Source organism: Vigna angularis, chromosome 3, assembly GCF_016808095.1.
Source record: "Vigna angularis cultivar LongXiaoDou No.4 chromosome 3, ASM1680809v1, whole genome shotgun sequence".
NCBI classification, from domain to species: Eukaryota; Viridiplantae; Streptophyta; class Magnoliopsida; order Fabales; family Fabaceae; genus Vigna; species Vigna angularis.
The window spans coordinates 24,012,961-24,085,049 of NC_068972.1; the positions used below are offsets into that span (position 1 = coordinate 24,012,961).

The 72,089-nt window shown below is 33.7% G+C and overlaps 3 protein-coding genes and 1 long non-coding RNA gene across 9 annotated transcripts; 2 read left to right on the forward strand and 2 right to left on the reverse strand.

Moving 5' to 3' along the window:
• Nucleotides 1-21,282: 21,282 nt before the first annotated feature.
• Nucleotides 21,283-23,020, reverse strand: LOC108325483 (mitochondrial zinc maintenance protein 1, mitochondrial). Of its 3 annotated transcripts, XM_017558563.2 has the most exons (3): nucleotides 22,681-23,008; nucleotides 21,547-21,643; nucleotides 21,283-21,381 (listed from the first exon to the last, which is right to left on the reverse strand). In XM_017558563.2, exons 1-2 carry the CDS (start codon nucleotides 22,922-22,924, stop codon nucleotides 21,567-21,569), a joined length of 321 nt encoding a protein of 106 aa, XP_017414052.1. In that variant the 5' UTR covers nucleotides 22,925-23,008; the 3' UTR covers nucleotides 21,283-21,381; nucleotides 21,547-21,566. The 3 variants fall into 3 exon arrangements, with proteins under 3 accessions (XP_017414052.1, XP_052731512.1, XP_017414051.1); XM_052875552.1 differs by having other exon boundaries at nucleotides 21,283-21,643; nucleotides 22,584-23,020; XM_017558562.2 differs by having other exon boundaries at nucleotides 21,283-21,643; nucleotides 22,681-23,007.
• A 1,268-nt stretch (nucleotides 23,021-24,288) lies between these two features.
• Nucleotides 24,289-28,339, reverse strand: LOC108324081 (uncharacterized). 3 transcript variants are annotated; one of them, XM_017556891.2, is made up of 2 exons: nucleotides 27,408-28,339; nucleotides 24,289-24,851 (listed from the first exon to the last, which is right to left on the reverse strand). In XM_017556891.2, the coding sequence occupies exons 1-2, from the start codon at nucleotides 28,075-28,077 to the stop codon at nucleotides 24,745-24,747; spliced, it is 777 nt and encodes a 258-aa protein (XP_017412380.1). In that variant the 5' UTR covers nucleotides 28,078-28,339; the 3' UTR covers nucleotides 24,289-24,744. The 3 variants fall into 3 exon arrangements, with proteins under 3 accessions (XP_017412380.1, XP_052730257.1, XP_052730258.1); XM_052874297.1 differs by having other exon boundaries at nucleotides 24,289-24,884; nucleotides 27,408-28,315; XM_052874298.1 differs by having other exon boundaries at nucleotides 27,343-28,314.
• A 28,143-nt stretch (nucleotides 28,340-56,482) lies between these two features.
• On the forward strand, nucleotides 56,483-59,778 carry LOC128195931 (uncharacterized). 2 transcript variants are annotated; one of them, XR_008247859.1, is made up of 5 exons: nucleotides 56,483-56,769; nucleotides 57,628-57,829; nucleotides 58,000-58,144; nucleotides 58,279-58,383; nucleotides 59,338-59,778. It is a non-coding gene; the product is annotated as an uncharacterized LOC128195931 (long non-coding RNA). The 2 variants fall into 2 exon arrangements; XR_008247860.1 differs by having other exon boundaries at nucleotides 58,005-58,144.
• Nucleotides 59,779-64,084: 4,306 nt separating this feature from the next.
• On the forward strand, nucleotides 64,085-64,905 carry LOC108325406 (phytochrome A-associated F-box protein). The gene has a single exon (XM_017558475.2). The coding sequence runs from the start codon at nucleotides 64,135-64,137 to the stop codon at nucleotides 64,819-64,821; it is 687 nt and encodes a 228-aa protein (XP_017413964.1). The 5' UTR covers nucleotides 64,085-64,134; the 3' UTR covers nucleotides 64,822-64,905.
• The last annotated feature ends 7,184 nt before the right edge of the window (nucleotides 64,906-72,089 follow it).

The window sequence follows — 72,089 nt, forward strand, 5'->3', positions numbered from 1 at the left end:
ATAGGTTATCCTAATAAGATCAAAATTGGGATTCTTATGACGTAAAACTCCAAAAGACTACCACAAGGAGAAAAGTCAACTTTCTATCAAAATTCATATATCTCATTGTATTACAAAGTGCATCCTTTTATAGGATCAATTTTTCAAGACTCTTTTGAATTTGAAATTAATTTTCAATAGTGAGTAAAGAAGGTTAGTCAAATGATTTGTTCAGACGCTAGTTTTTATAAGAAAACTTTTAGGAAAATGTTTAGTAATATAAAGTAATGGACAAAGGATTTATTTATTTATATTGGTTCAATCACCCTAACCTACATTCAGTTCTTCCTCAAGAACTTTTAAGAGGTTCCACTAATCTTATCGAAGATTACACAAGTATTATCATCACTCCTTGTTACAACAAGTATTAGCACTACTCCTAGTTACAATGAGTATTAGCACCATAATTAATTTAACATATACTCTTCATTAAAATTTGATGTTAAGAATGACCAGAAGATCGGAAACTATTCCTAGCATCGTTACCTTTGGTTGCTTTTCTTACGTTTATGTTCCAAAAATACTTCCCAGTACAAAAGAACGTTTAAATCAACTATACTTTCGTATAATTGTAAGCAAGTCAAGAAAAGCACATGAACATAGACATATATTGCACAGGAAAGTTACAATAATGAAGATTCATTACAACCAATTCCAATGAACAATAAAATTACCCATCCTAGTCAACTAGAACATACTCTTTACAGCAATTCATTGTAGAAAGTGAAGTCTTGAAGCCTTGGAGTCGTCTTCTAAGGTTTCTCTACTATTTCTCGTGTTATGTTATGTCATAAGATGCCTTCTTTCTTTTTGTCTCGACTTTTAAAACTAATTTCATTTAATTAATTTGCTCAGTGCACAGTTAAGCATGCACTGAGCAAAAATCTTGATTGCACACCTCCAACTGCCTCAATTCACTTAGTGCATAGTTCTGGTGCGTTGTGCGAGAAGTCTTCTTTTGGCTGAGCGACTGATGGTGTGCATTTTGCGAAACAGTGCTGTCAACACTCCAATTAATGTAGAATTTCCTATACAATTATTTACAAAACTTTCTACTTCCTATTACAACTTTTCAATGAGGAAACACATGAATAAGTGCAACTTTGAGCTCATTTATAAGTATGAAAACAAGTATTTTTTATACTTATCAACTCCCCCAAACTTGAACTATTTCATGTCCTCATGAAATCACAAAATAAAAAACAAACTAGACATTTGGAATTTTGATGAAATGAATGTGCACATAAGAAAAAGTTATATGAATTCCTAAAGATTTAAAACAAGCATGACATTGTGTATTCATGAACCAAAAGTTCACTTATGCATAGAGTATGGACCAGACCAAAGATTAACATCTCTCAACTTCAGTGTTTGACCTCACATTTGTATCAACAAATTTGTTAAAGAACTTCATCAACTATTGCACATCATCTAATTCATACATTTCACACACCATTGGTTAAGTCAAAAGGTCTTTTGAGGGTTAAAGCTTGGTTTGGCTAGAAGAATCATGGTTTTTCTTGGATTCAAATGCATCTAAGAAGAGAACATAAGTATATGCTTCAATTCTCAATTGTCATCAAATCCCAATATATATCAACCAATTCATATCCCATTCTTTCTCAATTCAATCTTCTTTTCCAATTCATGCACCCTTTTCTTTTCTCATTATTATTACTATTTTTTTTATTGATCACCTTTTCTTCCCCCAAACATAAACTCATCCACACCTTCAATCAAAACATAATACATGTTCTCTTTTAAGGTGTAAGGTAAGATAACATCTAAAAGGCTCAAGGTGAAGAAAAATTATCAAAGCTCAAAAGGGTTCACAAATGTATCATGATCCATCAAGGTTGGCTATTTGGCCAAGTAGTTGTACAATCAATAAGAACAATGCCTTTCTCATCCTTAACAAAAAAAGTGTGTATGTATAATCACAATCATGCAAAAATCAATTCCATGTTCATAACAAATTCATCATCTCATCTGTGTCAATCTCATCCATGCCCTCAAACACTCCACAATATCTGGTCATAGTTCAACTCATGCATAAGATCACATATTAAGCACATTGCAACCACAAGGTACTTATCTTGCAAAATCATATCACTTCATTCAGAAATCACATAACCATTAAATCAACACATCAAATTGTCATAACACAAAATTACCTACTCCAAATAAAAACATAGTTCCAAACATTATAACACCAAAAGATAAAATAAAACAAATAAACACATAAATGTCTCCATCTGCATGCATCATCAATCACCAAGACCCATCTGGTCTATATCTCCACTGGCTCTGTTATTGCTGACTCGATTAAGTCCATCTGCGATCTGGTTCCTCCTCTTCTTCATCACCATCTCCTGCCCTCAAATCATCATCCTGCTCTGGATAAGTAAAGGTGAAGCAAGTGTCCTACACTACTAAAGCTGCAAATAGTCCATTTTGATTGGTTCTTAAGTTTTAATTTCTAGTTTTAATTGCTTTCAGTTTTTATGTTTTGGATTTATTTTTTACTTGCCTAGTGGATAGTTCTTCTGCAATTGGTCTGGTGATTTGAGTGAATCATATTTTGTGCTTGAATTGAATAAAAAATAGTGTTTGCTCTTTATCCATGAGAATTGTTTTGAAAATCTGATTGAGATTTTGTAGTTGAGCTTGTTGAACAAAGATTGTGGTTGCTTGTATCTGTGTAGATAAATGCTTGGTTTTAATTGTGATCAATATTCTTGGCATGATGTTTATCAAATTTTGGAACCTAAGTAAACCCGTGCAACGTTGTGCCTCAGAGTTTATTGTTGAATGCTATTAGTTTGGCATCATAATTGATTTTGCTACTAAAATGATGCTTAGATAATGGTAAGAATTAGCATTATCAAACTCCCCCAAACTTACAGCTTTACTTGTCCTCAAGCAAAAGTACTTCACCTAGCAAACAATTCAATCACAATGGTCTAGCAACTCAAGCACAGTTTCAATCAAATAAACAAAATCAATCATGCTTGCTCAACTTGGAAACTACATTCAGGAGATAATATGGTTTTAGCATGCTAAACCTCAACCATGGTGCTTATAAGCGTGGCAAGTTGTTTTCATTGAGTGCATGTAAGCAATCCTCACCAAGGAAAGTGTTTCACTCAAGCACACTGGTGTATATGGAAGTGTGCTTACTCTCTAGTATCACAGTGTTACACAAATCAACTTTGCCTTTCATTTCAACAATATCAAAGAAATTCACAAGCAAGTTAGCATCACAAAGACCTTTTTAGGCTTGTATTGTGGCTGAGCTAAGAAGAAAAATTGGTTTTTCTGGACAACAAAGCACCTTGAGCTAAGAGAGAAAACATTTTACTTCATGATATAACATTAGTCTCCCTTTTCGCTTCACAATTTGATAAACCACTTCTCAACTTATTTCCCAACTCTTGTTCATTGAATGCATTTTTATTTCTCTTCTTCTTTCTTCTTTTTCTTTCTTTTTAACTCAACTTGTTATTTTCTCAATGCTCCCTTATTTCATAAATTCCTCCAAACTTAAACCATTCTCCTCATCCTAACTATATGTTCATCTCAACTCAAGGTAAGGAGGTTAAGGATTTCAATAAGATTAAGTTTTCAGGAATGAGAAAGTTTTCTTTAAGGTTCAAAGGTTTTATATTGGCTTTTGAGTTCAAAAATGTAGAATAGGTTGAAGAATAAGATGACCTTGATCATTAAGCAAGCAAATAGTTCAAATAGAGAAATTCAGGCAAAATCAACTATGATTCTAAAGTAATGGCATTCAACAATAAACTCTGACGCACAACATCTCACGGGTTTACTTAGGTTCCAAAATTTGATAAACATCATGCCAAGAATATTGATCACAATTAAAAACAACATATAGCTACACAGATATAAGCAACCACAATCTCTGTTCAACAAGCTCAACCACAAAATCTCAAATAGATTTTCAAAAACATTCTCATGGATAAAGAGCAAACACAAAAGATTTGTATTCAATTCAAGCACAAAAATATGATTCACTCAAATCACCAGACCAATTGCAGAAGAATTATCCACTAGGAAAGTCAAAAATAAATCCAAAACATAAAAACTGAAAGCAATTAAAACTGGAAATTAAAATTGAAAAACCAATCAAAATGGATTCTTTGCAGCTCCAGGAGTGTAGGACACTAGCTTCACTTTTCATCTGCAACATTTTCCTCTTTCCAATAGCTTATACTCCACAACTGCTCCACCTCCCCCATCAATAGGGGCCTGGCCCCAAGGCCATGCTACACGAGCAGCAAAATCTTCAAGAGTAGGTTGCTCAGCTCACACATGCCTCAAAGGTTGACCAATGATGATTTTCAACTTGTTAAGTCCTTAGGAAGATCTTATACTAAACAAAATAGCTCAAAGTAAAATTAGTATCTCATAGTCAGCAACTATAGAGAAATGTCCAAAAGCACACTAAAAGAAATGTGCAAAAGAAAGCAAAACAAAAACGAAAAAAATGGTGCTTAAACCAGAATCTGGCGCTTGGGCGCCCTTGTGGCATGGGAGCTTGAGCATCACTCAGTCATAAGTGAGAAAAAGTTGGCCTGACCCACGGGCACTTGGGCGCCCCTCCGAAAAGGGCGCTCGAGCCTAATTCTGTAGCATTCTGCAACACAAAATTAGGCCTTTCATAATAGGTTTTTGGTATCTAACCATCATTTACAAATAAATCAATCCAGAATGTCATGTTTTCATTATAGAAACTTGTCTAAACCATAACGAATGAAATTAAATGAATGAATTGTCAATTGAATGCACATTACCAAAGCTTTTTAGTCTAAAACTCAAAACTGCACTTATGCATTCAAATCATATTTAAGCATTTAAGATCACACCAAAACATCTTAAAACACACCATAACATGTCAAAACATATTTAAGCACTTGAAAACACACTAAAGTATACTTACTCACACCAAAGCACACTAAGCTAATAAAAAAACACATCAAAATACACCAATCACTCTAACAAGCAACTACACACATATAAACATATATAAAACAGACTTAAACACTCTAAGATGATAAAATTGAAACACACATCACAAAAACACATTCAATCACAAAAGTCCATAAACATAGAAGGAAGGTTTATAATTAAGCCTCCCAAAGGTACAACAACACAAAAAGGTTTAAAAAAACATTAAAAGAAGTGTGTGAAATAGTGCAAAGCAAGGGAAAGCTCAGAATAAAAAAACAAAAATTAGGTGCATAACCAGTTTTTTGGGCTTGGGCGCCCCTGTGCCATGGGCGCTTGAGTGCCACTCGACAACTTTGATGCAGGATGGCCAATGTGCAGGTCGCGCTTGGGTGCCCCTTAGTAGAGGGCGCTTGAGCGCCACATTCGGTTTCTGTATAATGCAGATTTTTGCGAAATTGGCTACTCACTTTGCGATTTTTGGTTCCAGACCTTCATTCATTGCACTCACACACCAAAAAAGATAAAACTAACCTAATACACTTATACAAACCAAAAAAGCTACATTACAACTCAAAAATCACAAAAATGCAACAAAACTCAAGCATGCAAAAACATAAGTCAATAATGCAAATGACACAAATAAAAAGGGTAAGAAAATTGGGTTGCCTCCAAAAAGTGTTTGTTTAACGTCGTTAGCTTGACAAAGTACTCAATGAAGTGCGGATTTTGTTGTTGTTAAAAAAGAATGGCTCAATTTCTTACACCAAGAGGGGGGGTGAATTGGTGAAACTTAAAAACAAAGTCTTTTAAAATCTTTTTCGCAAAAGGTGATGCCTTTAAAGCTTTCTTGAAACGCAAGGTAAAAGACTTTCTAATGCAGCAGCAACTTAATCGAATAAGTATATAGTAAAGTCGATTAAAGGTAGAAGAGTAAGGATCAGAAAATTCAAACACTGCTTTTTACACTGGTTCGGCCAACCTGCCTACATCCAGTGTCCTTCCTACCATGGAAAGCAAATGCACTATAATGATCAAGGTTTCTACAACAAGGATTTTATAGAGACCTCACGTCAAAAATATAAAACACCTCTCTAACCGTCTAATCAAATATAGGCAGTACAACAACTAGACCAGCAGCAAGAATCCCCTCTCCTACTGTCTAAACCCTTTGAGACACCTCTCAAAGTCAAGAACGCCACATGCTCTTCTTCCTGTAGTCACAACAAGGAACCTCAATCCAATCTTCACAAGATTGTAGACTCTGATCTCACAGTTACACCCAATTGTGGAGAATTGATCAGTCCTTTGAATACGCAACAAACTTGCTCTTCAAGAAATCACAAGGAGATGATCACAACGGTCACTTCTTGATTCTTAGAGCTTTTTTTCTCTTTCTACAAGATAGCACTTTCTGAAAAATATCACACAAACTGTTAGATTCATAAAAGTTCCCACAAAAATCAAAGCAGTCGAATTCATAAAAGTTCATACATAAACTGCGTCAATTTATAGTATAACACATCTCTGACGCATTTTAATCAACTAAGCTACTAATGCAGTCGAATATAACAATTCTGTTATAGAAGTTAGCAGCAGCCAAAGAAATTAATTGAATTCGCAATTAATGCAGTCGAATGACATTTAATGTTTGGTCAACATATTTAAAAATATGACCGTTAGGCATTTATATCAAGCATTAACAGAATTTCAAAACAGTAACAAACTTAATCGAATGCAACACGGATATAATCGACTATGTAACAGTGTAAATCAAAGTTTTGAAAAACTTTCTCTTTGAAAAATCTTACAGCACACTTTGTAAAAGGTTTGTCCAAAGACACAAGTTTTAATCGACTCACCCCATAATGAAATCGACTTAAAACTGTTGTTTTGCCACACAATTAAAACTCAACAATAATGTTTGTGGTTTTTCTCATCCAGAAACATGTGTCATGCATTCATATATAAAATCACATATATAAGTGAAATGTAGTGAACAACACATCAACAACACAATCATGTTCTCATATACGCATATAACATGTAAGCATAGAACATGTAACACATAGTACACATATGTTATTAATTATGCGTTGTCATCATCAAAAACTCATATATTACTGAGATTGTGGGTTCAGCTAAACCAATGCTCCCCTATCAACAATCTCAACAGTTATTGGTGTTCTCCTTTCACTAACTGCTCTTGAATCACTTTCTAGCCACCAAATCAACTCCCACAGCTTAAAATTCTTCATCTTAGCACTTCCACTACCTTGACATCTTTAAATACTCAATCCTCTTTATCAACTTTGGCTTGCAAGGCTTGAGTTCTTTATCTCCCATCAAAGAGTGGTGGTCACTAGGTTTTCTCTTTTGTTTCTCCCTTTCTTCTTCTTTCACATAACACTTGAAGCATCTTCAAGGAAGGGAGAATTTGGGGCAACTTGTGGTGCTCAAGTTAGTTGTCTCCTTGTGTTCTAAAATTCCTTCAATCTTAGGGTCTACACGATGCTTTTGAGGCTGCAGTCCTCCTTGTATGAATATCCCCCTGCATACACTTAGACACAACTAGGCTAAAGCCACAAATTAGCCCAAGTAAAAGTGAAAATATATTTACAACAAAAGAGTTAGTTTTATATACAAAATCAAGTCTACACAAGTTAGAAATTGCACAAAAGTCTAGTATTGACACGAGCCCCCGGCAACGACACCAAAAACTTGTTGGCTCATTGGCAAGTGTACCAAATCGTTAAAGTAATATAAAATGGTAATACCAAGTATCGTTTCCCAACATAATCGTGTAATACTAGTTAATTGCACGATTAGTAACTTATATAGACTCAAGAACAACTCATCATTTACGAATATGTTCAAAAAGATAAATTCACAAATAATTACAATGTTGGACTTTGCTATTGAAGGCACTTAGAAATGGACTAGAATAGAAATGGTATGAAATAACATTGCTCAGGTTAGTTTGCACCTATTTTACTCTTGTGCTTACCTAATTTCATCTCCTTTCCATCAATTTACTAAAGTCAATCCACAAAAACACTCTAGCCCTAATCCCTTAGGTGAAAGAGCCTAGGTTTTCCCTATTAAACTCCAATCTCTTAAAAAATCTAATAAGCAAACCCACATTAATGAGCTAGGATCTTAATACAACATGTGAATCATCTTCCATCCTTAGAATCAATGACCACAAGGACTCTTGCTTTCGTTCTAGGTTCCATCTTACGTCCCCATAATCCATGAAACCCCAAATTCAAGTCATGAACATTCCTATTACATGCAAGTTTTAAGATTGGAAACAAGAATATTAGTAATTGATAGAAAAGGCATATATAAATATGAATCAATCATCCATTACACAAGAATTCATAGGCTACAATAATCCCTAACAAGATGAATTTGGTTCTCCACTTCCATGGAAAACCCCTAAAGATTACAAACATGGTGGGTGGAAGAAGAAGGAGACCCAGAGGAAGAGGAGGAGATGTTCCCACAAGCTCCTTGGGTCTTCCATGAGGTCCAACAGTAGAGTAACACCTCCAAGGAACCAAAGACCTAAAGCTCTTCGCGTTTCTGAGTTAAATAGAGCAAATCTGTCATGTTAGCAAATCATCCAATAGTAGAGTAACGCCTCCAAGGAACCAAAGACCTAAAGCTCTTCGCGTTTCTGAGTTAAATAGAGCAAATTTGTCATATTAGCAAAAATGGCGCTCAAGCGCCCCTAAAGAGTGGGCGCCCGGGCATGCGTCAGTCGTGGTGCACTTGCGCTCAAGCGCCCATGGGAAAAGGGGGCCCGTGCGCGAATTTGCTGCACTGTTTCTTTTTCTCATTTTTGTGCAAATCTGCTTGCTTTTGTGGCTGATTCAATTCTTTACATTTGTCGGAACAATCGGTACCGTTATAGAGTCGCGCAGCGGAATAAAATAAGCGGAAAGCGTGTAGCAGTCAATAAACAAGATAAAATAGTCCGTTTAAAAATCTTGATTTTCTTAGAGAACTTTTATCAAACAATTGATGTGCTAAGAGTTTAAAGAATGTAGAGTTCAAGAAAATCAACACAGAAATTTTATCCTGGTTCGAATCAAAAGATTCTACGTCCAGTCGTTAATCACTATGAATAGTGATTAACTTTTTTCACTAAAATAATGTTTGTATAGATTACAAGATATGAAGTAAAGATTAAGAAACGAGAACACATTTCGTTCCACAAACGAACGGAAGAACCTTCCTTCGACAAACGAACCGGAAGAACCTGCTCAACCAACTTGAAGAGAACCGCTCCGACCTTAGACACACTAAGCACGAGCTTCTCCTATTCACAAGACTTGACTTAAGCAACTCTATCACTTGAGAACTTCCTCAGACAAACTGTATTCTCAAATGGCATAGATCTCTTTTCACTCTCAGAGAGCTTCCCTTAGGCACAAAGCTCTAATACTCTCAAAATAAAAAGTTCAGTTCTAAGAGTTGTGGAAAAATCTATTTATAAGCCCAAGGTCAGAAACTGAAAAGACATCTCCCAACTGCCACAAATAATCTATTATCGTAAGTGATAATCGATTATTTGTGTCCATTATGGGGTTTTCAAAATGTGATAATCGATTATCCAGAGGCATAATCGATTATTTCAGAGACTTGGACAATATTAAATGAAACAATGATAATCGATTATTCTGTGTAATAATCGATTACTTGCGCGAGCAACTCTTTTCTAAACTGGCTCGTGATAATCGATTATCACTCTTGATAATCGATTATTTGCGCAATAACTCACTAAATACGAAAACTTCTAAGAGTTTTTATATCTTTACAATTTATCCTATACATTTGTTTCTACAAAATGCATTTAACAAAGATGCACTTAGAGTCTTACATTCTTTAGCTTTTATCATCATCAAAAATTCATAGTAGCTTCAAGCTACCAATGCTCCTCATTGGTAACAACATTGTTGGAGATTATTCCAAGCACATTATTAGCTACAAAATAAAGGGATTATAGATTAAATTACATGAAAGTAGCCCAAAACACAATTATTCACAAAACTAAGATAAAAGAGAGGATTAAGTAAGTTACAAGCTAGAAAAGAGTTTATTTTGCTACTAACATGCTTAGATAATGGTAAGAATTAACATTATCATATCACTCCTAATTACAACAAGTATTAGCACCACTCATGGTTACAACAAGTTTTAGCACCACTCCTAGTTCACAACGAGTATTTGTATTACTCATGGCTCCCTAGTCAAGCTGACTAAACCAAGTTTAATCACTCTAGTTTACAAGTATTCTAACCACTTCTAGTCCCGAGTACTATCATCACTTCTGGTCTTAACCTTATACAATTGTCTAGCAAGTGTTTTGATTCTCTTCAGAATTTACAGCAAATCCAAAGCGGGATTTACAACAAGGTACAAATGATTAACTCTCTGCGAGAGGACATGTTTTAATACAATACAATTTGTGACACTTGAATGTGTTTCTCTCTTTCAATAAAATGCTTCAGACGTTATACAAATATAAGCACAAAGATTAGACCAAGAAATCTTTAATTGTATTCAATTTGTTATTCTTTTTGTCTTCTCTTCTTACGTCCATGTATTTATAGCTTTCTTGAAATATGCCCGTTAGACTAAGATGGTTGACTTCTTGTAGAGTATGTAGCCTTTAGTAGGTGGAAGTCAGACTCAAGTCTTTTCTTGCAGAGGTACAATGCTTTATCGGAATTTACGTTGTAGAAAAACTTGTACGACTTGTCAAAGCAAAAGTCTTCAAGAGAAACATTCCCATAATTTTCTTCACTTCTCTCAACGTCTTTATCCAACGTGTGCAGTTGTTATGTTCAATCTTTTATGTATTCTTGACATGCACATATAATAAAGACAAAGCATACAAGTAAAATAACACTTTGTAGTACATGTATTAAACGACATGTTTTGAATGTTTATTGACGTTAAGTTGTATTTCTGGTTCAAAACATTTTTTCACACATCTTGTAAGTTATTAATGCATCATTCAAGCATAACGTTCAAATATTGTTAGACCATGTAAAAGCAAATTGACAATAGACGTTATAAAGTGTTAGACATTTATGAATGAAAAGTTTGTGGAGATATTATATTTGACGCGCTTTTCATTACACAATATTCTTCTTCATGAAACACTTTAATTTATAATACTGATTGAATGTAACACTTTAAGCTTTAGTATTATATCTTTTCTTAAGAATATATGTTTTTATTAAAGAGCTTGAGAACATATCTTATTGTTCTACACATATCCCTTAGAAGGTACCTTTGTAAAATGCTTTTCTTTTCAACACTTCATGAGTAGGTATTTAAGCATAGTGTTACAACAAGTTCATGTAGGCTTTTCCTTTGATATCAGACGCTTCCTGTAAACATCATGTTAGACGATATAGAATTCAGGGAAAAAGTTGTTCTATAAATACTTTCTTGTAAAGACTTTTTCATTCCATCATTGCTTAGATGATTTACGTTGTTTCAAAGCATAAGTCTTTTATCTTTCATTTGATTGAACAAACGCTAAGACGCTTCAACTCAAATAGAATTTTTTCTTCTTAAAACAACATTTCATTTAATATTGTTTGCTAAACTTCAAAATTAGAGTTGCTAGACAGTCTAATCTCTTTAGATGATCTTGTATAAACAAATATTACATTTAATCCCTATTATATGATCATTATTTCCTATATTTAATTAGAAGATAAATTTTACACAGAAAACTTAAAAGATCCCTCAGTATCATATCAATAGTGACATCTAACTTAACTAGTGTTGAGTGAAAATTTTGTACCACTAAACACCACAAAGTCAGTGAACTCATTGACTTGTGAATGACTTTGTGACGTTGGGCACCATTCAAGGGTTGTTGGGTGCAACCTTTTATTTTAAAGTCCTAAGAGCTCTAGGGGTGCTCTCGTTTGATGCCCTCCTAAGCTCGTTGGCACTAATGGGTAGCATTAGGTTCCATGTAGCTAGCGCTAGCCTCGATTAATCCCGAGACACTCCTGTTTGAGTATTGCAGAGTGGAGGTTTAGGGTGCTATGTAGAAGGTATCTTCAATGGATTGTTTAAACTTGAATAAGTTAATGTTGTGTGTGTGTGTGTGTGTGTGTGTGTGTGTGTGTGTGTGTGTGTGTGTTTGTCCATCCGTCCATGCGTGCGTGCGTGTGTGAATGAAAGGGATGTTAATTGTTGAATGTGATGATGTGTAATTACAATAAGTTGAAGGTGAATTGGCTTCTAAAGGAGAAAACAATATACTCTTGTGTTAGGTGTATTTGAGTATGAATCAAAAGAAGATTATTCAAATTCTATTAGGTATCCCAACTCACATAGAGTACGATATTTAGTTATGAGTTGAAGATTCCTATGACGTGAAATGGTAGGAAATTGACCCTTTCTGGCTGACATAGCCAAACTAACCCTATCATTCAGAAGGTTGATAGAGTCATAGCTTGATAATCCAAAATACTATTATTACTTTAATGATAAGGCAGAATCTCTAAGTTCGACTATATGTACAAAAACTGGAGGCAGTTTTTGGATTTAGTTATATGATGTGTTTAATTGAATGAATTATTCTGATATGACCCATCTTTATAAAAAAAATCTTGAATTTTATTACACTTCTTTCCTTTTAAATACACCAGTTTACTCTTCTATGTAATTGTACTTTTTTTGCTATGATCAAGTGTGTGTATACATGAGTAAGGAATATTGTAGATGAGAAACCGAATACTGATGCTGCTTTGGAGTATAGTTATATGGACATCTACCTGTGTAAAGTTTTTTGTACTACTCATGTTTTCTCTTTTCTTTCTGACTAAACTTTATGTTTTGAAAAAACATTGGATGTTATATTTATATATACTCATAAGGAACATTGTAATACAAATAGTCTTTATTTGCATTGCTTTATGTTTAATCAAATTATGAAACGTCTAAAAGTAATAGATAATCTCACTTAATTTAGGATGTTACATCTTGATTTATTTTATTCTTAATAATCATTTTTGTGCTCTAAAATATTTTTTTCTCTTTCAACTGTTCAATTCAATTTTACATAAATAATTTTTTCTTTTAACACAATTTTTGCTATACTTTTTTTTATTTGTAAGATTTTATTCAAATAATGTATTACATATTAAAATTTGTAAACTTCAATTCAAACTTTATGTTATTTATTTTCTAACGGATTGTAATAGTCAATTTCAAGTGTTTAAGCCTTAGTTCCTTAATTTAATTGGTAATACGTGAGATGCATTTTCTATCTTTCTTGTTAATTTGGTTTAATTTAAAGAACATTTTCTTAGTTACACAATCTTTTGTTATTTTTCTCAACAATTCGATTTGTTCAATATCACCAAATTCACTTAGATCTCCGATGTATCTTTTCTCTCAACATTTGCAAAAATGACTAATGTTGTAAATGTTATGAAATTCAATTACACGTGATTATTTATTTTCTTTTAGTATAATTTGACATATTATATGAACTTAATATTTTGAGTTGAGAGGAAAGAAAAAAAGGTGTGCTGTAGAAAAGTAATGTGTGGCGTGTAGTGAGATGTGAGAGTGCGAGACAAAAAGAATGAGAACAAAAGAAAAAAAGATTCCGTGAGAGAAATTATCATTATCATCATTTTACTTTTATTTTATCAATTGGTTTTAAAATTGAGAATTTTTTTTAATTTAGATATATTAGAAGACAAACAAAATACATTTTGTTTCAGACTTTAAGCATCATTTTTATTTTTATTTTACTTTTTCTCTTACATTTGTTTTTTAAAAGAAACTAAAATAATATATATTTTGGTTTTAAATATTTGACAAATAAGAGATTACTCTCTTTTTTTGTTAACTTTCAATGTTTTCTCATTTTCTCTTATATTCTTTTCAAATAAATTCTACTAAATTTTAATTAACATTTCCTGAATACCCGATGAAAAGGGATATTAACACGTATTTCTAGATACTCATTTCTCTCTACGTATTTCTTTTCATCCCATCAAACACTAAAAGTTTATTTAGTTTTCTTGTTTTTTGCATTCGTCCTTGCAAATGGCACATTGGGCTTGAAGTCTGAAATGTTATTTTATTCGAAACATTGGTGTGCAAGAAATGTTATTGTAGTGTGAATAATGTTAAGTTTCAGATCTAAAATGTTATTTTATTAGGAAAATGGGTATGCAATAGTGTGAATAATGGTTTCAGGTCTGAAATTTTATATAGATTATCTGACCATACCAGCTATAATACGATGTTCAAAATAAAAAGAAAAGAAACATAAAATTGCAAAGAAAGACACCCAAAGCCTTTACAAGGTTACACAACATCTTCCAAGCTAAAAGTGTTATATATGATTGAATGCTGAAAAAGCTACATATTAGGAATGTAAGGTGAGTCAGATTAAAATAAATAAAAATATCCATAAACTTTGATGTCCTAGTCTTTTATATAAATTATTCATTGTCTTTCTTCGAAAACCTAACATTATATTCCTACACAACATTGTGCGAAGTTATTCCAAGTTCTTTGAAGACTTCTTCCTGCACTTTCAAACTTTCTCATAATATCTAAACTATCCTTCTAACATTTGACAAGGATAGATTTTTGTTTTCTCTTCTATAATTACCCCACCCACACACCATTCACTTTTATTTTCACTTTTTCTTAACCTAAACCTACCGCTGCACTTTTCTTCCTTATTTCCTTTGTATTTGTTCATCTCCATCACAACACCGGATTTTGTCGTTTGCTTTCTCTCTTCTTGAACGTTTAACCTTAATCATCCAAAGTATGTTTTAGGGTTTAGGGTTTAGGGTTTAGTTTCGTTTACATTTGTTTGGTTATATTTATTTATAAATTTTCAGTATAGTGTAGATGAATGTGAAAATGGTTGATCAGGGATGGATTTGAGAAAAGAAGGTTCACCAGATTTTAAAATTCAATTATGAATTTCACCGTAAATCAAATTTCGATTAAAGTATTATGAGATTTGGGTTGTTAACTGAATTTCAAAATTCAATGAAACCTTTAACTAAATTTCAAAATTCGTTAAAAACCTTAACTAGATTTCAAAATTCGTTAAAAACCTTAACTAGATTTCAAAATATGGTCAAGGATTTATCATATTTCAAAATTTGGTTAAAGGTTCATCGAATTTCGAAATCTGATTAAGGGTTTCATCGAATTTAGAAATTCAGTTAAGGACTTCATTGAATTTCGAAATTTAGTGAATCCTTAACTAGATTTTGAAGTAAGATTAAGGTCTTCAGTGAATTTTAAAATTAAGTAAAACCTTTAACCAGATTTTGAAATTCGATATATATATATATATATATATATAATTTTATTTTTGTGGGGTTCTAGTTTTCTTTATTTCTTGTTTTTAAATTAATTATTTCTTGTGTATTGATTTTAATTTTTTATGAATTTGTTTATTATAAAAATGGCAAGAATATGAGGTGCATATATATACCGGACTAAGAGTTCTTTATAAGATAAAGACAAAAGGAGACCTACGGTATTGGCTCGTAGAAAGGCGTCCTAAAGAAGCTGAAACACTACATCATCATGATCTTCATGAGGAGGAACATGATGTTGAACAACACGAGGATGTTATTCAAGAACAACATGAAATATGTGGATTTCCTAGAGGTCCACATGATACATCACTGTTGATAAACTATGTTGATCATGTTGCACTCACACTATGGTAGGGTTAGGTTAGTAATGTAGTTGAATATTTTTTTTTTTTGAATTTGATGGTTGATGAGTTGTTTGAACTTTATATGAAATTGTTTTGTCTAGAACCAAGGAGAGATCAAGTTAGTCTCCCATGGGAAAAAATTAAACAAATTTGGAACATGTCATTTGGTTATTTAAACTTTTGTGATGAATTCCAGTTTAATGTCTCTATGTGATATTTTTTACAATTACCCTGATAAGGGCTTGATATTGGCTTTCATTGAGAGATGACATAGAAAGACAAACACTTTTTAAATCCCTGTTGCTAAGATGACTATCACACTAGATGACATGTCTGCGTTGCTACATTTGTTTATAGTGGAACAATTATGTTTGAATGAAGCCATAGACTTTGAAGTGGCTTGGAGTACTATCATCGACTTATTGGAAGTGGATCACGCGAGGGTTACATCTAAACTGAGGCAGTGTCGTGATCCCGAAGTTAGACTAAGCTGGTTGAGAGACGTATACAACAACTGTTGTGAGAACCAATAGTAAGAGTACGCTACACGGGCTTACTTGAACAATATCATAAAACATCTAACAAAAACAACTTAATAAAATAAGATTAAAACATACTTGTTTGATATTGCGTTTCCTAAATGCGTAACTCAATTTGTTCAGGCCTTTACAAAATATGTCTTATACAGAATAATCCAAGACTCATTAACATATTCAAAGAATAACGAACATGAAAAAGCATGATGAATGCGATCAACACAATCAATGAACATTGATTTATGTTCACAATCCATGACATGTTTCCATGCTTCTAGATGACATCTCATGCCTTAACAGAATCGACTAATATTTTGCACTTGACTTGCACTTTTTTCTAAATGTGAAAGCGACATAGGAGATGATAACATTCAAAAAATAAAGTGTCAATGACATTCATCAAAACTAGGTCTTTATTGCTAACAATGACCTGTGGGTCACCCTTATATGTCAAAAATAACTCTCTTAGCCTTTCTAAAGTCCAAGTGAAATTATTTTGCCATTCACTTGATAAGAATACAAAGGCCACTAAGAAAGCCAACCCATTTTAATGTGATCTCAACTATCTCAAACAATGACAACCAATATTGGTTGGTTTTGTATGTTTTATTCATCAACAAAACAATATTAAATACATTAAAAATTTAACTATCAAAATGTATCCAAAAGAAGTCACTTAGCATCTCAGATTTGCCAACATATCTACTCCAATAAATGTATTTATCACGTTCTAACATCATCAGTTGTGATAATTCGGTTCTCGAACCTCTCAATAATCGTTTGTATGTATATCTTGTATTATATACTTGCTTGATTGTTTTCACATTACAAGCATTATTTTCTTTGAAAATGAGGAGAATGTTTGCAAGCTTTACTTGACTCTTAGTCATATCAATAAGCAATTACTCTTTAGTAGAATTTAACCTCCCAAAAAAGGGTGACTAACTAAACTTTGTGCGTCAAATCATGGTTAAAAGGACATTCGTATTTTCTTGTGTCGTATATACTTGGATGAACATCATATTTGTATTTCTTATACTTTCCACCCCTTTCATATCCCAATAACACAAACATCTTTCTTCCAAGTTAACCATTAGCTTTATCAGATCTTATAATTACGACAACAAAACCAAGATCAAAAGTTATTTGTCGAACTCACTCAATTAACTCATTATGTGTGGAAATGTGATCAATTTTAAAATTATTTATATAATCTTCCTCACTCATTTCCTAGATAAAAAAAACTGACATGAAACTCAAATTTACTTGTGAATTGATCAAACTAAAAGAATAATCTTTCATCTTACAATATAAATCATCTATAACATAGCATCACCACCATTAAATACCTTACTTCTTTGATAATAAATAATACCTCAAAAAATTGTTAAAAGAAATAAAACAAATTAGAAAAAATTAAAAGAGAAAAAGTTCCAAATATTTAAAAGAAAAAATATATTATATGAATAATAGATTTTGAAATCCGATAAGAATTTACCAAATTTCAAAATCCGAGAAAAATAATTAATGAATTTCAAAGTTTAATAGAAATGTTAACTAGATTTTGAAATGCAATGAATTCCTTAATCAGATTTCAAAATCCAAAGAGTTCTTTAACCGAATTTTGAAATTTAATAATTTACCAAACCAAATTTCGAAATCCAATGAATTTTCCAAATTAGATTTCGAAACTCAGTTTCTCAAACCAAATTTCAAAATACAATACATGTTAAAACATCATAAAAATAAATATAAATTTCAAATGAAATAAATATAAAAATTCCAAACATAACTTAACCAAAAAATAGCGTATATGTAAAAGATACAAGATGAAATGAAGAAGATAAAACTGAACAAATGAAAAATATAATATTAATCCGGGAAGAGGTCAGGCTGAACAAAGCAAGCACACCACCACAAGCCCAAGAAAACCACAAAAGCAAAAGGACAAGAGAGCAAGCAAGACGTGTTAAGAGACTTGAGAGTGCATGACAATAAATATAGAAGACAAGTAAAGACAATTGGGTAAACAATAATTACTGCTTACCTAATTTTTTTATATTTTATATATATATATATATATATATATATATATATATATATATATATATATATATATATATATATATATATATATATATATATATATATATATACTGAAAGGTAAAACTGTGAACTTGGAAGTGAAAGGAGAAATCTTGGAAATGCATGAGAAGCCCCCAAACTTTTTTGTCTTTGTAAACATACTTAAAAGTAGCACCACGATAAGATTTTTTAAGTTATTCATAACTTCTTCACAATTGTCCATGTGCTTAATTTACGTACTACTTTTGAACTTGAAGAAGTTATATATCTATTCACATTCGAGACATTCAAACTAAATCTTATAACTCGAACATTATGCAAATAATCTATTATTAACATATTAATCACATAATCAACAAATAAAATCTAACTATTTCCAATATACTACTTGACTATAACTTAATATGATAAGATATATCATAGACAAAAAGATAAGCTTATACAGAAACCTATATAAAAACATGACCACATCAGAAAATCTTACTTCAACTCTCTCAATATTCATATTTATTTGTCGCTCATTATTCTGCTGTTCAGTTATTCACTTTACCATTAGAACATAATTTGCAAATGGATTTTCCTTCGACGATATGTTCAATCCATTTTACAAGCGTTATCACGATTAAACTCAAATTGGAAAACAGTTTGACTCAAAAACATTCATTTTCTATTAAGAACAAAATATAACAAACATTTATAATAATCAATTTCATCAACATGCTAACGAAAACCTATGAAAAGGGCGGTACTTACAGTCATCAATTATTTGAAGTACTATGTATCTTGTTAGTCCTTCCTCGTATTAAAATATAAGACCTACCAACAGTGTCATATTGCCATCACTTGTATCTAACGTGTAGTTAGAAATTTTAACTTCTTCCCAATAGCTAAAATGCTAATGAAAAGGAAGTCATGAGAAGAAGAAAAAGACGAGAGTGACAGAAAATCCAGCCTTAATTACAAGGGGTCTATTTTATGCTTTCCTTTTTCTATACATTTTAAAAAAATGTGTACAAGATATTGATTATTATTCGTCTGACTTGAATTAAAAGCCAACTAGAATCTGATTAGAACACAGGTACACACGCAAGGTTTAACGAGGTTTAGCTTTTGTAATTTGAAGTAAAATATTAGGTTCATCAATAATAAGGAACTTGAATTCCTTCCAAATCAATTTATTAATTAACTCTAATAGGCTTGATCCTTTTTTGACAGAAATCCCCATCTCTCCAATGGGTTTGATCTCTTGCTTCACACACACTACAGTATTGAGTGAGCACAAGTCCATCTTATGGTAGCATGTGGCATGCAAACATAACATATGAAAGTCTGTTTTCTTTTATTTCCCCCTTTTAGAAGAAATAACATATGCTATTTTTATGTACTTTTGTTCTCTGAACTTCAAGTGCAAACCACAATCCATGCTATATTTGGTGTCGGAATTCTTATTCTAACTTGTCTACAAATGCTACTTATATTTATTCTTCGAACTAACCAATATCGAGCAAGGTGTGCTATAAAAAATTTATAACCATCAATTTTGCTAACAGTATGCTTTTTTATTATTCGGTAAATCATGTGAGTTTTGTTAGATAAGACTAATATTATGATCCTTGAGTCAACTAATAATGTGATTAATTGTTCATGGGCTTTGAACACGTAATTCTAATTGGCGGGGGTGAATAGTACGGGCCTAGTTAGGCCCTTCATTGCCTAGGGTTAATAAATAGTGAGGCCAGGTCCCCTTTTTTGCTGTCATATCAGTTGCTCTCTAGGGTTTGTCCCATTGAAAATTCAAGAATAATTTCAGCATTCTTAATTATGTCTTCAACAAGTAAGTATTTATCAGTGTTTTAAATTCCATAAGTTATTCCATTACTGGTATATTATTTACTTTGGTGTTACAAGTTTCACTCTTTATTTAGTAACCCCATATGAATTTCAATAAAGAATGTGACAGCAAATGTGTTGCAAACAGTTCTTTTTAACCATATGCCCTACAGTTATTAATTATATCAAACTATCAGTTCATTAAGCCTTGATTGTAATAAAATCATAATTATTACTCATTTGCGCCAAGGTTATCAAGTACATTTATTTTCTTTTTTTAATGAATCTGAGCACCCAGGAGGTCAATGCTACCAAGATTACATGTGGAATCTTAGTAATGCGACCTCAAAGCATCAAACTTCCATGGAGGAGGAAAGTGTGACCTGACCTTAAATTTGAAAGGTTTAAACGTGATTTTAATCCCCATAGTTTTACCCACTTTAGTTTTGACATCTACAAAGTTGTTTAGTTGTTCTTTGATAGAAGGCAGAAGGAATGATAAAATAAGAAGAACAGTATCTATTAGAAATGCAGAAAGAGCCTAAGCTGTCGAGAACAACCAGAGCTATGCTCCTCGCAGAGGGATTAATCCTCTCTCTGCCAACCCGAAGGATTCTAACAGAAAAGATATGTAATGATCCTCCACTCCTTCAGCCTCTCCCTATAATCATTCTTAACTACCTGACACATCAGCAGCTCCTTAATTTCTCTTCCCTCTTCTCTTTCTTTTTCTCAAACTCATAAACTCTCCATATCATGGGCCTACCTTGCTTAAGGTCTATTAAGGAATCTTCATCTGATCCAGCATTATGGCCCATGTAGAGCAGTCTATCATGGTTATACTTTTAACTTAAACACATGTATCAGCACTAAATAACAGTTTCTTCTCTTGTTTCAGTTTTGGCTCCCTATCTTATAAGGTACCAGTCCCTAGATTTTTACCCTTAGGTTTTAATCCCTGTATGTACTTCCGAGTTTCTCCTTATTAAAGTTCACCCATAGACCAATACCCAAATATAAACAACAGGGACTGCAATTTCATCTAAATCAATTAGAAATTATGTTACAGGAAAATTTAAAAAAACCAGTAAACAATTTAGATAAATTATGTAATCATAGGACAAATGAAGGGTATCATATACTTTTACCGGTCAGATTTATATCCTGTCCACTCTGCCAGATAGATTTGAAAGGAAACAAAGGATTAGGAGAAAAAAAATTACAACCACAAAAAGGAATATAGGCAGAGAAAATTTGAAGAACCTCCATAAAATTACCGGCAATACTACTTATTGATCCTAAATAAAAAATCTAGAAGAGGGAACACCGTGTTCTAACCTCTTCTCTCTTGTCTATCCTTATCCTGATTTCCGAATAATTTCTTCCGAGGGGAGTTCAAGTGTTGCTCCAGCATGCTCTTTACCCGGCTTCACCACTGCAGCAATAAGTTTTTAAAAAATGATAAAAGGACTCAGTGTACTCATACAGATTTCATCAAATAAAGTTCCTAGCTCCTCCAAAGCTAAAAACAAAAATCATGAAAAGCAAAGCCACAGTATTCAAATGTAAAACTACAAAAAACACTCTTATTAAGAAAACAGGCAGATACAATACGTGTATACATCTCCAATGCCTGACTGCAATGACCATGTTTTGAATATGTTAGGAATTTAAGGTGAGTTTGAAGTCCTAAATTGGTTAGAAATGAGTAAAATGGACAATATAAAAGTAGAATGATTCATAAACAAACCTATTATCTTAAGGTTTTGGATTGATGGAAGTGTTTTGGTCTTTTATATGACTTTATTCAGGACTCATTAGTATCGATTTTCTTGCCTTACCAGGAAAATTCTAACAGAATATTCAGATAATGTAAATACATGACTTGCACTTCCAAACCCCAAGACTAACAAAAATTAAAACTTTTGTAGGTAATGAAAAGTAATTTTTAATTCATATGGAGGTAGCACTGAAACCTATCTCAAAAATGAATGCCATAATTGGAAATGAGATGCTTCCATTGATCAGTAATTCCAAAGTTATTAGCAAGCCACAAACACGGGTAAGATCCACTTTGAAGAAACTTCAACATAAACATTTGTAGGAAAATAAAATATAAAGACAGCCGTAAGCTAAAATCAACTTTCCATCTTTGTTTATGGAGAAGTAAAATGAAAAGAGATTCTATAAAACCCAATGAATTTCATCTTCTCATTTTGTATAAGCCAAACATGGTCCAAATCCAAAACAAGAGGACATAGGAGCAAGATAGGGTCATCGACAAGTCATTAGTAGCATGATATCCTCAACTAAACAATGAACAGAAACCAAGTTTTCTAAATAAATAAACCGAAATGCAACATTAATGTTATGACCTCTTAACGAAAGCTCCATGACATGATGGTCTTACAGTGACTGAAATGCGAGTCTCTGAAGTAGTGATTAATAGATATATTTCCATATAGAGCATACCGTAACTTCCGGCATCGGTGTTGAGTTGTGCCTGGACGATCATGTTGGTGATGAAATCGGAAGCCTCGGCGGCTTCTTCGAGAAGCTTCTGAATCTCGGCCTCTGAGCTCACGTTCCTGTTCTCCTCAAATTTTTTCCTTACCTCTAACGCCGATTCCTTCAGCATCATAGTGTCGCCAGAAAATGTTTTCCTGGTCGCTTTCAGAAGCGCGCGGTACGAGCTCAGAACTTCCCTTCTCGCCATCTCACTCTCTCCTGATCTCTCTTTTTCTTCTTGGAGTCTTTTTTGATGTGTAGCAGTTCTATCACACCCTGTATTTCTGTTTGTTTTTACAAACCCTTAAAATCGAACCGTGCCATCCACGGTATTTTCCTAACAACATTTAATATTAAATAACAAATCAAATTTTATAAAATGAACTAACTTTATATATTATATTTTAAATTAAAATAATAATATTAAAATTAACTTAAATATTTTAATATGTAATTATATTTAAATTTAAATTTATATATTAAGAAAAACATAATTAAGTTTTAAAATATCACTGAATTTATATATATTTTTAAATATAATAATCAACTATATGATAATATAGGGATTTTGATTCTGGTTAATCGAAAATATAAAACTAATTTTTATTTTTATTTTTATATAAATGTCTAAAGGTGTGCGTTGAGTTTGAAATATGAAATAACTACAGACATTAAGAATTTGATATTTAGTGAAAAGTTGATAAAGTGTAAAGATTATAATCAAATGTGAAATCCGGATATAAAGAAGAAAAAAATAATATTGTTATTTAATTTAAAAAAAATTCAACATCCTGGTTGGTAAGACTTTAGGTAAAGAAAAAGGTGGTAAAACAGTTTAATAACTTCAATACATAATTTTTTAGTAGGAAGTGATCATTATACATGAAGCAAATTTGTCAATCTTTAAATTTATAAATAATATATTCACTTTCAAAAAAATTGAGAAATCAAAATCACGCATAATTAGAACTAAAATAATTAAAAATAGAATTAGAGTATTTTTATATTATTTTATGTAATTTGACCATAATTTAACAATTAAACTTGCTTAAAATCATTTAAACTGTGAGCATGTAGTCATTGACCAATATACTTATTAAAACATTACACATAGACATCGTGATTACAGAAAAAAAAAACATTATTAAAGATGACTAAGTCCGCTAATGCATATTTGCGCATATTAGTAAAATCAAGAATAGAAATAGGTCTAAGATCCATTTGTTTAAACTTATTTTTTAGAAATTAATAAAAATGAGACTTTGTTTAATTACAATTATAAAAATAACAATATTTAACTTATACGATAATTTTAATTAAAATTTTCAAAAATACTACTTAAAACAACTACAAAATATTTTTAGAAACTTACAGACACATTTTATTTTGTTTTTCCAAAATGAAACCAACTTCTTATGGAGGCGGAAAACTAAAATAAAAGGGTTGCCTTGCAATGTCTGAAAATTGAAATATAATGTGTTAAAAATATTCTAAATGTAATGAAAATAATGTGCACGAAGTTCTGCTGTAGATCTACTATCAAACACGAATTAAACTTTACAGCAATATCGATTTGCCATCAAAACTCAAAAATATCAATAGCAGGTTATTAGTTCATTTACATTTTTCAGACGAAAGCCAACATGCTAGACAGGTTCAAGAAATTTTTTCAACTGTGTTCTATGAAATTTGTATGATTCAGATTAAAAACTCGTTCCTATCCCAAACAAATAACCATAGCTCAATCCTTGTACATACTTTCCTCTTCACAAATCATAACCTAAAGTACATCACTTCATATTTCGATCAAAATCTACAGAAGCTGATTGATACCTCATCAATACATCATCAACATATTTTCATATTTGCCAAAATCCTTTCCGATATTGACTTGGCAAATAGGTCACCCTGAGAACAAACACCAAAACCACTTGGTCAAGGATTCACGCACAAAAGAAGTCAGTTCATCCACTATTGAAGGAAAGAGAATATTCTGTCGTGTCGATAGTCCACAGATTTCTGCAATAGTCACCTTAATGCATCAACCATTCTACAGTCTGGCTTCCTGCGACGGCATCTATGATGAGATTTTTGATCTAGCAAGGTGTTCTCCCCAACCATCTCCCTTTTAGAATCTACAGCCGGTGCAATGAAGGTAAAGTCAGTCTCTGAAACAACCAATTAGAGTCCTAGTTTTATATGCAACAAATGCCTTAATAGATAATGCTTCAAAGATATTTGTATGAAATCCAAAACCATGATCAAATTAGAACCTTTCAACCTAGCAACTTTTGTATGATGTATTGGTTTGTGTGTCCGAGTCACGTGCAACAGAGGCTCAGGAAAGCTTATAATTATAAGGGAAGTATTTAGCTTCTAATACTAGTGAGAAAAAATATCATGCAAAATTAACGTTCCATTTAAATTCTCATGGCATGCAATAGAGCAGTAATACAAAAATCTTCAAGGTTAAAAAAGCAGATGCAAAACACACAATCTGTTGTAAATGTATTATTTATTTTTCTAGTGGCTAGTCAACATCTTCAAGATATTCTACCTAAAAAGTTACTGCCAAAACAGCAAGGTAATTTCAAACATCCTTCCTTTTTTTTCTGAAGGTCAATAGCTTTTGCCACAAATATTCTCTCAATGATATTTCACTTTCAGCACACCATGGACTAATCTAAACTCAGTCAAAACTTCAGTAGCAACTACCATACAATTGTACTGTTTCATTCATCAACTAGTGTTCATTGAGATCCCAACCCCCAATCCTCAAACCTAAATTTTGCAAATAGTTATAGAGTTCCTCGGCACAGTCTCCAAACATCTTGCCATGTATCTAGAAAGAGGGCATCAACTTCCTTCAGAACAAAAAACAAATTCGGTGGCCCTTTTTCTAAAGGAAGCTAATGGAACAAACTATACTTTAGATCTACCCACTGAAATACTACATGGTTGAAAAGGGTAGGAGGATTTGAGGCAATAGATTGTTACTGTTGTTTTCCCAACAAGCTGAAACTTAAATAGAAAAGGGTCCAGTAATAAGTTGGGATGCAGATTGATGATCCTTTTATTCACCAATCAAATGTTTTCCCCCAATATACACAGCATGATGGAATCCAAGCATCACCCTTCCAAGACCAAATATCACTGAGACTAAGTAGGGTTTGGGGGCAAATCAGGAATAAATGACTTAAGTTTTATTAAAAAAGTAGGTTTGGAACAACAAGATGAGAAAAGAATTTTACAGGACCTATACATTTTCCTCTTTAAGGAGTAAACTTCATTCAAAGGAGTTTGTTAGGCAGCCGTTGACTTTGTTTGTAAAGCCAACTGTTTCGAAGATGTGTTTCTTTGAGGCACAGCACCACATGGCTGTCATGTTCCGGATCACATGGTTAGGGATGAGGTATGTGTGGACAAGGGTCTGACCCATCTTGGGCCACTTGCTTGTACCAAAAAACCATCCTATGAACAGAATCTCCAAGACTATTCCTTTGCTGTCAAAATAACCAATATAAACGTTCTGCTAATTTTTCTTTTCTCATTTTTAGAACTAGAATTTTATTTAACTCCCAACAAATCTTAAATGTTAACGTGTAAGAAAATTTACTCCGTCAATGTTTTTTATAAAAAGTTGATTAGTCTCCCAAACATGGACAGTTTTTTCTTTTCCAGGAACCCTAAACAGCATCATGGCAAAGGCAAAACAACAGACACGTCTAGCAGAAATATGTTATATTCAATTCTTCTTTCAAACAAAGGCTCTAAAAGCATATATGTAAGGGGAAACAAACTCACTAGCCCAATATTTGGAATACCACAACTTTAGAATCAAGCAGTATCCACCTGAAATGAAATATCTTACCAATGCCATAAAAACTGGTAGGGTTCATAGACCAGGGTTCAGTGTAGTGGCCATAGCAGACCAAATAACAGGTTAAATAGCAGTTGTTTGTGTTGATTCCATACAAACCCTCCAAATAAAGACATTAGTGCTCGGAGATCTGGTTTGCGATTTCAAGATTTCAAATTTTCAAAAATGAAATCTACAGCTGTAATAGTAGTGAAAACTTTAAAGTGGGAGGACATGGATTCAGAAGATGATGAGTGATAATTCGTGATTCCTATCTAAGACTTGAATATTACTTTTTTTCATACTTGTCTGAATTGGTATGTTTTGTTCAAGGCACTAGTATTGTTAAATATGAATGTCATAAATTATGAGTTATTTCTATAACATTTCAGAATTTATATACATATATATGTGTGTATATATATATATATATATATATATATAAAGTATGCGTTAAATAAGCTACATAAAAATTTACAAAATAACAGCCATCCCGCTATCTGCTATTCCACTATCTAAAATCCTAATACAAGGTTTTAGCGCCACGCTTCTAGGCGGAATATTACCCCCAAAGAATTGAACCCTCATTCTTGAAGCAAAAACAATTATCCAAACAAGTTTTGTTAAAGAACTCGCAGACAAAGAAAACCAATCGGTTTATGCTAAACATTCTAAACAAAATTTCACCAGCACCTACTAGAGAAATTCAACAAAAGTAAAAGCAAAGCAACAAGTTGGCGACTATACACACAGGAAGCATCACTCACGAGTTTCCAAAGACACAGAAAGAACTGCAATAGAAGGAAAGGACCCAAAACGGAAGAAGCTTTACCTCCAAATTGATCGCCCCAAAACAACAACCTGGGATCATCTTCTTCTTCATCAAACTCATCGCCATATCCAAACTCAGCATCCCCACGATAACCCGGTTCACTCCCATACCCCGATTCATTCCCATTCGCGTCAGTACACCCACTCACCCCAAACCCCACACCTACGTTCTCCCTCTCGCCATCCCTCTCTCTCTCCCTCCTCGAATTCTTCGCCTCGCTAACATCCGAAGACCAATTCGAATCGCCGTTGCCGAAGAGCTCACCGCTGGAGTCGGTGCCCATGGCCACCGGGAAGTCGGAGCAGGTGCCGTAAGCGGCGGATGCCCCGACTGAGCAGCAGCGCCGCGTGCCACTTCGGTCGCTGCTGCGGCCGGACACGGATCTAGAGCCGCGGCGGCGCCTCTTGCGGGCGACAAGTCGGTAATTGGTGGGGCGATGGTTGGGGTTGTTTGCGGCGGTGTTGTCATCGGCGTCGGCTAGGGTGAGTTTGGTGATGTCGAGGGAAAACGACGTGGTTGCGCGATCGGAGAGGCAGGGGCGCTTGTAGTAGTAGGGTTTGGGGTGGGGCCCATCTTGGAGCTTGAAGGGTTTCCAGCTGCGGAGCTGCAACATGCAGGAGTCTATGGAGTGACGCGAGTCCAGAGGCTTGTGCGACATCGATTGAGTCATCACAGATACACCAGATGAGTTGTGAAACTGTGTGGTGAGGAGTAGCAGATCACGGGGTGCTCTTTGCTCTGCGGGATTTTGATTTGGAACTCACGGGAAATGATATTTTGCATCCACAACACTCTTTTGGGTCCCGCCCTCACCACCTCCACTAATCACTTGGTCCTCGCAAACATCCTTTTCTTTTTCACAACATACACCAAATCACTGATCTTGCTTTTGGTGGATTTGGTGGTGGGGTAAATGGTGTTACGAATAAAAAATACAGAATATCGGAAAAGGCTTTTCACTGAAGTACCGTTCACATACGACAAACAAACTATACATTTTTACATAATCAGTTACTTGGACTTTAAAATGACTATTATTCTCTGTCGCTCCAACCAATCCAAATTCAACACAGGATTGTACTAAACAAAATTCTATAGATATTCTTTGTTGGTTAAACCCCTATAGTTAGGTAGAGTTTTCCAGTTCAATTCTCGTTTTTTTTTTTAATTTTCAATTGAGTCCTAAATAGTATTAATTTGGATTAATTGGGTCCCTGCTGTTAAATTTAATTTAACGAAGTTAAGTTTTGCTGAGGTTAGAAGTTGACGTGACAGATTTTTTAAATCTGGCATTCAGAGAGCTTATGTGTAATTTAAAAACATTTTAACATTTTGATTAAAAAATTAAAAAAAAGTCATCTTCCATCCATTTCAGTCAAGTCATCTTCCATCCAGAGAACCCAATCGCGCAGAACCACCATCATCTTCCTCGTGCACCATCAACCTGCAATCAAGTAACCACAAAATCGTGACTCTGTCATGTTCACTTTAATTCATCTCCTTCCATCCAGCACCACGAAGGCACTTTAATTCATTTCCTTCCATCCAGCACCATGAAGGCAAATCGCCACCATGACCAACGTAACAGTGCTCAAGCTCTTCGCACCCAATCGAACTCATCATCATCATCTATTTTCTTCTCCATTAAACCATTTGAGACCTGTAAAAAGAAAACATAATCACAAATTTGAAAATCCCCAAATTAGTCACCAACCCTAAATCACGCCAGACACAAATTGAACTATTTGAAAACCAGTTTTCCGGTGAATTACCTTAAGGTTTAGGAAACCTCAGTAGTTTAATTCTCTTGGACCTCTCTCAGAACAATGTCACAGGGGAACAACTACATGCAATAGCCTCTTTGCGTCCTAAATGACAACCTTCTCGGGAGAAATTCCTGAAATTTTAGCTTTAAATCTGCATCAGCTGAAACTCTTCAACAACAGCTTCACTAGGAAACTTCCACAAGATCTGGGACAAAACTCAGACATACAAGATCGCTTCTCCTCCAACCCTCTGCCAGCCTCAACAACTCTTTCTCCCCCGTCCTGACCACATCTCCACCAGCGCCGTTTTGATCTGCGACGACGACGTGGAGGTGGACTCAAGTCGTTGGAATTCGCGTTCTGCCGGTATAGCTCGCGCGCAGGGGATTGTGGACGCGGTGCGGAACTTTGAAGATGTGTTGATGAACTTGGTGGTGGCAGAGGAAGCACATGTGGCTCCATTGCTGGTGGGGGCGAAGAGAGTGAGGGATTACGGGGACGCAAGGAACGAGGGGGAGGAAGGGGTGAGGGTGGGGTTGAGTAGTAGGAAAGGGGAGCACAGGAAGAGAAGAGGGTGGTGCATTGGGGTTACTTGATTAAAATGTTTCTTGATTACAGAGTCACTATTTTGATTTTGTTTTCCAGGTTGATGGTGCACGAGGAAGATGATGGTGGTTCTGCGCATTTGGGTTGTTCAGGATGATGCTTGACTGAAATGGATGGAAGATCGAAAATGACTTTTTTTTTTTAATTTTTTAATCAAAATGTTAAAATGTTTTTAAATTACACGTGAAGCTCTCTAAATGCCAGGTTTAAAAATCTGCCACGTCAACTTCCAACCTCAGCAAAACTTAACCTCGTTAAGTCAAATTTAACGGCAATGACCCAATTGATCCAAATTAGCACTATTTAGGACTCAATTGGGAATTTTAAAAGAACGGCGATTGAACTGTGAAAACTCTACATAAATAGGGACAACTAAAGGGTTTTAACCTTCTTTGTTACCGGATCTAAGTGTGAATTAGTAAATATGTAGCAAGATCCTAAATATGGTTTGATGGCAAGATTTTGATTCTTGTTTTTGTTTGGAAATAGTATGAGAATAGAAGATTATTACTCCTTAACGCATTCCTTAACGTTAGTAAAAAAGTTTAAATTTTTATATAATCGAGTATATAAGTGTTTATAAAAGACTGTGAGAATGAGTATTACTCAAGAAATATTAATTATATTGAGAGTAAAATAACAGTATAATAAATAGTAATAGAATGATAAATAATAACTAACACATCAAATTATCAAGATTTAGTTATAATATGAGAAAATATGATCCAAATAAGCATAGGTTGGGACTCTTCCATAATGAAGAGGCTTAAAGGGCTTTATTAGGTTGTACTTTTTAAAATATTTATTGGGTCAAATAAGAGCATAAGCCCACGTCTCAGAAGTTTGGTTTGACGTACATGGTCATATCAAATAGTTGGCTTAGGCTAATTTGTGTAGTTCATAGATGGATTTGGTCATTTAACCGAGTTCCTAATATAGTGGGACCATTTGGCTGTGCTTTTGTAGGTTGATTGGCCTCAAGGCCGAGTTTATAATGTAGTTGGACCATTCGGTCGTGTTTTGCAGGTGGATTAGCCTTGAGGTTGAGCTCTTTTAAGTGGTTAATCCAGTTGAGTTGTAAGTAATATGGCCTCGAGGTCGAGCTCTACCAATAGCTAATATGGTCAAGCTTTAGGTAATTTGGCCTCGAGGCCGAGCTCTCTAATGGCTCATCTGGTCAAGCTTTAAGTAATTTGGCATTAGGGTCGAGCTCTCTCAATGACTAATCTAGCCGAGCTTTAAGTAATCTAGCCTCGAGGCCAAGCTCTCTCAATGGGTAATCCAGTTGAGCTTTAAGTAATCCGACCTCAAGGTCGAATTCTCTCAATGAGTAATCCAATCAGGCCTTAAATGATTTGGCCATTCGACCGAGCTCCTTAAGTTGCTATTTTACTAGGCTCTTTTAGATTTAGCCATTAGGCCGAGCTCCTTTAATGGCTATTTTATCGAGCTCTTAAATCTTTTGGTCATTCGGTAGAGTTCCTTGAGTGGCTATTTTGTCGAGCTCTTCAAAATTTGGTCATTTGGTTGAGCTCCTTAAGTGGCTTAACCAACCAAGCTCTTCAATGATTTGGCCATTTGGGCGAGCTCCTTAAGTGGCTATTCTGCTTAGCTTTTTTAGATTTATCCATTCAACTAAGCTCCTTGTGGCTTATTCAGTTGAGTTTTGTGATTATTTTGCCATTCAGTCAAGCTCCTTGAGTGGCTATCCAGTCGAGCTCATCAAGTCGCTATTTAGGAATAGTCCTCCCGACTTGTGTTTCTAACTTTAGACAATATTTGCTTGGTGTTGTCATCTGTAGGCAAGCTTTTTGTGGTGTCGTCGTCTCTAGGCTGACTTTGTTTTGGCATTGTCGACTTCAAACAATATTTTCTTTGGTGTTGCTGACTTTGGGTAGATTTTAGTTTTGATGTTGCTATCTTCCTTTGGCACTACCGACTTTGGGCATGACTACCAACTTTAGGCATAACTTTATTTGATGTTGTCCACTTCGAACATAACTTTCTTTGATGTTACTGACTTTGGGCATTACTTTTTGTTATGTTGTCGACTTTGTTCTCCTTCTGGCCTTATTGCTTGTTTTGGTTTGAGCTAGAGAAGACTTAGTATTTGCTAGGTTTTTCTCTGTCCATGGTGTTTTCTCATTACCACCTCCATGGTCATTTCTCATTTTATTGTTCCTATTTGTTGTTGTCATCTTCGTGAACTTTATTGTTGTTACTTGGTGACTCAAGTGCCTCGTTTTAGAAGCTTAAGGTGACCTTTTCATTGAATGGACTTTTTGGTAGTGGATGTTTGTCTTGTCTTTCTTATTCTTTGAAAGAATTTGTTGTGATTGTTAACATAAAAAAAAGTGAATAACTAAACATAAAACATAAAAAAAGTAAAGATTTTGGAAAAAGAATTATTTTGTTTATCTTATTTGTTTTTACTGTCGTTTAAAGAGATTATATATATATATATATATATATATATATATATATATATATATATATATATATATATATATATATATATATATATATATATATAAAAGCAAGTTGAAATAAAATGCACATATATTATGAAAGTAATCCCTGTACAAAATTAGACCAAATGAAGGTGAAATTTCTTAAAACAAATACATGCAAATATAGATAGGTTAAAAGACAAAATATATTAAAAGCTGTTAAGATATGAAATCCATAAATAGCTTAAAATAAAATGCAATCAAATTCTGATTCGTAATCCATATATAAAATCAGAGTAATACATTAAAATTGTTAACATTAGAAGGTATTGACACTTAGAAATAAAGCAAAATGAACTTGAACTTAAAATTGACAACAATCATTTTATTATTTCATATGTAGTAAATTATAACTAAATTGTATGACAAAAATATCCCTAAATCATTCGGATCTAATTATATTATTGAATAATAGGGATCTAATTATATTGCTAGATAATAACAATATTATTATTTCCTATACAATAGATATATGATTATATATTTGAATGATAAGAATTTTATCACATTACTTATTATATTTCCTAAATTAAGTTTATGATATTATATATATATATATATATATATATATATATATATATATATATAATTTAATTATGGATTAGGTAGTAAATGTAGTTAGTTTTTAAATTTCCATTTGAGAGTAAATATAGACAGTAAGAACATTGCAAAGAAGGCAAAGAATCAAAATCTATATTTAAAAGAGTTTTTATAATACCTCTTACATTATAAATTTTTTTGAAATTATTGACAAAATTTTATTAAAAGAAATAAATTTTTTGATATATTTAAATTATGAACGAATTTTATTGATAAATTTTTTAAATTTTAATTATTGATGGGTTTTTCGATGAATTTTTCTGTCGATAAATTCGTTGATAATATATATTTTATATACTTAAGAGTTTTTTGATAAAATTTTTGATAATGACAAATTTGAGTATCCTTCAGTAGCATCCGTCGATAATTTAAAATGTTTATTATCAATAGAAAAATTCATCAGTAAATTCATCGATAAGAAGAACGAAAAGTGTCTTGCCTACGCCATTTCAACTTCTTCGTCACTAGCGTATGGCTCATTCCTTATCTCCTTCACATTTGCGAGCTACAAACCCTAGACCATAGTGCCTGCAATAGGAGTGTCTGTCAATGACACTGGTGAGTCTTTCTCTCGGCATATGATTTTGTTCTTCTCCCAATGGCGTCATCTTCACCAAGCTCCGTTCTCGGCTGCCACTTATTGTGATAGGAAGCTCCTTACTATTTTGCTCTTTAACGCGAGGGTTTCTTTCAAGTATGTTACCGCTCGTTCACTCGCCAGCCACATCCTTTAACCATTAGAGATATCGCCATTTGGAAACGGGTCTCACTATGATGCTGCAATCGATGATCGAAACCTTCAACGCAGTCGGTGCTTACAATGACTTCTTTCTTCTAGACCTAACTACACCACCAACAACCAACAACTTCTTGTGCTATGTTGAAGACCAAGTGAAGGTGTGATTATGTGTGTTGGTGAAGATAATGATTATGGTAAATGGAGACGAAGTAATGGAGTGTGTGAAGAATCTGCGAGTGAAACATTATAATATTGGAAGATCTTAGTGTGATGAAGATGAATCAAATCGTGATATTTATTGATGAATTTTTCCTTCGATAATTACTGACAAATTTTTCTTGTAATTATTGACGAATTTTTCTTTGGATAATTATCAACAGATATAAATTTTTGTCGATAAATATTATTGGCTGCACTATTATCAACAAGTTTTGGTCCTTCAGAAATACCTAAGAAAAAATCATTACCGATAAATTTTTAATGTTTCTAACAAATTTTTATTGTCGATACATTTGTTTTTCTTGTAATGTTATTCAATCTTACAAACATTATTCTCATTTTTTTCATATTTTTTAATACAAATATCTTATCATAAGCATTAAAGATGTTCATATTAAGAAAAATAAAATTGTGTTTTGAATGAAAAAAATGAAAGGTTTCTTATTTGAAAAAGAAAATAACTTCTTAATAAAAAAGAAAAACAACTACTAAGAATACTCAAAACAATCCCAAAAATAAACAAATAATGTATCCAAAGTTCCATATCATTGTAATTATCTCGTCATTGGTGACCACGAAAGAATAGAAACCTTAAAGCACTCTATAATTACAAAAAAAAAGTCATAAAACCACATTTGAAAAGCATTGTAGGAAGTAAAGTTCACAATAAGCCAATTTATAACATCTAACTAAACATGCAAGTCAACATCCCTACACAAACGTTAACAAAAAAATAGATTTTATGATAGAAATCACTTACCCCAATATAAAAGAAAACATAGCAAAATAAAACCACATTAAGCACTTCAAGCACATATAAGTGTGAAGATTTTGAATCAACGTTGTCCATCACCTCTTTCCTCCAGGTTTTGCTGCTAAAGAAAGCATTGAGCGGGAAAGAAGAAAAGGAGAAGAAAACACTAAGCGGGAAAGGAGAAGAGGAAAAAACATTGAGCTGAAAAGGAATAAATATAGAAAAACCAAGGAAGACTCACGAAATATAAATAACAACGAAGGATGTTGTCGTAAATTTGGTGAAGGAAAGATTGAATAATAAAAAAAATGATATTTTGATATACATAATTTTTTTATATTTATTTGATATTATATTTTTTTATTCTTTTATTTTCTTTTTTTTAAATATAAAAATTTACTTTTTTTATGACTATTTTGCTTTTTTATTATGTATATCAAATAAATGTAAAAATATATCAACTTACCATTACTTTAACCGAAAAATTAAAAGAATGTACATAATATTATGTGAGAGATAATATAGTATTTTCTCTTGTGCAATTGAAAAAAAACCCTTTGTTTTTACAAGTGCACAAAAACAAGGTAAAAAATAATGGAAAAAACATATTAAATACTCTAATTTAGAAGTCTTCAAACTTTATAAAAAAATATAATTATTAATAAAAGTGTAAATACATTGAATCCAAACACTTCTAACCAACACTGCCACTAAAGTTGTCAAATAAGCCTATTTGATAAGAGAGTTACTCCCTCCACCACCACAAACGGCTCCCTGCACCTCTCCATTCCTCTTTTGCCCTTTCAGTAATATGTAAACGGATGTGAATATGCGTTACATTCTTAAACGGATGTCAACATCTGTGCACGGATATCAACATCCGTTCAACGACAAACTTCTCGTGCGGTGGAGCTTGTCATTTTCTTCACCATATGGTTCTGAATAGTGGGTGATTCAGAATCGGAAGGAGAAGTGGTGCACGCTTCGGAGTTGAGAGATCCGATGAGGATGGGTTCGTTGTCGGCATCGTTAAGTTCTCCAAAGAAGAGAGTGAAATCTCAAGTAGAGGAGGATGAAGACGACAAAAAGAGCATTTGTTGCGGGATTTGCTACACGGAGCAAGGGGTCTCGATCGTAGGGGAAATCGATTGTTGCAGCCACTACTTTTGCTTCGTCTGCATCATGGAATGAGCTATGCACGAGTCTCGATGCCCAATTTGTCGCTAGAGATTCTCCAATTTGCAGGCTCCCCATGTACAGTGTATTGTCTTCCTCCCGGGACGTGAAGGTCCCTCATCGTGACCAGGTACTTGTCATATTCCTTTCTTATATATGACTATTATTTAGTGAAGATGATGAAGATTACCTTCTTGTGTCTTAATTTAGGGAATAGGGATATGCTTTTAACACATATTCAGTAGCATAAAAGATGTCTTATTAATCTTGTTGTGTTACTCCCAACAACAAAACTACCTACCTAAGAGTATTCTACTTATGATTAAAATAGTCTCAGATTGATAAAAATAAACATGGTAGTTAGTATCGGACGCATCAGCATACAGTACTATTGATTTGACATGATTTGGCAGAACTTTGCGAGTTTCGACATAAATGCAAGTCCAATGTGATTACATAGTAAAGTCTGCAATAGAGGCAGTTGCAACTGCCTTATTCATCACAGGTTTGAATTGTGTCCTAGGCTATGCATTTTTTGTCAAGGGTATTCTCCAAAGCAAGGCTAAATCTAGCCAACTAGTCAGGGATAAAAGGTGGTGGTCGGGGTTTATGAAGAAAGGAAAGGAAAGAAAACTAGGTCGAACATGGGTATCAGGTATGGCCTTTGCTGTCCAACACGAATGTTGATATCCATTTAAATATTACTGAAGGAAAAAAGAGGAATGAGGAGGTGGATGACTTAGTGTGTGGTGGTGGAGGGAGTAACTCCTATTTTATAAGGCTTGGCCCTGGTCCATGTGGATTAGAGCCAAAAAAGCTCACAAGACCAACAAAATCCTTTATTAAAAAAGCCCACATGGCCAAATATCCCCAAAGTCCTATGGGTTAGGGCCAACCCATGGGCTTTCATTTTCAACACATGAGAAAAAAAAATAAAAACAATGAGAAATACATAAAAATCTCAAAAACTAACTGCAAATTTTACAATCTCATAAAAGCTTAATGATTCCGAATAAAAAAGAAAGGAACAATTCAAGGTTTAAAAAATATTAATTTACTACAACAAAAGAACCAACTTCAGAATAGAGGACCAAGCTAGAACTACATAGAGAAATACTACCCAAGCTAGACCTAGAGGACCAACTACATCATTTCAAAAGCATTGAAAGTAGAAATTAGTGCATCCATCTCTTGAACATCGATCATGGAAAAAGTAGACACGCATTTCCTGGGAATTCCAAATTCAGAACAGATTTTACATCATTCAACAAAACATTAATTTGAAAAATCAATTGTAAAATACAGAGTCAATTAAATTTATGCCATGCTATATAATTAACAAACTAGAGATACCACGTAAGGAATGAAGAATGTTAATAAATTCACCATAAATTGTTCATGCTATATAATAAATGACTCAACAAACCTATTACTGTAAGCAATTATTGACCTACAACAGAAGTGCCCTACCTCCAATGCTTCAGCCTTAAACGTGCACCAAACGAACTTTGCGTTTTAGGTCCACCAAACGTGCACACTCTGCCTCAAATGCTCTAGCCCCAAAACTTCTCTCACGATACTCACTGAAGCAATAATCAACCCTCTGCCTCTGCGAATTACTTTGACCTCAAAAGGGAGACAACCTCCATGATTACATGAACCACGATCAACCATTGCAAATGCCCACGCTCTTCACAACGCCGCGGTAAATGAAGCAGTGGATTTCACCGATAATTTTGTCGATATTACATATTTTCCTATGGACTCTTAACCATCGGTAATGATTTGTCAGCGTTTCCTGTAGTAGCTATCTTCAATACTTGACAACAAAATAAAAGAATTGAAGTTCTTGGTTTTAGGAGAGGATCATGGATGATGACTAGCATATTAGAATCTTTGATGCAACCGTGTTATAGAATCTCCAATTCTATTAATTTAAGAGAATTTTTTAAGTTTATACTATTATGATGAATTATAAATTTAATGTTTTTTTTAACAATGAGAAGTAATGCACAAATTTTCAACTCACAATTAATTATATAATAAAAATTTATTGAATAACTTTTTAAAAGAGTGCATCTATGGATTTATGCAAACCATAATTATATATTAAAAAAAAAGCAACACCTTTTGATAAATATACAGAAAGACAACTCATGTCAACACTTTACTTTTTCATAGTGTTTCAAAAGCACTTAAAGTTGTTTTGTACATCGAGTGAGCTTCTTGATGATTTTACATTATCTAAATTACGTTGTTCGCTATCTCTTTTCCTTATCCAAGTCGTGGGGGCCAATACTTGTTAAAGGCACTTTGACACTCAAGTTAGTGATTTACTCAATAATTCTTGTAATAAAGATGAGAGGACCCTGCATATAAACTACTTGGTCAACTTAAAACTCGCCGAACGATGAGGAGCAACCTCCCAGCGGATCATTTCTTCAGCCTAGAAAAGTCCTAAGACTCCTAGAGCTCATTGACCGATGAGAAGATATCTCCTACCAGACCATTCCTTCATCCTAGGAAAGCACTAAGACTCTTAGAGCTCACTGATCAATGATGAATGTTCCAAAGTGAACCCCCATTGCATCCTCATTTATACGGCCTACAGAACGTTCCTAGTTAACTCTTAGAGCTCATCGATCGGGAAAAATAGAGAAGAACAAAGACTTAAAGCGCATCGAAAACAGACCCCAATACAACGCGAACAACCTCTCTTAACGTTCACAATAATCCCTGCGCACCTCTTCCAATAAAGAGCTTGCTTGGGCTTGGGGGGCTTGCGTATTGTATGACCACCCGGTCAGCCAAGGCCAAGCAATCGACCATCCACCAAGGAAATGACCAACCGGTCTAAAAGAGTCATTAATTGATAATTAATATGGGCAATAATAGTCATTATTGGGTAGTTGAGGAGAATAATAGTCATTGATTGAAGATTAATAGGAATAATAAAAGTCATTTATTGGTGTTAATGAGTCAAACCTAATGATATGTGTTAAATTTCGTTTTAGCCGCCTAAAGCAAAATATGTTTCCCCACTAATGAAGCATAGGGCTGACTAAAATATCAATACTTGGACTCAACAAAATTAAGTTTACAGTGTAAAGTTAGGTCTTGCTTTTTATTTACTATTTACTAACTAAAAGACAAGGCGGAGAAATAAAAAGAATGAAATTAAAAATAAAATCTGTTTAAAGAAGAAAGAAAATAAAGTGAAATAAAAGAATAGGAAATAGAAATCTAAACTACTGGAAAATGTAATGGTTCAGAATATACGTGGACTGTATATGTATATTTACAAGCAAATTTGGTAAAAACAATGAACTGTAGCAATGAGAAACTAATGTGAAAATGAATAGAAATGGTGACTTAATATTCTAAACTAATGAAAATGTAGAGAAAAACCAAAACTTTATTTAAAAGAATACATTCACAATAATAGAAGATCTATCTAAACTAAAACTAACATACACATCATTTAACAAATGTAAAGAAATTAAAGAAGTAAACTAAAGACATATGCAAAATCGAATTTATAGGTAAATGCACATTGATATGGATAAAAGAATGTTAAGAGTTCTCAAGAAGATTGGGGTATTCTGGTTCATATTTCAAAACCTAAATTGACTCTTCCCACTCATTTATCCAACCAATGTTCATAAACCTATCTACCAAACATCATTAACAACCTAAAATCATATCTGAATCAACATAAAACATAAAGAACGCATTGAATCCAAAGCATAATCTAAATCAAAAACAGAACAACTCAAGTGCAGTAAAATTGAAGTTTATTGAAAGGAAATGAAGATTACAAAGAGAAATCACCGATAGAAGTGCGATTGAACTCACCACGGGCTGTCACCACCGTGAGTGGTCAATCCAAGAGGTAGAGAATCCAAAATCTACACTACGGAAAGCAAGTAAAACCTAAAACTATGCGCAACATCTGTCACCCATCACATCTTTCTACTCTCTACTTCAGCCCATCAACGACCCAAATGCCAGTACACTCAATTCCAACCTCTCAATCTCAATTGTAGAAGTGCAGCACCGCAACACAGCTGAATCCATAGCCCAATTATCCATTGCAGTAAAGCCCAATTATCCAATGCAGCAGAGTCCAATCCATATCTACAGCTAACTCTCAATTGCTACAGCCTAATGTAGTGGGGTGTTGCTCCCTCCACCACCCCAAGTGCTCCTACATCTCCCCACTATTTTCTTTTATTCCAAAAATACTCTACACCTCCCAACTATTTTCTTTTATTCCAAAAATACCCTACAACTTTCCACTATATTCAACAATCTTTCTCTTTCTCTCTCCACATTAATGGAGCATTCACGTGGCTCAAATTTAAACTTATGATATATTGAAAATTTTTATTTACATTTTTCCTTAAATAAGTTTGATTCATTATTTTCACTGTTCAATATATATTTTTTTCTTCAAATTACTTAATAAATGGTAAAATTTTGTTCTAAATTTCTAGAAAAATGTTTATATATGTGTATTTTTTTTTACATTTAATATCTATAATTTTTAACATTATATTATGTTTTAACTTACCGACATGTTTGACTCAAATAACTTGAATAAAGTATTTAATTTATTAGATAAATAATATAAAAATATTATTAAATACTTAAAATATAAAAGAAAAGTTATTTGTTAAAGATTTGAAATTTATTTAGTTCTTTCGTCATTATAAAGTTAGTATATAATAATAATAATATATTATTTACTATTAATATTATTATGTTTATTATTTTGTATTTGCATCTAACTTTTAAGTTTATAAAATGGAAGTGGTAGAAGCACTAATATTGAAGTTTTCTCTGAATTTTATATTTTGCAATATATCACAAGTTTAAATCTAAGCCATATGAATGCTTCATTAATGCAGAAAGAGAAAGAGAAAGATCGTTGAGGATAGTGGGGGAGGTGTAGGGCATTTTTGGAATAAAAGAAAATAGTGGGGAGGTGCAGAAGCACTTAGAGTGGTGGAGGGAGCAACACCCAATGTAGTGGCATCAACACCAACTCCAAGCATGGCAGTAGTGGCCCAATCATTGCATCTCATTTTAATTTGGCTCAATCTGTAATTCAAGAAAAAAATCAATCAGCAAATAAAAAAAAGAAGAAAAAGTATGCAATTAAAACAAAACATTTTTATTAAAAGATTTTCAGAAAATATTAATTTCCTACTTATTTACAAAAAATACTAAAAATACACTTAAAAATATATTTTTAACTAAAATTCTATAAAAACTAAAGAATTAATAGAAAAACCTAAAACTAACCTAATTCTAGACAATTAGAAACAAAAATAGACTATCCTAGACTCCTAAACATATAAAAGAGTGCAAAATTGGAGAGTTCTCACTAAGCTTATTATAATATTTATAAATATATGTGACAGAAAAGGCACGTAATTTTACTATGATTACTCATCTTTATTACAAGAATTATTGAGTAAATTACTAACTTGAGCATTAGAGAATCTTTGACAAGTACCCGCCCCCACAGTTTGATCAAGAAGAAGATAGTGAACAATGTAATTTGGATAATAGGATCATCAAGATGTTCATCCAGTCTACAGAACAATGTAAATAAAAAATAAATTAATATATTAAATTATTTCTGTTATTGTAATATAAAAATATTATTAATGAAATATTACTAGTATAGTTATGTATAAACTACCATTTATTTTTATAACTTAATTATTTATATAAAAATAAAACATAAAAAAATATATTTAGAAGTATGTTTACTATTTTATGTTAATACAATTAAAAAATAGTTTTAGAATAACTTTTTTATTATTTAAATGCATTTTATTTTAGTGTACTTGTTTTATTATAGAAAACCATTAATGTTGATAATAATTAATTATATTAAAATGATAATTGATTAGACAATAAAATATAACCAATTATCTTTTGTATACAGTATTATTTTTTTTCATTTTACAGTTCAACTCATCTCATTGATGTGTGAGAACTTTGAAATCATTATTATTTTTATTTACATGCTATTTTAATATTTTAATTTCTTGATTTCTATACATTATTTGTTTTTTTATATGTTTCAGTGTTTATAAACAAATAGGATATTAATCAATAATGTCTTTATTGCTGTTTCTCGATTCCGTTTATCTTGATTGCTTATTTCATAACAATACATCTTTCAATATCTTAATCTTATTTTTATTTTTTTACTTTAAACTCTTAAATTTTATATTCTTTTATATTATAGGCTTAATACTACTTTTAGATCTTATATTTATATTTATAGTGATTATTTAATGTTTTTCTTTAATTATATTTTGGCTCAATGTGATTTTTATACTTAAAAAAAAGATGAACGTGATCCCTAATGTCATTACAATTACTAACGACAAAATGAAACATGACACATATATGACATTTTGAGGTTATGTGGATATTGTTTGGGCAACGCATTAATTAACTTAGATGAAAAATATATTTTTCTTCAAGAGTGAAAGAATGAGTGAAATAGGATTTTGCGGAGTTGATTGAAGATTCAATTTTTTTGTAAGATTTGGCGAGTAAATTTTTTGAATGGGACGATCATGCTTGTAGGTGTGGATTTCGTCCTTATTCTTGTTTCACGCATTTGGGTGGTGTTCCATTGGGTTTTCCATCTAAGTGCGACTTCTTCTTCGTCATGTGATTCTGAGTTGGAGAAATTGATAAAAGATGTAGAAATTAATGGAATTTCTTCATTCATTGAGCAATTATGAGCAATGACAACTTCTTTCACTACAATAAAAAAGTTATTAATTACATACAAATAAAAATGTATCATTAATAAAAATTTATTAATAATTTAAGTTTATTGATGGGTTATTAATGGCTAAAAATTCGTTAAATATTTTAAATTTTACTAACAAATTAAAAAAATTGTCCGTAATAATAATAGTTTGTCAATAAATATATGTTGATAATTAGCAATAACCTAAATATATCGGTAAATATTAATTGGTAAATTTATTCTGGTAAAATCAAAATGTAAATACCACATTTGTATCTTTTTTTTTTCTTTTTCCTTATTGTCTCCTCTTTCACTTTGTCGTTGTGTTAGCCACCTTCGCCTCCACCTCCTCCTCTTCCTCCACCTTGTAAGATCTAGAAAAAATAAAATATCTATAAAGGTGATAGGGGCATGGACATTATTAATTAAAATAAGTAAAGATAAGTTATATAGAAGTAAAGTGTAGCACAATTTTGAAGGTGTCGTGAGAGTGAGAGTTGATTAAGTGAAAGTTTGGGAAAGCTCGAGGGTGCAGTCGAAGCACATTGTCTATTCCAAGAAAATGCTTACTGGGAAACCAAGATAAAGGGAGTTATCCTTATTGTTTGTTTAGTATGCTTCTTTGTTGTGATGTTTGTAAGGGAAGCTATCATTTCGAATGTTTTGTGTGATGTTGCATGCATAATTTTATTTCCATGATTATATGTGGTTCTTATCCTTAAAAGGAATGTTGTTTAGGGTTGAATGTCATGTTATAATTCGGTTTGGACGTTTTCTTGTGGCCATCATGGTACTGTGTTCTATTTTGGATAATAATTTATGCTTATGCGTGTTGATTTTTTTTTTTTGTTTCCACTGTTCACATTGGATTGAGTATGGAGTGTGTGCCATAGTTTGTCATGATTAGATTGTTGTTTTCCAAAATTTGTATTGAGTGTTAGTGCATGTTTTGTTTATCACGTGGATTCCTCTTGCACAATAAATCTGCTATTGATAATGGATTGCGATGCATGGATGAGGCTCTTTTAATATGTTATTATTCATAATTGTGGTGTAGTGGTTTCAGTCTAATTAATGACTTGTAGCTTTTTCTTTATTACCAATTTGCATGTTACGTCATTTTGTTTTATACTAAGGGTGTTAACTTGAATGTTTTTAAATTGTCATGCTAAGATGTCGTGCAGATTGTGGCTAGGAATCCAAGTATGGTTGTCGATATGTTTTTAAACCAATGCCTTGGTGTATTATGTGATGTTGGGTTGTTAATTACATGATTGGGGTTGGGTGATATGTTTCTATGCTATAATGACAATTGTTAGGTTGTTTGAGAGTGATGACATTCTATTTTAGGGTGTGATTGGGTTGTGTTGATATACTGCCGTGAAGATTGGGGTTGTGTCGAGTTATTTTAATTTTGTTACCCTAGGTTTTAGGCATGTACTGAGTTGTTTAACATGTTGTCATGTTGTTGTGTATGTTTTCAGACTGTAACCATATTGTATATGTTTCCAAAATGTTGTCATGTTGTTTGGGTATGTTGTCGAACTATTGCTATGTTGTTTGGGTATGTTCCCAAATTGTTGCCATGTTGTTTGAGGTCTGGTCATGCTTATTTTGGGGTATGGTCATGCTGTTTTATGTGTGCAGAGTTGGTTTTACATGATTTATGGGTTGTCCAAATTGTTGCCTAAGTCTATCGTCATGTTATTTCATGTGTGGTTGTCGACTTCTATTGTATGTTGTCGTGTTTGGCCAGGTTGGGGACATTGGTGCCAAGCTGGGTTATGTGTGTCAAGCTGCGTTGTTGTGGTCGAATTATTCAAGACCTTGGTTTCGAGGTTCTAAAGCTTGGCCTGTGTGTTTTAGAGGTCGTTTGTGAGGTTTCTGACCTTGGCCAAACTATTTAAGATGTTTATCGGCTTGTGTGTTGTTGGTCATGTTGTCTTGTGTGTTTTAGATGTCAGCTTGGAGGTTTTTGACCTGAGCCGAGCTGTTTGTGATGGTTGTCAAGTTGTTTGTGATGATTGTCAAGTTGTTTATGATGAATGCTAAGTTGCTTTGTATTGATCGAACTATGTGGTTGATTGTTGATGTTCTGTTTAAATCGTGTTGTATTGTGGACTGATTTGTTGTGCTAATTTATGTGATGTGGCTCGTCCGTCTTAATTGGTATTGTGAGATGAGTTTGTGTGTTATCTCGTTTGTCTCAATTGGTATTGAAAGATGAGTTTATGTGTTGTCTTTTCCATCTCAATTAGTATTGGGAGATGAGTTTGTGTGTTGTCTCATCTGCGATTTTTCTTGTAGTGTGTAAAGTCGGGTTTTGTCCCTTTTCGCTTAAGGCTTTGGAAAGCCGGGGAAAAGAGGGAGGTTTCAGTGTTGCACCTTCTCTTCTATGTGAGGCAGTGGGGAAGGGAATGATGTTTTGCCCACAGGTTTCCAACTTGTTGTTGAGTATAGAATTTTGTGTGCGACGCATCGAAGTTTTTACTCGTAAATCCCTAAGAAGAAGGGAGATAGGTCATTGTTGAGATAACAGGACGACTCGTACTGTTTTAAAAATAGGTTGTGTGACGATAGGTTACATGAGAATAACATAATTGTTTTAGCATTACCTGAGTGGCGGTAATGCGACTTGAGGTTTTCATGATTGTGATTGAGATTCATGGTTTATATTGGATTGTAGTGGATGATTTGTATAATGTGGGTGAGTGTGGCTATTGTGCATTATCTTGTATTGTTTTCTGGTAGCTCACATTTGCTTATTTGTGTTTGTAAGATGATCGTATAACTTGTGTCATTATACGGGAGTAGGGGATGTTATAGATGATACTAGTGTTGTTTAAAGCGAGAAGACACGTGGGAAGATCTTATAGGGGATTTTCGAAATAAATTTGAGACAATAATATAGTTATTTGTTTAGTTTTCGAACATGATTATAAACTATAATTGGATTGATTGTTATTTTTCGTATGATTTAATTATTTTCATGTTAACGAAATAAAGTTTTTAATTTTCCACTATTTCGTGATGGTATTAGAAGTCAGTTTTCCTAAAAGGGGTTACACACCTCTTCTTCTTTCTCCTTCTCTTCCTCTTTTCATTCATCCTCCTTCACCTCCAATCGCCATTGTTGTCATAGTCACCATTACTTATCCGTGGTTGCTCATTGTCATCGACTTCAACTACTTTTCCTTATCTTCTTTATCCTTTTTTTTCTTTCTCCTCCTCTTTCTTCTTTTTTTCTTCTTCTTATCCATCCTATGTTGTTATTAAAAATTATAAATTACTTATGGATTTTAAAACATATAATTACAAATAGATTTTATCAATGGACTTTACACTATGTAAAAACTGTTACTTTTTTATCAATAGAATTTATCAACATATAAATTCATTAATAAATAACAATTAAAAATTATCAAAAAAAAAATTCTAACATATATATTATTGATAAAAATACTCATCAATAATACAAATTCAAATTATGTATATTGTTAACTAATTTTATCAATAAATTCCTTATTGAGGAAGATATTTTCACTAGAAATTCAATCTTTAAAATCCTTCAATAAAATTCATTGAAGAATTTAATTTTACCAAAAAATTTATTTTGTTAGTAAATTTTTATCAATAATTATTAAATTTTTTTGTTCATTCTATTTAATAAAATGGCGTCATAATTTGATATATTCTTTGTTTTCTTGTTCAACAATTGATGGAAGCGCGTCCATGCATCATGCTAGGACAACTTTTCTCAAATCAAAGTGGCAGTGGAATGAAGAATACAAGTTGAGTTGGAGAGGCTAGGTGGCTGGATCATGCATCCCACACCAAGAACACATGGAAAACATTGCAAAATGTAAAGTTGTCATGCAGAGGCTGGGCGTGCGAGGGATTTGGCTGAGCCAAATCCTAATCCAGAAGCCATTTTGCTTCACAACTCTAATCCAGAAGTAATTGCGAGGAAATGAAAATAATTGTAAAGGAGAACAAGAAAAATAGAGAAGAAGAGGATAAACAAAAGCAAAATGATACATGAACTCAAGTGTCGTGTCACATCATTCTATCAAACTATCATCTCTAAATGATATTAATATTAATATAAAGAAAATATCACATTACATTTTTTTAAGAAATATGTAAACTACATTAAATAAAAACCTAAAAAAATAATTACTAGAAATATATAGGCTAAAAGTAGTATTAAATCCTATATTTTATTCTGCTAAATGACCTATCTCTGACTTTTCATCTTAACATTTCATGCTCCTAAATGATTTATATGAACCTTTATAGTTTATATTTTAAATTCTTGAATATTTTTCTACGTTGTAATAGTTTCACTATGAATTCGTTAACTTTAATGTAAAAACTTGATAAGAATATGTATAAGAACCTAGAAAATAGAGTATTAGAGTTGGTAGGTGTATTAAAATAATGAGACCGAGTACTTTATTATAAAATAATTGCATAATATAAATAGAATTTTCTAAACTCTTCTCATTACTTAAAACACACTCTATCTCTCTAGAACTCTTTCCCTTTGTTTCCTCTCACATCTCTCTAAGTGTTCTAACTCCTTGATCATTTGTTTGACAATCAGGAGGTACCTATACGATCAATGCGTCAAGGCCTACAAATTTACCATGATCAATTCGTTGTTTAGTGCAAGTAAGTTTGTACTCCTTCCTTTGGTATCTTTAGGGTTAATGATCATGCAAAGGGATTTTGCTTTACATGTGTCAAGAAATTCTCTTCCTTTCAATTGTGGTTCTAAGGTCTGTCTTCAATCACCAATCGGTGATTTGTAGGTGTTTTTAAAAGTTCCTTGCGGTGAAAGCAATCGGTGGAGCGTTTTGAGAAGTTGGGGCAGTTGGTTTAGAGGTAAGGGAAGCTGGAGTGTTCTTTAATTGATGATTGGTAGTGTATGTTTGAAAATTATATGAGTAGCAAACTGTTTGGGTGAAATTTTATGGTGTGCTAGTTGTTACAAAATTAATTGAGTGTTCTTGAGTATGTGGTGATAAAATGTTGTGAATTGTATTGGATGATGATTTGGATTGGAAGTGAATGATTATGTGTTAAATTTTCTATTTTCAATGTGTATTGTGAAGTTTAGAGAATAAAGAGTTGAAAACTCAGGAGTGTTGGTGGTGTTTTGAAGAAAAAGATGAGGTTTTAGGTAGTGAAGTTATGAGAGAGGGAAGAAAAACTGGTTTGCGGCATTTTGGGTCTGTTATGAGAGGTTTTATGATTTGTTTAAGCATTAAAGTGGAAGAAAATGGAGGTAAGAATGTTTGGTAGTTGGTAAGTATAGTTCAGCTAGGTCTAGAACTAGTTTAAAGGGGTTTGAACTAGTGAAAAGTTGAATTTAGGGTTCTGGGTTTAAATGATCATTTTGGTTGGTGTTAATAACTCTTTTGGGACTTGCTGGAGTTCCTAACTTGTTTAAAAACAATCTAAAACTAGTAGAATTCAATTTGGATCTATGAAGTGAGGTTTGGTAAATTTTGGAGTGGAATCTTGTAAGCAATTACTTTAAAATGAGTTTAGGATGATTTAGATACAATTGTTTAAGTCTATTTGAGTGTATAATACGATCTAGGAGTATTAGAAGTTGGGAAAAATGTATTTAATAGGTTAAGGGTTGTGCATGGTGCAAATTCTACAGTTTTGGTGTTGTAGAATTATGCAGACTCGCTGAGCGAGTTGAGTCGTTGAGCGAGAGGTGAGGGAATCTGAATCTTTGTCTTTGTATTCGCACAGTGCGTTGGGTCACTAAGCGAGAGGTGAGGGGGTTTGGACCACTATCTTTGTATTCAAACAACGAGTTGGGTCGCCGAGCGAGAGGTGAGGGGGTCTAGACCATTGTCTTTGTATTCGCACAACGAGTTGGGTTGTTGAGCGAGAGGTGAGGGGGTTTGGACCACTGTTTCTGTTGTCGCACAAGGAGTTGGGTCACTGAGCGAGAGGTGAAGGGGGTCTAGACCACTGTCTATGTATTCGCACAACGAAAGTAGTCGTTGAGCGAGAAGCGAGGGAGCTTGGCTCACTGTCTCTATGGTCGCTCAATGACTAGTCCAATAATTGTTTGTATTCTATGCTACCCTAGTCCTATGATAATCTTGGTGCATGTTTTGGTTCTTTTAATGGTGTAAAAGTTTCTCTGTTATTATATACTCAGTAATATTATTGATTTGGGATTCAATGTGAAAGTATATGGTTCTAAGTATGGTTTCAAAGTTATGAAAGTAAGTTCCAAGGTGGAACTTCTTGGTGAGATTCAAGTATGTTTAGAATGAATGCAGAGAGCTTAGTCTTGGGGGTTATCCTGAAATACTAATGGTCTTTCATTCTCAAGTAAAGAAGATTGACACATGTGGTGAAGAGAAGTAGGAGGTCTTAGTCTTGGGTGCTTCTAGTATGATCCAAGGTGTAGAATAAACTAACCTTATAAGTGTGGTAGGGTGAAACTCATTGGCAATGGCTTTGCAAAGCAGTAGAGGCCACCATAAGTGCACAACCTGCCATAGCTCGGCAATCATTCTAAGTCTGAATAGTCTAGTCTAAGTCTCAACATGTTTAGGATGTTTGGAGTCGTTTGTTATATGTGATTTACTTATGGTGTTTAATATTGTAACATCCCAAATTCTCACATTAATGTAACATCCCAACTTTTCACATTAATGTAACATCCCAAAATTTTCACACTTGATAATTAACATTACATTTACGGTAACATTCCGTAATCTCACCCTTTAAAATTTCCTAGTTGATATAAGTCTATACATGTAAAAAGATTCTAATTATAGTTCTTCTACTCCTCCCTTTCCTTGGTACTATGTGAGGCGACATTCCTTCATCTGCTCCCGTATAACGAATTATACGATCATCGCACATACCCAAACACAAAAACACAAACAAGTAGGGTGAGCTAACATGCAACAACTCATTTATAAGACATGCATAATTACTTCGATACAAACATCATATAATAATTATGTCAGACACCCTCATACCATCGTACCACAATTCCTATTAGACACTCGTCCCACAATACCCAATAAATACCATAATACTTAATAGACATTCATTCCATAATACCCAATAAACACTCATCCCATAATACCAATAAACACTCATTCCACAATACCCAATATACACTCATCCCACAATACCCAAATAAACACTCATTTCATAATACCCAATAGGCACTTATCCCCACGATATTCAATAGGCACTTATCCCAACGATATGTTGATGAGCGATACAACGGAAGGTTTTTCACTTGTGATGTCATTCTTAGTCCCCTCACTATGTCCAAAACCGGCACATAGACCAGGACATTCTGCCCTCCATACCATTCATAATGTTAGTCCCCTCACTATGTCCTAAACCGGCACATAGACCAGGACATTCTGCCCTCCATACCATTCACAAGGTTAGTCCCCTCACTATGTCCTAAACCGGCACATAGACCAGGACCTCCTGCCCCTCTCACCACATAATTCATCATTCTCTACTTGAGACTGATTGATTATTAGAGTATCAGGATAACCTCCAACTTCATGACCCTCAACATCAACATATACGCACATACCATGTCATTACAGAACCTCTCCACGAAACTCATACAATGCTCACATTCCTTAACTCATATTATACCATTACGAAATCTACCCATAATCCTCATACACCTACCATGACATTACAGAATCTCTCCGCGAGACTCATACCATACTCACATTCCTCGACTCATATTATACCCTTACGACATCTCCCCGTAATACTCATACATGTTCAGATGCATAAATTCAAATCAAATAAACTTCAATCATTTCAGAAATCATACAAACTGAATATATTCCAACTAGATATATTACATGATAATTTAACAGTACATAATCTGTACACAAGATTTAAGTTAAAAACCTGTCGAGTAGACTTCCAGGAAAGAGAGGTGCGTCACAATGGACAACTTAAGTACCAAGTCTTTCCTTAGCCAAAGTGTTCCTCAACTAGTTTTTAACAAATTTCTTATTAACAGATTCAAAACAACAGCATATAATATTTACACCAAATATCAATATAGATAAACATACAGTAGGCATTAACAATATTCATACATAATTTCAAGACATGAATAGTAATAAAACAGTCCTAAATCATAATATAAAAGCTTAGAAAAATTAGCTCCCCTACCTCTATTCCAGACTTAATCTCCTGCTCCGAATTTGTTTCCCCGAAAACTCTTCAGAACCTCTACTCTTCTTGCAACTAAAAATTTCTCCCTAACTATTTCTTCTCTATTTCTCAAGCTCTCACTTGATTCCTCTTCTCTTGGTGCAAAATACCCTTCCCTCCCATGGCTATTTATAGTAAAAAAAAAAATTTACTATTCCTTAATATTTTAATATTATTTATTATTTTAATATTATTTAAAAATAATATTTCAATCATTTTCTCACCAAATCTGATCCTAATTTCTACCTACTACTTTCTTCCATGCTAAGGAATCCAAATGCTGAAAATTTATTTTTACTATTTACTTTTTACTATTTACTATTTACTATTTACTATTCACTATTCACTTTTTACTATTCGATTTTTTTTTTAAAAAAAAAAAATACTAAATAAGTTATCAAAAATTTTAACCTCTCCTTATAAAATTACTATAATTTTATATCCAAAATTTATATTTTTCTATCCATTAAAATTATTATTACTAATAAAATACTAAAATTTACTATAAATATTTTTCATGGGTCTTACAAATATATTATAACATTGTATGAATCTTTTTATATCTAGCTTACCCTTTGGTTTGTGCTTGTGTTTGTATGTGGTTGTGTTCTTTTCTTCACTATGATCATCCTGTGGGTATGAACAAAGGGAGATGAAGTTTTCTTAGAGCAGGCACTAGATGGAGGAGATGCTTCCATTTAGTTTTCTTTATATTATTATTGTAAATAGTTATTTTTGGATGACTGTAAGTTTCTACTTTATATTATAGTTATCAACTGATTTATCTTATTAAATATGTGATAATTATTATATATTTAAGTACTATATTTTGGGAGGTTTTAATATGTTTATATTTTATATTCTGAAACAGTCCCTTGATTTCGTTAGAACTTTATCACGTATATATGCTTCTAGAAGCCTATTTATTAAGAATTGGGGTTTCAGCCATCCGTAAATTGAATCCGGAAGGTTTTAAGCACTAGAGATGGAGATAGTTCTATAACTCCCTTTCACGACTATTCTTTTATTTTAGGTCTAAACCCTCGGATGGTCCTCATATTTGTATGGGAATCTCAGTTGGGTCCTCATATTTGAAACTGTCTCAATTGGGTCATAATATTTGCAAAATTGAGTCAATTTTACCCTATCCGTTAAGTTGTCCCAAACGCCGTTAACTTGAGTTGCGTTGTAGTTTTTTTTTATGGCGTGACATTATGCATTAAATTGAATGAGTGATGTGTCTTAGAATCATCAAATCCACGTGGCGACGGCTCTGCCCAAGCTGCTTCCTTACCACTCCCACCCTCAAACCCTCACTCCTCAGACACACACCCTTTCTCCTCCGCCGACGGAGCGCCTCATCTCCATCGCCGCTTACACTCTCCCGTTCTTCAACTCCCTCTAGTACAGTCGTTACCTCCTGGCGTAATACCCTAACCTCGTTGTCCTCTTCGATCCAATCATCCCCTTCCTTGCCTTCTACAGATCCATCCCTTACGCTTCCTTCGTCGCCTTCTTTTCCCTCTACCTCGGCGTCATGTGAAACCCTACCTTCCCCCGCTACGTCAGGTTCAAGTCATGCAAGTTGTCACCCTCGACGTTCTCCTACTTTTCCTCACCTCATCACGCGAATCTTCACCCTTGGTCGCGACCCTCTCATGATTTGGTCCAGCAACGCAATTTTCGTCTTCAGCATTCTCTACTTCCTCTACGACGTTGCTTCGTGTGTCTTGGGACAGACGCCGTATTTTCCCTTTGTCGCTGACGCTGCTTCTAGGCAAATCTGATTTTATTTGGGCTTCTTCATTTTTTTTTTCTGTTTTCTTCTTTGTATTCAATCTCCTATTGAATCTTTCTGCATTTTTGATTCATGTATAGAAAGGTACCCTCATCTCTATGAAAGTGATGGAAGGGTGTACTCTTGCTTGGCAGAACTTGGGGTAGGATTAACACATGAACCAGGTTTTCACTAGGTAACAAAAATTTGAACTTTTGGTCGGCCTTATCAGTGCATAGTGAATGATTATGATTTGATTTTAACTAGAATATACAAACAGTACAAAGGTTTGTAGATTAATTAATCTATTAACTTTTGTGATTGTGAAACTGGATCAGGTAGATTTGAAGGGAAATACCTTTGGTTTATGTTGTAAATGTTGATTCCCAGAGGATGCTGCAACAAGCAATTTGCTATGACAGACGGTGTAAAAAATACGATTGTGACCTGAAATTATCACCAGTTTCTGCAACCGTTGTAACTTGCAAACTTCGGTTGAATCCTTCATTTCTTTACTCTCGTTTTTTTTTTTGCCTTCTCAGTCTTTTACAATACTGTCTTTGGACAAACTCTCATGCAGGAGAAGAAGAGTTCGACAAACGTGCCCCGACGGCGGTATTTTTTAGTTTGAGAGGGAGAAAGGGTGTGTGTCTAGGGAGTGAGGGTTTGAGGGTGGGAGTGGGAAGGAAGTAACTTGGACAGAGGAGCGGAAGAGGTGAAAGGTGATCAGTGGTTGGAGGGAAGAAGAAGCACCATCGCCACGTGGTATGATTAGAGCTGTCAAATGAGCCCCTTTAATAAGATTTGGCCCTAGCCCATGTGGGTTGGGGCCAAAAAAGTCCACAGAGTCAAAATAACTCTTTATTTAAAAAGCCCACAGGGCTAAAAACCCCTAAAGCCCTATAGGCCAGGGCCAGCCCATGGGCTTTCCTTTTTACAAAATTTAACATCCAGAAACATAATATCATCATACAAGTAATCACAAATTATGTGTATTTTTTTATCCAGCTTTCATTTTGTCTTTGTTAGTAATAACTTATAACCATAATTGATTCATGTATAATTATATTTTTTTACCAATAAAATTAATTTTCTACTTCATAACTGTTTCTATATTAATTAGTTTAATAATAATGCTTTTATACAATTATTCCTTAATTTCCAAATTTTGTTTTGATAATTTTTTCATCTTAATTTTGATTTCTTAATTTTGGTTTGTAAATTTGACGGTTTAGAGATATCCACATAAAATAGGTTTAAAAGTTAAAAAATTTAATTTAATTTGTAAAATTTTGATGGACTAACGAATTTATTTATAGATGGTAATCTATTTTGTCACTAGTTTAAATCAATATCATTCGATTAAGATTTGTGATCAAAATTACATTATTTTTAATTGGTGTGAACATGTTAAAATTTTGACTTAATAACTTTTTAACTTTTTTAATTTTCCAAATTTAATAAAATTAATATTTATTATTTACAAAGTTTTATAATTCTTTTAAAAAAAATTTATGAAACGTATAATTTAGTCATTTACATCAATTTATATATTTTTGTCTTTTTCATATATTTTATATTATATTCATTTGTCTTTTTTATTAGTTTCTTATTAAGAGACATTGATGTAATTTATTTATTATTATAATTATTATAATTTTTATTTATTTTATATGTTAATAATTAAATACAATAATAATTTTAATTTTAGTATTATAAATTATAATATTATATTTATTTAAAAATATTGTATCTATTATTTAATTATTTTTATTACAATAGGCTCAATTATGATAAATAATTCAATAAAAACGATCTTTTTTGGATAAAGATAAGTATGATTTTAAAATATTAATTTAATCTAAAAGGTTAGAAAAAAAAATATGATTTTATAACCACTAGGATTACATCTAGATCTTGTATACTAACATATATGATATTTATAAGAATTTTGCCTAACAAGGATTTTCACTAAAAAGTTAGTTATTTTATTACGTGAAATTAATTTTAAACTTTACAAAGTTTGTGGTTTAATTTTTTAATGTATATATATCTATACAAAACATTCAACAAAAGAATTTTATATGACAAACTATAAAAAATAAAAAATTTACACCGATATTAAAAATTCATCCAATCAGTAGATTTGAATTTAAAATCTATCCATAATTAATATTTCAAATATTTATATAGATATCAAAATTCGATTATTGAAAAATCAAATTTTCAACTGTGTTACTTTTATAATTTCTTTTTTGAAATTTTTTTCATTTTCTTTTAAATAAAAATAATAATAAAAATTTTCTTTTTTAACTTTCCAAAATAATAAAATTATATATTTAAAATATACTTATAATTAAAAAATTATTTTAAATAAGTTTTTATAAAATCAATATTTATACATTTATATTTAATTAAAAAGATATTAAATATCATGTAAATTTTGAAAATTATTGAACTTGTAAAGTAAATAAAAGAAATAACTAAAAAAACATTAAAACTGAATTAATATAGTTTGGGGGCTAGCCCCATCCTAACCCTACCCCAACCCACTTTATGTGGGGCTTTAAGGGTTGGGGCTTTTAAAAAGCCCCCTATTAAGGGGGCTAGAAAATTGGGGCTTGATTTTAGAAGGGGTTAGGGTCAACCCATGGGCCAGGGGCTCAAATGACACCTCTAGGTATGATGATTCTAAAACACAACACCTATTCAATTTAATGCATAACGCCTCGCCATAAAAAAAATATAGCTTAGCTCAAGTTAACAGCGTCTAGCGTCTGGGACAACTTAACGGATAGGGTAAAATTGACTCAATTTTATAAATATTATGACCCAATTGAGACAATTTGAAATATGAGGACCCAACTGAAATGCACATACAAATATAAGGACCATTCAAGGATTTAAACCTTTATTTTAAGTTTATTTCACTTGAGATGTGTGTGTGAGGACCTTGTGCCTACAAACACAAAAAAGTTAAATAAGTCATATATTTAATTTTTTAGTCTCCACAAATAAAATTTTAAATCAATTTTAACCTTACGTACATAAGTTTAAAAAAAATTTAAATTATATGTGTAGGACTTAGAAACATAAAATAAAACATATAATGATTAAAGAAGATGTTTTACAATTATTGGAATGAAATGAATATTTAATTCTATTTTTATTACAATGAGACATTAAACTATAGGAAGTTATCTTGAGGAGTGAAAGTAATAGAGTATGGATATTTACGATCAAACTAAAATGAAAGCTTGAAAAAGCTGGTTTAGAATTAAGTTAAAGGTAATTAATTTTATAAAAATAATAATAGTAACCATTAGAGATGACAAAAATACTTGTATTTTTTGTAAATATTTATAAATAAAAATTTACGACGAATAATTGATAGTATTTGTATATGTTAAAATATCCTTATTTTTTCTTTACTGTTCCATCAATGTTCTTTAACTTCTTTTGTGTTTGTAGGCACAAGTTCCTTTCTCACACGCATCTCACTCACGCATCTCATTCAGTAATTACTTGTGCCATAACGTCTTTGACTGTTTCTCTCTCTTTATGATAAACGTTTCAATAATTTTTTTATTCTAGTGATACTGATTATAATTTTCTACATACGGGATTTCTTTTAGAAAATTTGGTTAGTAAGTTCATTTCTAACTGATAATCTAACTAGTAGCTTCTAACTAATAAGTTAGCTAATAGTTATATATTTTAAACTGATAAACTACCTTATTATTAGGGCTGGGCATAGTTAATTAAAAAAACTTAAACTATAGTTTATCTGTACTGTTTTAAACCTAAAAAACTTAAACTAATTTTACTTAAAACTAATTATACTTGTTAATAGTTCAGTTTAAAAAAAACTGAACTGCTTATATTCTAATACAGTTAACTGTGTTTCAGTTTTCCCAAATTATTTTTCTCAATCACAGATTCTCTCAAAATTAGGTTTTCTTTTCCTTTTCTCCATCACAATTTTCACGCTTTCGCTTGCCGCCTCGAAGGTTTCCGAAGGTTCGTCCCTTCCCGTTCGTCAAAGGTTCGCTCGCCGCCGTTGAAGGTTCTCGAAGGTTCGTTGCCGTTGAAGACTCGCTGTAGTCAAAGACTCGCCGTCGTCGAAGACTTGCTACATTTGAAGGCTTTGGCGCACTGTTGTCGAAGACTCGCCCTCGTCAAAGGTTTGTTTACCAAGTTGCTGTGAACTTTTGGTGTGAACCCTAGCTGCTGTGAATTTTCATTAAAACTCTAAGAACTTAGAATAAGGGTATAATTAGAATTTTAATTATAGGCTAAAGGCTATGTGTCTTTAACCTTTGCTGCTAGGTTCAGTGGTTCTTGAATTCAGGGATGTGTGGTGGGTGAGTGGGGTAGTGGGATAGTATTGTAGTCGGAAAGCATGTGATAATTTGAAGGTGAGATAGGGTAAGATTTAAGGTATGTGATTAATTGCAAGGTGGTGAAAAGAGATTAGGAAAGTGACAAGGAGATTATACATGGTTGGTTGCATAAATGATAGGGTCCAGGATTTGAGAAATTTCCTTCAGTCGGGCAGCCTTTTGTCAATTTGTATATGGAGTGTACAATAAGGGCGGACGCAACAGTGATGGCAGTAGCCAGCCAAAGCTGAACATTGAGTGGTGCTAGGAAACATATAAAAAAGTCAACAAATTCATTGTCATTCAAATAGGATTCTTTTAATCATGATCTTCTAAAGAGGGCCATTTATTTTTAAAGATAAAATAACAAACCTTAACCTGTTGAAAAGGAATTATATGTCAATATTGCATATCTATATATAATAAATCATACATGTATCGAAATATACGTAGTTTTTATTTTTTAATAAAATCTTGAAATTATATACAGTTACTTTTCTCATCAGTATTTACCAAAAATTGATAGATAAACAAACCAAATCCTTACATTAGATTTTGTAAGAACATGAATGAAACTTAATAATGAAGTTGTACCTCCAACAAATTTACAATTTCAAACAAATTTCACTCATTGTGTTAAGAAGTACATGTTTTTTTCAGCCTTGCATGTGCTATTACTTCCACAGCACGTGGCCTATATCCCCTCCAAATCTAAGGTGTACCTCAGGTCAAATTGGAGTAGAAGTGCTATCCACAGTTCCAGGTTTCAAACCAAAACCAAGGAATCCACAGTTTAAAAGTATAGGTTGATATAGACATTTAGACATTACTGAAGCACGCGTGAAGATCTTGTCATCTCAAGGTACCCTGTATTCATATTCATCAATTATAGGCCTTAGGAGACTTTACTTCATGGAAAATATTTAGCTTTTCCTATCAGCAGCACTCTGATGCATGAATCAATTTCATATACGTACTTTAATTCTGTTTAACATATGGTGGCACACTCGTGTGCGTGGCCTGATATTGAAGCATAGATTGAGGGGCCAGAGTGTGGAAATTGTAGTGGCTGGAATGAAAGTACAGGAAGCAGTGATGGGAAATAGAAAAATGGTATTGAGCATTAAATTTGTCTAACCAGCTATAACAATTTTGAGAGAGAATGGAATTTATTCAGGTGAATAGAAATGTGTGTATTTTGTATTTGTTATAATTAGCTTCAAAATATAGTATTTTTATATATAGTCCAGTATTATGTATTTGTTATAATCAAACTACTAAGCGTGACCTTTTATCCTTATCTGCTGATAGGTTCAAAATGGTGGTGACCACTCAGGGTTTGACAACTGCTATTCCAAGTAGCCTTTGACAATTTCTTGAGCCTCTCAGGGTTGCTTTTTCTGTGTTCTGCATCATGTACGTATTAATCTTTGTATTGCAATAGGCGTAATATTCTTCCTCATATCATTTTCTAGGATCAGTATCTTAACTTTCATTTGAGGGTATCTTTGATTTTGAATTATAAGTTTCAACAGACTGATTTATTTTTATTCAAAAGATTATCTTGGACATGATTCAATAACTGACTTCAACATTTTAACTCCACGACTATGATGTCTATGTTTGCAGATATTCTCAGTAGATAGAAAACATTTTTGGAAGTAATTAATAAGTATACATTAGCATTCTGTCTCTTTCAGTATTTTGTAAATTGAGCATGATTTACGCAACTTAGTGGAGTGGAGAGGACCTCTTTTTTTATTTTGAAATGTGAATCACATATGCCGGCCACCTTGAACACACCCCATGTTCCATTGAATTCCAAAGACAGTGAAATGATGGGTATAGGGAATGAAAACAGGCAGTGCCTTAAGGCAAAGGGAATTAGATTCATTAAGATTAAAAAACGATACAGATTTAAAAATAGAAGAATTGTAATTCTTGTATTTGTTAGAATCACTTTGTTGTTTTTGTAATTCTTTATGTTGGAAATTACTTTTGCTAACATTCTTGGACCTTTTCTTGTCTTTATACTGAAATTGTGTCCTTAGCAAATGATCTACGTTCATTATTCATTATTCATGTGTTTCAAATGTGTTTCAATGAATGTTGTAGTTCTCAATCTCATAGTCTCTAAATCATATGTTTCTTCAATGGCTACAACCACGTGGTCAAAACTTCATATAGATGGCTACCTATCAAGTAGTAATATATTTTAATATTTATAAACTCTGAATTTGTTTTCAGAGTTTATCACAACACTTTCATCAATGTAGTGATGTGATTTCTGAATTTTTTTTCAGACCCTATATCATCATCATCATTTAGATAAATTTACCTTTTGTTTGATTGAACTCTTAATTAATGTAGTGACGTGAATGTCAGAAACGGTAGAAACCCTCACACCAAATACTTCTAGAATGGATCATTTACCTTCTTATATCGATTCATCGTCAATTGAGAATAGTAAAGGTCGATCAGATGTGTGGGGACATTTTACTAAACAAAACCCTTATTCTGAGAAGAAGGCTAAATGCAATTATTGTGGTGATTTGATTAAATATTTGGCTGGAACAAGCGGGATGAGGAATCATTTGACGAGATGCAAAGAAAATCCTAATAAAGAAGCATTCAAAAGGCAAAGGCTTTTATCATCAACTACAGAAGTTAGTGTTAGCCCTTCACCAACTATTTCTAAATTTGACCAAAATGCATCTCGAATGAAGTTGGTGAAGATGTTTGTGAAGTCCGAGCTTCCTTTTCGATTTGTGGAAAATGAGGACTTCCGTGACTTTGTATGGTCCTTGCAACCACGATTTGAAGTCCTATCCCGCACTACATTGAGGCGTGAAATGTGGGAACTCTATGAAGAGGAAAAAGCAAAGTTGAAAATGTTTCTATCAAAGCAGTGTGAGAGGGTTTGTTTAACTACAGACACATGGACTTCAATCCAAAACCTAAATTACATGAGTTTAACAGCTCACTTTATTGATAATGATTGGAAACTTCAAAAGAAAATTTTGAATTTTTCTCAAACAACGGGACATTCAGGGGAGCTCATTGCTAAACATGTTGAGGCTTGTTTGAATAATTGGGAGTTGAAGCGAGTCCTTAGCATCACTGTAGATAATGCTACAGCAAATGATGTTGGGGTCCAGTACCTCAAAAGAAGGATGTTATCATGGAATTGTCTCGTCTTAAGGGGAGAATATGTTCATATGCGTTGTTGTGCTCATATATTAAGTTTAATTGTGAAGGAGGGCTTAAAAGAAATCAAAGATTCAATTTCAAAAATCCGAAGCGCAGTTAAATATGTGAAATCTTCTCCTGCTAGATTTGCTAGATTCAAGGCATGTGTTGAACAAGAGGGAATTTCTTACAAAGGTATTGTTTGTCTTGATGTTGAAGCAAGGTGGAATTCAACTTACTTAATGTTAGAGGCAAGCTTGAAGTACAAAGATGCCTTTGTCTTGCTAGATATGCAAGATAAGAAATTTAGTGTTGAAATGGCCAAAAGTAATGGTGGTGTGCCATTAGAAGAGGATTGGGAATATGCAAGGTCTATTCTACCATTTTTAAAGATGTTTTATGACTCTACCCTACGCATTTCTGGTTCTTCTTATGTCACCAGTCATATGTATATGAAGGAGGTGTTTGGAATTGGTAAAAGGATTCAACAATATTCTGAGAGTAGTGATTTGAGCATAAAATTGATGGCAATGAGGATGAAGGGCAAGTATGAAAAATATTGGGGAAATCCTAATGGAATTAATATCTTATTATTGATTGCTGTTGTGCTTGACCCTAGGAGTAAGTTGGATTTTGTTAATTACTTCATTGACTACCTCTTTGAATCTAGTATGGCCAATGAATTGAAATCAAAATTATTGTCATCTTTAAAAACACTTTATGAACAATATCAAGGTATTGAGGAGGGTTCTCAAAGTAGCCAACAAGAATCTCATCTAGATGATGATGATGATGATGATCCTCATGGCATGAGTTTCTACCTAAGAGCTACAGGACGTAGATTTGATTATATATCAGAGCTTGATAAATATTTGAGAGAGGATCCTGAACCTTATATGAAGTCAGTTGAGCTTGATATTTTACATTGGTGGAAAGTCAACTCGACTAGATTTCCTATCCTTGCAAACATGGCTCGAGAGGTGTTAGCCATTCCTATCTCTACCGTAGCATCAGAGTGTGCATTCAGTACAGGAGGAAGAGTGGTTAGTCCTTATCGTAGTTGCCTAACGCCTAAAATAGTGGAAGTGCTTGTTTGCACACAAGATTGGTTAAAAGGAACACCTTTCTCTATACTTTTTGACGAGGATCCTAAAGAACTTGATAAATTTGAGCAAGGTGAGATTATATGACAAATTTATATATTTTTTAATTTATATTTTACGTGTTAAAAAATGATTAAATATTTTATTTTATTTTTGTAGAGATAACATCTCAAGATGAAGTGGGACCTTCAAGTGCTGCTATTAATTTGGATGATTGAAAATCAAAAAGAAGCATTGATGTAAGTCCTCGAGCTTAATGTAAGGCTATTGAAGATGCTATTCTTGAGCTTGAACTTAATGACTATTGTGTCTTGTTCTCCATCCACGGTTGTGTATAGAGAAAATTAGTATTTGTAGAGTTTGTTAATTTATGGATCACAAGTTGTTTTCCCTAACAATGGTTTTATGAAGTTTTTAATTCTTTACTCCATCTTCAATAGAGATTTGCAATTACTGTCAGTATGCTACATTTTCATGGCCATATTGTTATAAGATATTGTGATAATTTTTCAGGAATATTATGATTTATTTTAAAAATGTGTCTCTAATACTTTTTCTTTGGTTTAATTATATGCAATAGATGGGAGAAAATGGCTATGGCTCTATATCCTGGTATACCACACAAGCTATATGGAGGGTTAGTATTTGCAGTAGGAATTTCATTTCAATTTGATTTCTGGCTTGAGTCACTGAGCAACACTTTTGACAGCATACTGATATATTCATTTTCATGTAAAAGTGATTACAGCAACGTTTTGTTTTACTGTATATTGAGTTTGAAGGCAATTAAACTTTTGTGAGGACTGTTTTGGTTTTTAGATGATTGATGGCTTTTTTGGTTCACAATAATAGCTTATTTCATTCAGTTATGGAGAGAGCTTTTGAAGAATACGTGATTTTTAACCAAACATACTACAACTTGAATATCCATGTCTGTATTCACTTGTTATTCAATAACTTCGGGAAAAAAATTGAATTTTGTGCTGAGATTATTTTCTGTATTACAGTAAACTTTAGTTGTATGAAATCATTGATATTCCCAGTTTAGATTATCTTCCCACATTCTCATTATCTGGGAAGGGAGGCATATGGTACCTCATCATGTGGGTGTCCCTTTTCTCTTTCTTCAATTTTAATGTTTGACTAGTAATTTCAATTTGTAGCAGAAAACTAGCTCTGTTGTAATCCTTGATTTTTAAATTGTAGTTAACTGAACTGTTTTGTAGTTAACTGAACTAAAAAATAGTTTAGTTCAGTTTTTTTGAACTGTTTTTTAGTTCAGTTCAGTTTTTTAAAACTATTTTATAGTTAATTGTAATAGATTTATAGTGCAGTGCAAATAGTGCAGTTTGCCCACCCCTACTTATTATATTAGAAATGTTTGTTCAATTATATGAAATAATATTAAATAACATATAAACTATAAATTATAGATTAATTGAAGTAGTTTGTATATAAATTATAAACTTTTAAAATAAATTATTTTAATATTCTTATCTCAGGCAGATGAAATAATATAAAATAAAATATTAATTAGAAGTATTTTGAAACGTATAAATTATAAATTCTTAAAATAAATTATTCTAATATTTTATCTTTTTATTTTATTTTAATCAAAACAATTTATAAATTAGCCAAAAGAGCTGATTTATTCATCCTATAAAGACAATAAAATTTATTATTATACTTTGTAACATAAATGCTAAACTACTAATAATAACCAATATAAAATAAAGAAAAATCATCTCACGAAAACTAGGTCATAAACCTCCTTTGATCCATTACTTTAATTAAACTTAAATAACTTTTAAAAAAGTTATAGAAATAAAGTTTATTAAATTAATCACCAATATATTTCAATTTCCAACCATTAGTTATTTTTCTTCTATAAATTTCAACCAATTAGTTTACTTGTAAATATTCATGATTTTTAATTGATTAAATTGCAACTTATTATCTTTTTAAAAGCTAACTATTAAACTGTAATTATAAATACCTTATCAATTTTATATATCATATGTTTCCTTTATTTCAGTTTTATTGGCAACATTTATTTAATAAAACCCCTAAACAATAGAAAAATATGAGTATAGCAGCCAGCTGTCTATGCACATACCAACTGCAGCTACTTGTATTTTCATTGGTGCCCAAGGAGAGAAAAATAAAGAGTAACACACACTTTAACATTTATTTAACACAAAGTATTAAATAAAAAAAGAATCACAAAATATTATAGTAATTGTTTTTCCATCAGTAAGAGATTTGCAAAGAATAAAAATGGACGTTATGAATGTTAAAAAAAAAGGTAATTGGCATGATAATGGAGAAATAATGTAGTTAAAGAAAAGTCTCTGGCATTTATTTCATCATTAAATAAGATAGTTAAAATGTGTGTTTATTAATGCTATGTAACAATTAATGCGTTATTCTTTTCTTTCTTACTCGAAGAGAGAGAAAAAAATGGGTCTCGTGTTTACAGGATTAGGAGAGAGAAAAAAAAATACAGATTTCTTTATCAAGTGAGTTAACTTCGTTTTTCCCTTAATTAGTACAAAATTAACATAATAGATTTGATTAATGTAAATTATAAAGTAATTGATATTTTTTCGAAAGTAAAGACAGAATTGAGACTTAATAATCAAACTAGGAAGAAAAGAAACAATTAACCAACTTTTAACTATTTAATTAATTATTTTAAATTATACTTTATATATGAATGGGAATGATTAAATCTATTTTGAAAGAACTTAAAAAATATAAAAGAAAAAAAACCATGAACACGTGCGAAATCCAGTGGTATTTTGTATTGTATAAATGGTAGAAATCTCCATCTGAATAGAAAGACTGAGTTGTGGTCGCTGAAAACCAAGCTTCAATGGAGGAGGACAGTGGTTTCTCAATGCTAAACGACGACATCGTGCTCGTGGTTTTCGCGAAGCTGGAAGACGATCCACGTCACTGGGCTCGCGTGGCCTGCGTCTGCACAAGATTTTCTTCTCTCATTCGCCACTTCTGCTGGAAGACTAAGTGTTCCCAAACCCTCCCTTCACTCCTCTCTGATTCCCCCGCCACCTGCGCCTCCCTCCTCAAGCTCGCCGTCTGCTGCCCCGGCCTCCGCCACGCCGGCATCGCCGCTGATCGGGACGCCTCAAAAAACCCCAAGACCTGCCGGAAACCGCATTTGGCTCGCGGGAATTGGGATCTGAGGAGGGAGCAGGGCTGCAAGCTTCTGGCGCGACAGTTCCGCGATGATTGCTTGTACCTCTGTGACTGGCCTGGCTGCGTCCACCCCCACAAGAAGCGCAAGTACATGCTCTTCAGAGGGATTTTCAAGGACTTCAAAACTACCCGCGTTTGGACAAGCCTCGACGGTGATAAAAGAAAGAAACTTCCCGTGGAGTGTGCGTTTTGCACGAGCCGATACACTTGGGACCTCCACTCTGCTTTCTGTCTCAGACGAGGTTTCGGGTACCAAATTGACGGGGAACCTGTTGTTCGAGCTTATGTTTGTGAAAACGGTCATGTCTCCGGCGCTTGGACCGATGTCCCCTTGTTCTCTTGATTATCTTTTTTTGCTTTCTTCTGCTTCTCAACATGCTGCTTTTGTTATTTCTTTCAATAGATACAAAAATATTAGGAGACATAACTGAAATTTTATTATGACGAACAAAATTCGGTCCTTAATCCCGCTTCTTGAGCGATTTGGGATTATCACGGCCCTATGTCTTTGAATCTTGTGGTTAGACTGAATAATTATGTTTGGAATACTTAGATCTTATTATTTTTTTCAAATTTTGTTACTTTTTCTAATTTCAGTCATTGTGGTGGAAAAGGGTTTGTAGAGATGTGTTCAGGATCTTCATTTTGATTGCTTTTATGTACATCAGAGTTCACTGTTTTTGTCTGCGAATGCGATCATAGGTATTTCAAAATCGGTTCTTCCTGCTAATTTTGTTTGGACTGTCAGGTTGTGACAAATGGTGTCACCAAAACGAATGTCTTCTTAAATTGTAAGGAAAAAATAGGGTAGATTTGTTTTTTCTTCATACTCTCTGATAAGATGAATGTAATTTCTAATGGTGTGATTGTATAGTTCTTCATCCTGGCTTTGCAACTTCATGTTCACTCTTGTGTGAATTTAAAGATCAACTTTGGTGCATAACAAACAGAGTTTGTGAAAAATTTCTCTTAAGAAACCGGCATACATGATAAGTTGGAAGAAGCATATTGACCGTACAGCAGCAGAAGAAGAAAATTAGTGAAAGAGGTATTCTGCTCTTTCATACTGAGATATAGTGTGTATACGAATATAATAACGAATCCTGTAGAAAAACATACACAGTAATGTTCGAGTTCAACACTACTCCAGTTTGCACTTCATCACTGACCAAATGACATTATATTTCGAGGTTGGCAGCACTGTGAATAATAATTTAGTTTGTCTTGTCACAATACAACTCAACTGTACTACTGAAGTCACATGCAACATTGAATCTCACAATATTCAGCCTGTACAGTGGATTTGGAAACTGTTTGTTTGTTCTTTCTTAGCATTCCAAGATAGCAAGTGTTTCGGGTGGAGGGTGTTCATCGAGCACTTCTTTGACACTTTCTTTTATGTTTTAGGTTATCTTGGACACATTTAGTCAAGTTTTTTTCAAGTTTTCCCCAAATTGTATGGTCATGTATTTATTAAAGGCATTCTCACATTCAAGTCAAGTGAGTAATTTAATCAAGTGAGTAATTTAATCGATTAGTACTCAAAGTAAAATTTTAAATTTGTAATAAATACAATCATCTACTTTTTACTTTAATTTGTATTTATAGATTTCAAGTTGGATTTATGATTAACAACGTTGTAATCACAGCCCAACATTTAATAAATAGGACTAACTAGTAAAAAACAAGGTTTTAAACGTGCTATATACGCCTCGGTTTTACTGAAATCAAAGCATATACGGTGACATTTTCGTAGTTATAGCGAAAATATATGTCTCGGTTGTACAAAAACCGATGCCTAAAGGGGGCTACTACCTTAGTTATGTGAACAACCGAGACAGAAAACCCTACCACCCACCTACCAAGCGGCCTTTTCAACTGCCAGGCTTTTTGAAATAGGGTTACTACCTCAGTTCTTTGGCCAACTGAGGCAGAAAACCTTGCAACACTTATGGAAATGGTACTTTTGATCTGACAGCCTTTTTGATATAGGGCTACTGCCTTGGTTCTTTGACCAACCGAGGTAGTAAAGGTTGACAAAATGCATCTGGAACGTTCTATGCACTGACAACCCCTCATTTAAGACAGGCCCTATGACATCGATTGCCTTCGAACTGAAGCAATATGCTGCTTATGCTTCGGTTTTGGAGCTAAACGAGGCATATAGTTATAAACAATTTTATTTTTTTTAAATTTATAAGGGGTTTACGCCTCGGTTAAGTGGAGAATTGAGGTACTAAAGGTGTTATTACCTCAGTTAAGTGGAGAACCGAGACAATAGCCTATTTAAATTCTAGCAATCGTGAAAACTCTTTCATTGTTCATCTTCTCGCCCTTTCCCCGCGACAGAAACGCTCTCCCACTCTTTCTCTGCTTCCATCGTCGCTGGAACCCTTCTCAGGCGTTCTTCTTCCTCAAGCGCACAACAACCACCATTCTTCTTCTTCCCCCGCACCGGAACCCTTCTCTTCGCCGCCGTTGCACCATTAACTGTCGTCATCTCGGCTTCTCTGCATTGTCACCACCGGCAAGTGTTGTACGCCACTTCGTCCACCACGTTTATCCCTTCGCTTGACGCTTCTTCTTGGTGCGTGGTAAGTTCTTGGACCCCCTCCATTTTTATTTTTGTATTTGATAGTAAATTAATTAGTGATAGGAATGACAATGATAAAATTTGTGTATATTTATTTTGAATCAGGATAGGTTTTGTGCAATGTTGAATGAAATGTGTTTGTATTAAATTGCTTAATTATGATAATTGTTGTATAATTTTGAATTAGGGATATAGAAGTTAGGGGAATAAAATTTTGAATTGTTTTTATTAAATTTGTTGATAATGTAAATGAGTTGATAATGTAGATGAGTTGATTTAGAAATTAGGATATACTATTAGGAATATAGAAATTAAGGAATACAATTTTTAATTGTTTGTATTAAATTGGTTGAAAGTAGAGTTCGAGATATTGCCTTAGTTCAGGGGAAACCGAGGCGAAAGGTCATTAAAAAAAAATTAAAAAAAGTAAAAACCCTACTGCTTTGGTTATGTTTGAACCGAGGCAAAAATCTATCTCTTTTTGCCTTGGTGCACAACCGAAGCAAAAAGAGGTAAACTTTTTATCGTACTTATATATACCTCGGTTCAGGAATAGCTGTCTATAAACGATAATAATCGTTATCGTTTTCTTTGATTGCACTAGTGACTTACCAATAAACTTAATAAGAGATTGTACTTAGAGTTGATTAGGGTTATGAACCGGCCGACCAACTGTCTGTAAACCTAGACTGTAGGGTCATATGGTGCATCAAGGAATCAAGAAAAAATTAATCTAAAGCGGACCTTCAAGAGTCCAAGTATCTAACTTAATTTGCAATTTTTATTCTCTAGTTACAGGGTAAAACAAGCCTCTTCCACGACTTCCCTTTAGAAACCAAATCACTCTACGGCAACGGCATTATAATGTGTCACTGTAGGTCTGAACAAAAAAACTGAGTTGTTTTGCAAATTGTTCAAATCCAATGGGCAAATATATTAGTGAAAAGGGCAAAACAGAGAATTCAGAGAGTGGAGGGGTAAAACAGAGAAAACGCACCCTTTCAGTGTTTGATTAAAACACCCGTGTTCGTAGCAAGAGAGAGAAAACGTGTAAGAGAGTTTTCTAGAAAGAGAGAGATCAGAGAATGAAAATGGAGGAGCTCAGCTAGGGCACACGAAGATGAAGATGATCAGAGAGTTGAGAGAAAAACGGAAAGCATGCACACACACAAGGTACTGAATAACATCTAAACTGTATTTCTGTTTCAACTTTGCTTTTATACTGTTCTGATACATTGAACCTGAACTGTTTTTGTTTATTCTAACACTCCTCCTAAACAAAAACGTTTAATCGAACAAAAACTAGATTTTATTGATGAAAAACACTTGTTTCACCGATTCAATCGGTGAAAATTCTTCTCCTGTGATTCTGAGCCTTTTGGACCGATTAAAATCGGTATAAACACTCTCTCTGTAGTATGCGAGCACTTTTCACCGATTAAACTCGGAGAAAACTCTTCCTAGGATGATCTCCTCCTCTCCGGCGGAAACCCTAGGTTTTCGCCGTCCTTCTGGTGCGATCCTCACTGATCTCAGCTCGCATCATCCCAATCTGCTTTCTGAGTGACTGAAAACGCTCACTTTTGAGTGCTTTGGTGAGTATATCTGCTAGTTGGTCTTCGGATCTGCAGTGTACTACATCCAGTCTACCACTACTGACTTGTTCTCTGATGTAGTGAAATCGGGTCTCGATATGCTTGCTCCTGCCGTGAGATGCAGGGTGCTTAGCAAGATCTATGGCTGACTTGTTATCAACAAGCAACCTCACTCTTCCAGTTAGCTCGATTTTCAACCCTTCCAATAGGAATCCCAGCCAAGTTGCTTGACAAGTAGCTTCACAGGCAGCTATGTATTCTGCCTCACATGATGACAAGACAACCACTGGTTCCTTTCTTGAACTCCATGAAATTGGTGTTCCTCCCATGAAGAAGATGTAACCAGCAGTACTCTTCCTATCTTCCTTATCACCACACCAGTCTGCATCTGAGTAAGAAGTGATTTGCACTTCTTCCCCAGTCTCTCCTCTTCCCAACAGTATTCCATAAGAGTGAGTGCCTTGCAAATATCTTAGAATGCGTTTGACAGCATTCAAGTGTGACAATCTGGGGCATTCCATGTATCTGCTCACCACTCCAACACTGTAACTCAAGTCAGGTCTTGTGTTACAGAGGTATCTCAAACTCCCAACTATGCTTCTATAAGCTGTTGGATCTACAGCTTCTTCATCTGGTTCCTTCTCTAGTTTCAACCCCACTTCAGCTGGGGTATTAGCAGCATTACAGTCAACCATTTCAAACCTTTTTAGTAAGTCTAGAACATATCTGGACTGATGCATCACAATTCCACTTTCAGTCTCAGTAAATTCTATCCCAAGGAAATAGCTGAGCTTTCCCAAGTCACTCATCTCAAACTCACTCAGCATTTGAAGTTTGAAATCTGAAATCAACTCCTCACAGCTCCCAGTAACTAATAGGTCATCAACATATAGGCATACAATTAACTTCTCCTGTCTGCCACTATGTTGGCAGCTCTTCACATACAACCCGTGTTCTGATACACACTTCTCAAAGCCAATACTGCTCATGAACCTATCAATTCTCTGGTTCCAAGCTCTTGGAGCCTGTTTAAGCCCATAGAGAGCCTTTCTCAGCCTGTACACCTTGTCATGCTGCCCTTTAACCTCAAATCCCAGTGGCTGTACAACATACACTTCCTCTTCCAGCCTTCCATTTAGAAAGGCTGACTTCACATCCAACTGGTGTAGGGACCAGTGAAATTTAGTAGCTAGAGACACCACCAACCTGATTGTCTCTACCCTGGCCACAGGAGCAAAAACTTCACCATAATCAACTCCAGCCTTTTGTAGAAAACCCTTAGCAACCAGCCTTGCCTTGTGCCTTACAACAACACCTTGTGGGTTTATTTTTGACTTATAAACCCACTTTAATGCTATGGGCCTCTTATTAGATGGCAGATCAACCAACTCCCAGGTCTGATTTCTCTCTATAGAGTCAATCTCTTCCTGCATTGCCTTATACCACCTTTCATCCTTCACTGCATCATCAAATTCAACTGGTTCTGCTTCTGCTATTAGAGCAAAGTGAACAAAGTTCCCTTCTGATGTGAGTGTTGCCTCATAGGATAAGTCATAGTCTCTTAGATGTGCTGGCAGTTGTGAAACTCTTGATGACCTTCTCCTGCTGTCATCTCTTCTCTCCCTTGTCTCCACTGTTTCCATTGTTTCCTCTCCAGCAGTGACATCTTCCAGATTAATGGTTGATGCTTCCTGCTCACTTGTCTCCCACTGCCATACTCCAGCTTCATCCACTACAACATCTCTACTGATGCAAACTGCTCCTCCTATAGGATTATACAGTTTGTAACCTCCAGTGGCATTGTACCCAACCAAAATCAGTGGCACTCCCTTGTCATCCAGCTTCTTTCTCAACTGGTCAGGTATATGCTTGTAGCATATAGATCCAAAAATTTTTAGATGCTTAACATCTGGTTTCACCCCTGTCCAAGCTTCCTCGGGTGTCAAACCATTTAGTCTCTTTGTTGGAGACAGATTAAGGACATATGTGGCTGTCAACACAGCCTCTCCCCACAGAAAATTAGGCAACCTTTTACTCTTCAGCATGCACCTAACCATATTTAATATGGTTCTGTTTTTCCTCTCTGCTGCACCATTGTGCTGTGGTGTATAAGGAGGGGTGACTTCATGCACTAACCCTTCCTTTTCACACAACTCTTTAAACTCAGTGGAGGTATACTCTCCTCCTCCATCTGTCCTCAACACCTTAATCTTCTTCTCACACTGCCTCTCAACAAGAGATTTAAATTTCACAAATGTCTGCAGCACCTCCCCCTTTCTCCTAATCAAATAGACCCAACATTTCCTGGTCCAGTCATCAATAAAAAGTAGGAAATACCTGCTGCCTCCAGGTGTTTCTACTTGGATAGGGCCACACACATCTGAATATACCACTCCTAATTTTTCTGTTGACTTCTGGGGTAGGATTTTTTGAAAACTGCCCCTGGTCTGCTTACATTGAACACACTCCTTGCACACTGTTTCAGGAATTTCCACTGTAGGCAAGCCACTCACCATATTTTTCTGGCTTAACAGTGACAAATCTCTGAAATTTAGGTGTCCAAATCTGAGATGCCATAGCCATTCTTCTCTGTTTTCTGTTGCAGTAAAACAGTGGTGTTTTACTGCACTCATTACCACCCGAAAAGTCCTGTTTTGTGACAGCTGAGCCTGCACAACCATCTTCTTATGCTGATTGAAAATGCTGAGACAATTATTCTCCATTTTCATCACATATCCCTTCTGTAACAGCTGTCCCAAGCTTAGCAGATTTGTTTTCAGCCCTGGTACACACAGTACCTCTTCAATTATCACTTCTTTCCCTCCTGTATCTCTCAGAACAACTCTCCCAGATCCTTCTGCAGTCAAACTTCTGTCATCTGCAAACCGGATCTTCCCTTGTGAAGCTCCTTGCATTTTCACAAACCAATCCTTCCTCCCTGTCATATGGGTAGAGCAGCCAGAATCCAAATACCATGTTGTGTTCTCTGGCTGCTCCTCTCCTGTGTTGGCCATCAACATCACAGCCTCTGAATCTGACTCCTCCTCTTGGGCCAGATTAGCCCTCTTCTTGGGTTTGTTTTTAGCACCTTCCCCTTTCCAGCACTCTTTTGCATAATGCCCAAGTTTTTGGCAATTATAGCATTTCACTTTCTTCTTGTCAAACTTCCAATCTCCACCAGATTTCTGGTTTTTCACTGGTGCAGATTCACTGAAATCTTCACCTTGCTGTTCTTGTGAATCTTTACCTTTCTTGCTGCCCTTATTCCACTTCTTGAACCCCTTTTTCCCTTTAAACTGAGATCTGGCCTGTAGGGCCTGTTCTTGGCACTGCTTGCGCTCATTGATGCGATACTCATGAGCTTCTAATGAGTGCAGCAGCTCCTCAATCTCCATAGACTCCAGATTACGTGCTTCTTCAATA

Bases quoted from the DNA above. Each gene is read 5' to 3' on its own strand.
- LOC108325483 (XM_052875552.1), bottom strand. From the start codon at position 22,924: ATGGCGAGAAGGGAAGTTCTGAGCTCGTACCGCGCGCTTCTGAAAGCG.
- LOC108324081 (XM_052874297.1), bottom strand. From the start codon at position 28,077: ATGACTCAATCGATGTCGCACAAGCCTCTGGACTCGCGTCACTCCATA. The intron at 24,885-27,407 runs GTAAAGCTTCTT...TGGTTGTTTCAG, and splicing joins TTGGGGCGATCAATTTGGAG to AGACTGACTTTACCTTCATT.
- LOC108325406 (XM_017558475.2), top strand. From the start codon at position 64,135: ATGGAGGAGGACAGTGGTTTCTCAATGCTAAACGACGACATCGTGCTC.